Below are 72,089 nucleotides of genomic sequence, written 5' to 3' on the forward strand. Positions count from 1 at the left end.
AGACCCATACGGTTTCTACTCTAGTCTCGCTCTAATCGGATTCTCCCGGAGAACTCTTTCTCTCTCAACCCGAATGACCCTGGCCAGGGATTTGTCTGAGCAAGAACACATGGGATATTTCTCTCATGACGCCGAGAGTGGATGATCCTCTATCGACACTCAATAGCCCTCGTAAGGTCGACTACCACTCCCAATGACCAGTTGTACTAGATCTGGGACAGCCAAACCTATAAGTCTGGTATCAAAGAGTGGAGCACTCATATAGGACATCCTTGGTGTCTCAAGTCTAAGGACCAGATACACCACTAGGACTACGGAATCGCTGTCTGACAATAAGGCATCATCAACCATCTAGTATTCCGTAAGCGGATCAATCAGTGAACTCATTCTCCAATGAGCACCTGTACTGTATCACTAGTGTCCCTACACGAGCAACTATGAGACTAGCTGCATCCATCATATGGACGGGTATACAGCACACCAGTCTATCCGGTTATCACGATGCCCCTCTCGAGTAACCTATGACCGGGATTATTTAGGATATGTGTTTAAAGGTGAATCGATCTCATTATCGTGATCTCATCACGATCCGATTCCCATTGCACAAATCCAAGGGCATCACAATATATATATGCACATATGCAATAGTTATAAAGTGATATACGCCAAAATATAATAAGCAAAAAGATTCTGTATCAAGTCACACGTGTCATCACTCATGTGATTGGCTTGCTGGGCACCTATGACTAGCAATTTCTTCTCCTTGTTTCTTCTTGTCATTTACTAAAGAGGAGAAAATAAATGATAAATGTTTGGTACCAACAATCATAAAGTGATAAATGCTTAAAGATTGATTTAATGTTTGGTATCATAAATGCTTAAGTATCATGCATAGGAGTAATGATGAAGGTTTTGAAAACAAATGTTAGTATCATGTTTGATGATTTTACATTTGAAATAATGCATAATGAGTTGAAGTAATGTTGGTTTTAAAAAATATTTATTCAAATGTATGAATCAACAATCTTTTTGTTAAATGAATCATGATTTTTCTTGTGAATTCTTGGAATTATAACTTGAGTTTTCTTTTTGAATCAAGATTGTTTCCTATCATGCTTTCTATTTATAAAAAGAAGAAACTTGTCAAAAATGATATATGATCTTTCGACATTCATTTTTGCATGATTTGGAAATTGATGTAAAGGGAAAAGAATTACAACATTGTATTCTTCCCTTCTATTTGACAATGACAAAGGGGGAGCAAAACTTACTAGAAAGCAAAATTGATAGCTTACACTTCTCAAAAGAGAAGCAAAGATTGCTAACTTGCATATTTCAAAAGTTATTTTCTTGAACATCTCAAATATTACTAGCTTACATCTTTTAAAATGATGTAAAAATTTGCTAGATTGCATGTTCTAAAATGTTGTAAGATTCACTAGCTTATAGAACTTGCTATCTTGAACATCACCAAGAAATGCTATCTTACCTATCTCAAGAAGCAAAACATGTTAAACTTGCACAAATTTTTGATAGCTTGCATGATGATAAAACTGAAGACTATATTTATAATGCAATGATTTGAACTATAATATATCCTAAACACTTGATAGTTGAACTTCTCTTTTTTGTTGATGACAAAGGAGGAGAAGTATGATGATGTTATGTATAAGTTTATGATAATATATTGCTTAGATTTTTGAATCCAAGAGTTCTATCAATATGGCATATTGATAGGAGGAGTTAAGGTTAACTCCGTCATCAATTTATTGTCATCATAAAAAAGGGGAAGAATGTTCAATCTCGGATTTTGATGATGAAACTAATTAATAGTGTTTAATAATTTAATTTACGTTTTGAGTGACGCAGGATGCTTCAATCAGGAAGAGACAATTAAAGCAGGAAAAATCATGTTGTGTCAGAGAAAAATATGTCAGAAGATTGGACATCGCACCGGAGGATCGGTCGACGTATCGACAGAAGGCTTCGGGCCATGGTTTCGGGCATCGAGCCAAGAAGAATGAATATTGCACTAAGGATATCAGAGTTGCGGAGGTCAACTGGCCGATTGGGCAATAGGCCGCAGGAGGGGACGATATGCCAAAGAATCGGACGAAGCGTCAATGGACCAATGACATGCCGGATAAAATGATTCATGCTTAGTAATAATTGTCTAGATCGAAGTGTGTTTTATGTGTGCAGGATTAACTATGATAGCAAGGCATAAAGCAAAATGAAGTCCCGGAGTCAAGAACGAGATTTTGTTGGGAGTTCGAGAGTTCATCGGAAGTCCGAATGTTCATCGGAAGTTCTATCCGAATTAACCGAGAAGTCCAGGAGCTTGCCAAAGAAGCTTGTCGAAACTCGCCAAGAAGATTGTCTTGAAGTCCAGGAGCTTGCTAGGATTCCGCTGGAACATTGTCGAGAGATCATCGGAAGTTCGCTGGAAGATCACCGAAAGCTCGCCGGAAGAAACCTAGACTCATCGGACTTATTTATCTTAGTGTATGCCTTAGAATTCATAGTTAGCACATAATTAAGATTAAAATTGGGCCAACCCAATTAGGAGCCAGTTGGGCCCATGTAAGGACTGTGTTGGGCTAAGTGAAAAAGCCCAAATAGTGACCCAAGAGATGGCACCATCGTGGCATAGTCTCCGAGACTGTATCAGGCGGTGGTACTGCCCAGACATAGTCTCCAAGAGGATGTCAAGCGGTGGTACCACCAGTCTGGGCGGTGGTACTGCCAGTCTGGGCAGTGGTACCCCTTAGTGTCAGGTGTCAGGCGGTGGTACCGCCCAATGCAGTTTCAGTGTACACTTGCGGTGGTATCGCCCGTACCCAAGAAACCCGGAATGAGATATTTTTAGACTCTAAATTTGAATCAACTTGAGACCTATAAATACCCCTCTCATCCTTGGTTAAAAAGACACAAGCACATAGAGTTTTAAAGTGAGAAAATGTTGTTGCAATCACTTGAGAAATCCCCTCCTCTAGATCTAACTTTAGAATTCTATTTAGAGAGGAGTGAGTGCATGTAAAGGTGGTCTCTTAAACCTGTGAAAAGGAGAAGAGGGGTGTAAGAAGGAGGTTGATCTTCGCCTATTAAAGGAACATCGTTAGTGGATTGTCGGTGGCCTCGACGGAAGAGGAATCGGCGGAGTGTATGTAGGTCACAACGATCGAACCACTGTAAACTCGGTTTACGTTTCTATTTATGCAATTTACCTTTACTGCAAACTTACTTGCTTTACATCCGCTATGCTCTTCCGTACGCTTTCAATTTTAAGTATCTTTCTGAAATCGACTTTAATCGAACGAGAAGATTTTACGAAACCGACATTTTTACCGCTGCACTAATTCACCCCCTCCCCCCCCCTCCCTCTTAGTGGCAACTCGTTCCTAATAGTAATGTCCCAGATTCTTACATTCATAGCATATCACTTGATCTTTCTTAGGTTCAAATTTATTTTTAGTGTCATTTTTAAATTTATTCCTTTTTATGAATTTTTTGAACTTTCTTGTCAAGAGTTCCAAGTTATCATCATCATCACTTGAATTTTCTTTCAAGTGATCTTCTTGAGTTCTTAGTGTCATATCCTTTCTGTTCTTTGGAAGGTTGTTCTCAAGCTCTTCATGAGCATTACAAGTTATTTCATAGGTCATTAGTGACCCGATTAGTTCTTCAAGAGGAAAGTTATTTAACTCCTTGGCCTTTTGAATGACCGTTACTTTAGGGGCCCAACTCTTTGGAATGGATCTTAAAATTTTATTAACAAGTTCAAATTCTGAGAAACTTTTACTAAATCCTTTTAGGCCATTGACATCATCCATAAATCGGGTGTACATGTCTCCAATGGTCTCACTCGGTTTCATCCGAAACAACTCATAAGTGTGCACTAAAAGATTAATTTTCAACTCCTTCACTCTACTAGTGCCTTCATGAGTCACTTCGAGTGTATGCCAAATATCAAAAGTCATTTCACAAATAGATACACGATTGAACTTATTTTTATCTAAAGCACAAAACAAGACATTCATAGCCTTGGCGTTTAAAGCAAAAGTCTTCTTCTCCAACTCATTCCAATCGTTCATAGGAAGAGAAGACTTTTGAAACCCATTTTCTATAATATTTCATAATTCAAAATCCATTGAAATTAGGAAGATCCTCATTCTAGTCTTCCAATATGTGTAATATGTCCTATTGAACATAGACGGACGTGTAATTGAATGACCCTCTTGGTTGCTAGCAAATGCTATCTCTTTTGAGTTTTAAACCAAATAAGAGTGAATCGAGCTCTGATACCAATTGTTAGGATCAAGAGTGACACTAAGAGGGGGGGGTGAATTAGTGCAGCAGAAAACTTTCCTGATTAAACTCGATTCCAAAAAATATTTGTTTCGATTCAATCCGTTTCGGAGAGAAGTTGAATTTGAAAGCTTTCGTAAAAATGTAAAGAGAAGATTAAGGAGGTTTGTAGTAATGTAAATTACACAAATGAAAAGCAAACCAGAATTTAGAGTGGTTCGGCCATTGTGACCTACTTACATCCGCTTTCGGATTCATCCTCTGTCGAGGTCACCGGCATCCACTAAAGGCCTTCCTTCAATAGGCGAAGACCAACCACCTTTTATAGCTCTTTCTCCTTTTTCCGGGTTTAGAAGATAACACTTACAAGCCTCACTCCTCTTTCTTGGATGTTTACAAAGCTAAGAGAAGAAGGGGAGGACTCTTTCTCACTTTTACAACACTTAACACCCTAGAGATTCAAGAATATGTTAAACATCCTTTCATGCAGAAAATGGTGGAGTATTTGTAGGCCCCATTAGCTTCAAAATTGGAGCAAAAAAGTGTCATATCTCTGGATTTCGGGGTACTAGCGATACCACCACCATTATTGGGCGGTACTATCGCTTGACACTTGACACTGGGCAGTACCACCACCTGATATAGCTCGGAGATTGAGCTTTAGCGGTACCACCGCTAGCAGCATTAACTGCCAACGGTACCACCACCCAGACCACCTGGGAGAATGTATCTACTTGAGGTTTCTTTCTTTTCAGGATTAACTGCTAATGGTACCACCGCCCAGACCACTTGGGAGAATATATCTACTTGAGATTTCTCTCTTTTTCACGTTAATAATGGATAAACATACAAATCATTAATACGATATACCTCCCTTATTTGCCATGATATTACTAAAATCACATATCATAGTTACTAAGAGTTTAAATAAAATTCATTCTAAGCTTTAGATGTGAAGGTAATCCTTATGAACTAAAGACTTTGGTTTAAGACTAACATTAAATATATGATATGTGATTTTAGTAATACTACGAATACATATCATATTACTAAAATCACATATCATAGTTACTAAGAGTTTAAATAAAATTCATTCTAAGCTTTAGATGTGAAGGTAATCCTTATAAACTAAAGGCTTTGGTTTAAGACTAACATTAAATATATGATATGTGATTTTAGTAATACTACGAATACATATGAAGATATAATTAAGTTTAATGGATAAGAAGTTTCATTGAGTAAAAACTTTAGGTATCTTTGATTCATTATTTTATAAGATGAAAAAATAAATTAAGATATTATTTATAGAGTAAATATATTATGGTTAAAATGACGGAGGATGTTAAGAGTCTTGTATGATCATCAATTATCTTTAAGATTAAAAAAATTTATAAGACATTTACAATGCTTTATGAATATTAGGTAGTTAAAAAATAATATATATAAAAAAATTATATCACTGAGATGAAAATGTTAAGGTAGATTTGTGGAGTCACTAGAAAAGATAATTTTTTTTTTTTAATTCGTGAGCAATTAAATATCGTATTGATAAAAGATAAAAAAAAAGAGAATCACTTAAGATAATATAGCTATGTGCTTAAAAAAAATCTACATAAGGCATGAAATAATCACTATTAGTGGTATTAGGAGAGATAAAGAAAGACATAAAAAGATCTTAATATAAACTATAAATAAATATTTAAATAATTTTAATTTAGTGAAACTTATACCTTTTATCCATCTCATGACGATAAAAAATTCATATATTCCACCTCAAGTAGTTAGGACTCTATAGGCTTGTTTTTGTTGTTGTTTTGTTTGTTGTATTATTTTTCTTGGAGACTACAAACTATAAACGTTTTTTTAACATTTTACTAACAAGTTTCAAATATATGATATTTCTGATTCTCGTTGTGCTCCCATGACAAAGTATAAATTGTTCTTTATAATTATGTTTTAAAAATAATAAAATATTATGTATGAGCAGAATCTAAACTTTTCTTACCGAGATTTGAGGATCACAGTCATTTTTTACCTCAAAATTTATTTTATTTATTTATTTGTTTCCTTAGTTTGTGTCAGTTATGTTTCTTTCATTAATTTATATATTTATTGACTATGATTATCCATAGTCGTTATGATTATTATTGCGCCGAGATCAGCTGTTTGGTTATATATAGTGAAAGATCTTCTTTGCCTCCTTGCTTCTAAGATTCTTTTCTCTAGAAAAATTATTTTAAGATTTTTCATATGATTCTTTTTATTCTTCTCTTATGCTACTCTTGCTCGTAATACTGTATCAACCTCCCTACGAAATACCAAGATTATGAATGGGAAAGGGTTGAGTACCTTATCCATCATATTCCTCTTCTCTCTCTATGTTATGTATGATTTCATCAAGAAACTTGTCGATATAAGAATCAGAGAGACATGCAAAACTTGTTGACGCAACATTTAACGACAAGAGATATGCAATCAAGTCTCTCGTTTCGTTGATATCACGTCACTGAGAAATATGGCACATCGACAAGAAAAACTTATTGATGTAACCTTGAACGACAGTGACTCACATGTCTCACAGTTCCTATGAACCGAAAGCCATTGTGGGGGAGAGGTAAAGACGATGAGGTCCGTCATATTCGATTTAATGCTAGATAAAGTTGTCAAACAAACTTAATTGAGAGTGCTCCGTCTATGGAAAATTAGTTTTAATTTTGAATTGTAAAGTACAACCCTATAAAAAAAACTGAAGCTTTTAGAGTAATTCGAAACAAGATTGAATATATTAATTATATTTATAGGAATATTAAGAGAATAATTAAGGATGTTTTTGGAATGGATGAAGAAAAAGCTTACATAAGTAAAAAAAAATTTAGGGTGAATTGCCAAAAAAAAAAAGTTATTTTTTTAAAAGGCTTTTCTAGGGAAGTGTCCCCATTTCTAGACTTCCAACTAACATCTATTTTTTTACCTAATACCTAAACACCACTAGCCTCCTATCAAAATTTTCTCTTTTCCTTCTTTTTCCCATGGATAGGAGCATAGGTGAACTAATCATTTTTACACCGTATTATAATATTTTTCTAGTATTATTGTAAACACTGTAACCATAGTGTCAAACATTGTAAACATAGTGTTTTTACAAAATTTATATGAAAACACTAAGTTATAATGTTATTTTGATATTGTTGAAAAGTATTATAATCGGACATGAAGTGATCCGCAAAAAAAAAAAGGAGAGAAAGGAAGAAAAATAAGGTATTTTAGGTGTTAGAAAACAAGATGATACCGTGAAAAATTATGCAAGGGGAGACATTGCTTGGAAAAAAAATCTTAAAAAGTAGCTTTTTACGAGAATTTGTTCAAAATTTTGTGTATCTTAAATTTATTAGTCAACACAATGCGTATGATGCTTAAAGGTGAGGATAACATCTCATTTTGTATATTTACTAGGTTCATTTTATTTTAAAAGAATAATCGTACAAAATAGTTTGATTTATTGATCAACTATTGAACGATAAAAAAATTAACATATACAAAACATTCATTCAGAATATTGAGCTGAAGGTAAATAATAGCTAATAAAGATATATGCAAATTAATTTTTGATCGGTTATGTTCCTCGAGAGATGAAGAATTGTTTAAGGTAATATATTAATTTAGATAAGATAAATAGATACATATTATTAGTGTGATGAGAGATTAAAAAATCTAAATTTAGTATAAATAATAAGACTTAATATTTAAATAAATGTATTATTTTGTCTAGTGTAGGTCTCAATTTTGTCCAGTTTACTGATTATATATATGTGTATGTATATATATATATATACACATATATGTACATATATATATATATAAATATATATATATAATCTCGATGGCAAATTTCATTTGATCTTTGACCGATTCATAAGACTAAACTGTATGAATAATTTTTATTGTTCTAGTTGTTGATGGGACATATCATCCGCTTGTGCTCGAGTCCTCTTAATTATTCTTGTCGCTTGGTGACGACCCTCATGCACATCAGATTCTTATCATTCTTATCATGTGGGATCTATTGATCGGATCAAATGGAGCCGTAATAGCTTCGTTGGAAGGATATATCACATGGTGGTAGTGATGTTGTTTTCGTCTACATGGATTCCTTTGGGCCCACAACTTTTGAACTCTCGTCCTCTGCTTCCTTCTTCGTCTGCCCTTCTCCTCAGCTTTTATTTTTATCCGTAGCTTGTCCTATGTATCTCTTCAACTCCATCTCATATAAATAGGTCAAATCATTATTGTGCCAGTTGGAGTTCCTCAAACGGAACATTGTCATCGAGTAGAGACAACATTTTTTGATGTATGATTGCACGAACAAGCTGGGACATTGAATGAAGCCCTACTCAAGTGGATGTCACTCTCGTCTTTGTTTTGTGTGTGTGTATCAGTGAGAGAGGGAGATGATCACATTAATCTTAATCCTTTCTGCTATTGTTAATGAAATCAGTTCGCTTTTGGATCTCATGTTGGAGAAGAAGTTACCCTAATCTCCCTCTCTCTGCCATTAAATTGGAGGCAAGCAGCTGATGTGCCAACAAAGCCATCACTCTTCTCTTCAAGCGGTATTGATTCCTTATCCTTGCTGCCTGATGCTCTTTTATTCCTCATCCTTCCTCCAACTTCACCATGACGGTGTAACTCCTAGGTCTCTCTCTCTCTCTCTCTCTCTCTCTCTCTCTCTGTGTGAGTGTGTGTGTGTGTGTGTGTGTGTGTGTGTTTTGATATAGCTCAGTAGAGAACTCTGATGCCGTGCACATAGGCTTGACAAGCTGCTATCAACATGATACAGATCGATGCTTCTTGCATGCAATCTTAAATTTAGGCTCATCAGAACTTTCTGCTTCAATATAAAGATGTTCTAGATCGGAGAAGAGTCACTTGAGCTTCATGAACTGTGAACTAACAGCAAACCTACAGATGATATGGAACAAATCGATGCATTTCTTTCACGTTAGCTGCCACTGTCTTGATAACACTATCTTGGTCAACAGCAGAGCAGCTTGATCAAGCAGCAGCATCCAAGAACAGTTGCTTAAAGCGCCTCAGAGAGTGAGAGAAGATGGAATTCTGGTCTCTGCTCATGGTGGCTTCCAGGCCGGTGCTGCAAGTGCTGCTTGTAGGCCTCATCGGAGCTTTTCTTGCATCTGGTTATGTCAACATCCTTTCCTCCAATGCACGCAGAGACGTCAACAAGGTTAAGCAACCACAATTTGCATCATCAGCTCACAACACTTTTCTTTGCTTCAGACCTCAATAACTCACCTAATTAGTATGCAGATCGTGTTTGTTGTCTTCATCCCAGCCCTGGTGTTTGCAAGCTTAGCAAAGACTGTGACAGCAAAGGACATCATTTCTTGGTAAGCCTGGTTTCTGTTGCTTCCAAGCCGATACATGATTCCAAGTAATATATTTTTATTTTTTCTGGCTGTGTCAGGTGGTTTATGCCTGTAAACATTGGGATCACATTCTTGATTGGTGGAATCCTTGGGTGGGCTGCAGTGAAGATGTTGAAGCTGGAGCATCACCTTCGAGCCCTCGTCATTGCAAGTTGCTCAGCAGGTAGCCATGAACATCTCCTTGTGTGCAACATATTATTGATGGTGGCTAATTCATCCTGCATGCATAAAACAGGTAATTTAGGTGCTATGCCCTTGATTATTGTCCCAGCAATCTGTGATGAGGATGGCAATCCATTTGGGTTATCCAAGATTTGCCGTGTCCAAGGAATCTCCTACGCATCTTTTTCGATGGTGGTAAAGTAAAAGCTGTCATTAGATTTGATACTGCAACAGAGATATCCACTTCTGAAACTAATTCTACTCTGCAAAGTATAGATGCAAGATTCAGGGGATTCCTATTTGTTCTTGTGAGTGATCTTCATCTACATGATACATTTTTCGCTTGTTCAAGCAGGTTGGAAATTTGTTCATATGGACACACACCTACAGTCTAATTAGAAAATCTGTAAGTCATTCTTCTGGAAACCACGGACATGATGTGCTAACAAGGATGAACAAGAATCCAGAGACGAACAGGAAAACTAGAATGTTTGATGCGCAAGAGGAACAAGATTACGATGATCGACGGGCCTTGCTTCTGCCACCATCTGATACAAGTGACAGAACTGCAGAACATCAAAGTGTAAGTGCCACACATAGATTGCGACACAGTCGATGCTTGCAGGCCTATAATTACACTTATAATTTTGCAAAACGACAAAAGCCGATGAAGAAGAAGAAGAAAAAACAGTAGTATCATTGGCAGGTATCTTAAAATCCAAAAAAATTGCGGAATTAACATGCATATTTATGTTATGAAGGAGACTGAGGGACAATTGTTGGGCAGAAATCTCAGCGACATAATTATGCACATTTGGGAGAAATTGAAGGGGACCTTTCACAAAATGTCGGAGGAATTGTTATCTCCACCAACAATTTCTGCGGTATCTTTGTCTACCTTAAAAGTAGTAATTGCATCTGCTCTTGGACATGAAATAAGAAGGTAAAAATTGTTGAGGCAAAAAATCTGACTCACTAGAATCTTGATTCTATCTCAGATAATTGGCTTCGCTGTGGGTGCTATACCATGGTTAAAGGCATTCATAGTTGGAGAAACAGCCCCACTCAAAGTTGTTCACGATTCCATGACATTACTAGGGTAAGCAATAATATCTTCTTCTTTCCTGACTAAATTCAATCACTCGAGGCAAAGATTTCATTGCTTGTGATACAAAACTTCTGATACTTGGAAGCAGGGATGGCACCATACCCTGCACGATCATCATTCTCGGTGGCAATCTAACAGAAGGTTTCCAATTTGCAATTTTTTCGATATGGAAGTCGAATTCTAGATTGAGATTTGCGATATTGTCTTAAATGTCAAGCAGGACTGCGCAAGTCCACAGTAAAGCCTCTGGTAATCGTAGCCATCATCTGTGTGCGGTACGTCATCCTTCCTCTCTCTGGCATTGTTGTGGTCATGGCTGCAGGTCGTCTAGGTTTCCTGCCACAATCTCCGCTGTATAGCTTTATCCTACTTATACAATATACAGTCCCCCCTGCCATGAGTATCGGTACGAAAATTTTCTTCCTGTTTTGTTTCGGTAACATTACATGTTTCATTTATCATTCATTCAGCCTTGTATTGTTGATGGCTACTCCATGCTACCTTATGATGAGGGTGAAAAGAAATTGATTGCAGGTACAATGGCACAATTGTTTGATGCATGTCAAGAAGAGTGCTCTGTGATATTCCTATGGACTTACTTGGTTGCTGCCTTCGCGGTCACAATTTGGTCAGTGGTCTTCATGTGGATCCTATTATAGAATTATGTTTTGAGGAACAATTAACATTCGAAGAATTTGTTCTTTGAGTTTCTATGATACAAGTAGGAAGAGACGGTGCAATTCTTATCCAACGAGTCGAGATCACAAAGCAACAGCATCTAGAAGGGAATTCCTATTAAATATTTCCATTTATTTCTTCCTTTCTCTGACAATGTTGTGGCATGGTTTTCATAGAAATTGGATAATCTCTTCCGTTTTCTCATTTCTTCATCACATAAGTTTCTCTTCTCAGACTTTCTGATATAGGTAATAGCAAGTATTAGTATGAAATGCATGTCTTGCTTCATGAATAAGATAGACAACCAAGAACAGTCATACAAATAAATTCAAACTGCTATCAAGACCTTCTCAAGTCTAATTATTTGCCTAACCATGTCACAGATTAAGTTTTCTTTATCATTAGAAATTTCTTTCGGGTCATTATTGTTGATGTCATGAAAGCTAAAAGTAAACAATGAAATAACAAGATATCAAGTTGACTAACTGGAGGAGAATGTGCCGATCATCACATTTTACATAAGCTGGCACTCTTGTTGGCCTACATAGATCTCCAGCCAAAGAAAGATAAATTAAGCTAACCTTGAAATGGAAGCAAATACAGAACATCTAATGCAATTTTAAAGTTGATCACCAGCATTAGTAAGGGAAGTTGATTCCAGCATTAACATTTATGCAACCAGATCCATAGGCTCTGTGATCTGTAGCATCTCTGTTAAGATTGCTGTGCTGATAAATTGTGTAGTGTCTACCTTGGTAGGGAAGATGCATGATAAACCATTGTAGACAATGGAATAAATAGCTGTTTAACCAACAAGGTTTGTACACAGACGAGCCAATGGACCCCTATCAACCTATCTTGTATTATCTTTTTGTTAAGATTGATACATATTTTAGGAGAGTTTTAATTAAACTAACTGGGAGAGTTTTAATTAAATAAAAACTCATCGGTGAATTAGGATTTATTCCTAATGATACAATCAGAAGTTCATATGATAAGTTTAAAAGAAGTCTTAATGTCTCATCCTATCGAGAAAAAATAAATTTGGGAACATGAATGGTGAGACATTTTTTGAGAGGGGTGAGTCTCAGCGTGGTAGGTTGACATAAAAAGTTAGATATTTGAATAATATTCAATGCTACATATGTAAACAGTATAAGCATATTAGGAGATTATGTAAAAGAAGAGATCGACAAAGAGTACTATCTACCAGTCAAGGAGGGCAGGGAACCATCAAGCCCCTAAGCTGAGCAAAAGCATCATCCACCATCACCATCGCCACCTCCATCGAGCCAAGGAGGCATGAAGACGAGGCATGCTGTTAGGGGGAGCCACCTAGGAGGTGGACCCCCCTCATTCAAGGGGTCAAAGTGAGGCTTCGAAAGAAGAGTCACTCCGAGAGCAGCATCAGTCTCTTCCTCCCAATACTTAAAGGGAAACGTAGGGGTGACATTACATATGCATCAGAATAATATAAAACAAAAATTTCTAAATTTTTTAAAAACATATTCGTCATCATACGAAAATTTATGCATAAAAACCCATGAAAATTAAATCCAAGTGTGAGATAGTTGTGTTTTACCTAGGGAGATCGTATATCCCTGAATCCCTATAGATCTGTAGGAGAAGATGAAGGAGATCAAATACCCTCCTCTCTAACAGGGATCCACACAATAGGGCTACAACGACGCTCCTCCAATCACTGCCCAAAACTCCACACCTGCTATCTTAGGAGAAGAAGGGAAGAGGAGAATAGGAGGTGGGAACCAAGAAGCCTTTAGCCTATGGGTCTTTGGTTCCCTTCTATTTAAAGAGATCTCATATCTATTTAACCCTAATGGATTCTGCTCTATTGGGTATTAGATCTTCATCCAACTACCCATGCCTATTAGATTAGTGGATCTCTATCCAATAATTTCTTATTGACTCTTATTGGATCTCATCCATATGATCCAATAATATATAGGCTTATTAGATATCCAATTAAGATAAGGGCTCCAGCGGATATCTCATATCCGAACCTCTACTCGTCGCGATGCCTACCATATGTCTATGGCCATTTAGGCCTAATATCAAGCTAGTTGTGAGTCATACCTATCAGAACATCTTCTAACTCGGTGAATTATTATCTCTATAATAATTCACTCGATTCATCGACTGTGGACGTACTAGGCCACTACACCGTAGTCCCTAGATGATACAAGAGAATCCAATCCATTACACTATAGTCTATCATCTATTTAATACTCTAGAGATTATATAACGGGCATGGTACTATTAGGCCCATATAGTTTTTACTTGAGTTTCGCTCTCGAATTTTCCGGAGAACTCTTTTTCTCTCAATCTGAATGACCCTGACTAGGGATTTGTTTGAGTAAGAATACATAGGATATTCCTCTCATGATATCGAGAGTAGATGATCCTCTATCGACACTCAATAGTCCTCAAAAAAAGGTTGACTACCACTCTTAATGATCGATTGTGCTAGATCTGGAACTTCCAAATCTATAAGTCCGGTATCAAAGAGTGGAGTACTCATACAAGACATCTTTAGTATTTTAAGTTTAAGGATCAGGTACACCACTAGGATAATAGAATTATTGTCTAACAATAAGGTATCATTAACCATCCAGCATTCTGTGAGTGGATCAATTAGTGAACTCATTCTCTAACTGTCTCCATCATATGGATGGGTATATAGCACACCAACTACCTCCATCATATGGATGGGTATACAATGCTAGTCATAGGTACCCAATAAGCTAATCACATGAGTGATGGCACGTGTGACTTGACACGCAATCGTTTTGCTTATTATATTTTGACATTTATCACTTCATGTTAACTATTGCATATATGCATGTATATATTGTGATGTCCTTGGATCTATGCAATGAGAATCGGATCGTGATGAGATCACGATAATGATACTGATTTGCCTTTAAACACAGATCATAAATAATCTCGGTCATAGGTTACTCGAGAGGGACATCGAGATAACCAAACAGACTGGTGTGTTATATACCCATCTATATGATGGATACAACTGGTCTCATAGCTGCTCATGTAGGGACACTAGGGATACAATACAAGTTCTTATTAGAGAATGAGTTCACTAATTGATTCGCTTACGGAATACTGGATGGTTGATGATATCTTATTGTCAGACAGCGATTTCATAGTCCTAGTGGTGTATCTGGTCCTTAGACTTGAGACACCAAGGATGTCCTATATGAGTGCTCTATTATTTGATATTAGACTTATAGGTTTGGATGTCCCGGATCAAGTACAACCGATTATCGAGGAGTGGCAGTCAACCTTACAAGGGCTATTAAGTGTCGATAGAGGATCATCCACTCTCGGTGTCATAAGAGGAATATCCTATGTGTTCTTGCTCAGACAAATCCCTGGCCAAGGCCATTCGAATTGAGAGAGAAAGAGTTCTCTAGGAGAATCCGATTAGAGCAAGACTCAAGAAAAAACCATATGGGTTTGACAGTATCATGCCCGATATACGGTCTCTAGGATATTAGATGGATGAGAGACTATAAGTACATGGTAATTGAGGACGGAGAGGTCCAATGGATTGGATTCCTCTGTATCGTTTGGGGACTACGGCGTAGTTGCCTAGTACGTCCGTAGTCGATGAGTCGAGTGAATTATTATGGAGATAATAATTCATTGAGCCAGAAGGAGTTCTGACAGGTATGACTCACGGCTAGCTCGATATTGGGCCTAGAGGGTCACACACATATGGTAGGCATTACGATGAGTAGAGGTTCAGATATGAGATATCCGCCAGAGCTCCTATCTTATTGGATATCCAATAAGCCCTTGAATAATTAGATCCCATGGACGAGATCGAATAAAAGCCCATGAGAGATTATTGGATAGAGATCCACTAATCTAAGAAGCTTGGGTAGTTGGATGAAGATCCAATACCCAATAGGGGAGGATATATTAGGGTTAAGTTGACAGGAGACCTCTATAAATAAGAGGAATTCAGTAGTTCATAGGCTAGAGCCTTTGCTTGCCTCTCCTATTCTCCTCCCCCTCTCCACCTTAGAGCAGGTCTGGAGTTTTGAGGAGTGTCATCGCAGCCCTGCTGTATGGATCACCACTAGAGAGGAGGGCGCTTGACCTCCTTTACCCTCTCCTAGAGATCTGCAGGGATACAAGGATATACGATCTCCCGAGGTAACACAATCTTTACTATACGCAGTTTTCTGTTTTGTGGATTTTGTGCACCAATCTTTGTATGACGACGAATAAATCTTTGGGAAATTGAGGATTTTGTTTTTTATTCTTCCGCTCTGCATGTGATGTCGCTGCCAAGATTTCCCAACATATAGCACACTAGTTTGTCTGGTTATCTTGATGTCCCTTTCGAGTAACCTATGACTAGGATTATTTAGGGTCTATGTTTAACGGTGAATCAGTCTCATTATTGTGATCTCATCACGATCCTATTCCTATTGCACAGATCCATAGACATTACAATATATATGCATATATATAACAAGCAATATAAAGTGATAAAATATCAAATAATATAATAAACAAAAAGAATGTGTATCATGTCACACGTGCCATCACTCACGTGATTAGCTTACAAGGTACCTATGACTCGCAATCTCTTATTTGACCTAAAATCAATCACCTATATGTCTGATCTCCATCAGACCTCTATGATGCTCAAAGACAATCTGAGATAATGGCTTTGTTAGTGGATCTGTGATGTTATTTTCGGATGGAACACTTTCCACTACTACATCTCCTCGAGTCATGATCTCTTTGATCAGGTGGAACCTCCTTAGAACGTACTTAGACTTTTGATGAGACTTGGGTTCACTCATTTGAGCAATTGCCCCGTTATCGTCGCAATATAAGGAAATCGACTATTCGCTGCCCAGCACAACTCCCAAATTTGTGATGAACTTCTTCATCTAGACTCCCTCCTTTGCTGCCTTTGCTGCAACAATGTACTCCGCCTTTATGGTCGAGTCAGTAGTAGTATCTTGCTTGGAACTCTTCTAGCATACTGCTCCTCCATTCAGGGTGCACACATACCCTGAATTAGACTTGCTATCATCGATATCGGACTAAAAACTTGAGTTCATGTAGCCTTCAACCCTGAGACTACTACCTCTATATACTAGTAAAAGATCCTTAGTCATTCTCAACTAATTAAAGATATACTTTATTGCTTTCCAGTACTCCAAGCCTGGATCCGCTTGATACCTGCTCATAACACTTAGAGCATGCATTATATCAGGCTTAGTACATAGTATGACATACATGATAGACCCTATCGCTGAGGCATAGGATATTCTATCTATGTTTGCCCTTTCTTCAAGAGTCTTTGGGGATATACTCCTAGAAAGTGATATCTCATATCTCATCAGTATGAGACATCTCTTAGAATTTATCATGTCAAACTTTTTGATAATGGTATCTATGTACTTGGATTGGGACAAGCCAAGTATCCTTTTGGATCTATCTCTATAGATCTGAATCCTCAAGATATAGGAAGCTTCCCCTAAGTCCTTCATAGAGAAGTGTCTAGATAACCAAGCTTTTACTATGGGTAGCATTCCTACATCATTCCTAATGATTAGGATGTTATCCACATATAATATCAAGAAGGTCCTAAGTCCTTCATAGAGAAGTGTCTAGATAACCAAGCTTTTACTATGGGTAGCATTCCTACATCATTCCTAATGATTAGGATGTTATCCACATATAATATCAAGAAGGTGATAGCGCTTCCACTTACCTTCCTATATATACAAGGCTTATCTTTGTTCTTAATGAAGTCATAAGATTTGATCGCCTCATCAAATCTTATGTTCTAACTTTGGAAAGCTTGCTTTATGTTCTAACTTTAAGAAGCTTGCTTTAGTCCATAAAGGGATCTAAGCAGCCTACACACCTTATCTGGACTATCCTTGGACATGAATTGCTCAGGCTGTATCATATATACCTCTTCCTTGAGGTTACCATTGAAAAATGTGACTTTTATATCCATCTGCGAGATCTCATAATCATAGTGTACTGCAATAGCCAATATAATTCAGATAGATTTTAGCATGGCTACAGGTGAGAAGGTTTCATCATAGTTAATACCTTACCTTTGATGATACCCCTGAGCCATTAGCCTTGCTTTATAGGTCTCTATCTTTCTATCTACTCTGATCTTCTTCTTGAATATCCATTTGCAACCAATGGGTACAATACCCTCGGGTGCATCAACTAGGTTCCAAATCTTACTAGAGTATATGGAATCTATCTTAGAATCCATAGCTTCTTGCCACTTCTCGGAGTCTATACTTATAATAGCCTCCTCATAGGTCTAAGGATCAATATCCTCTCCTTTAATATGTCTCATATATCTCTGAGGAGAATGGGATATTTTGTCGGACCTATGTAAAGTTGAAACTTGTGTGTTAGGTACCTAAACAGACTCAAGCTATAGAGTGGTTCTTAAGATAGATTCTTCAACCTCGCTTAACTCTATCATGCTCCCACTGTTTCTATCAACAATGTGTTCTTTCTTAAGGAACACCGCTCTCTTGGCTATAAAGACCTTTTGATCATCGGGATGATGGAAATAATATCCATAAGTTTACTTTGTTAGGAACGAGTCGGTACTAAGAGGGGGGGGGTGAATTAGTGCAGTGGTAAAAACGTCGATTTCGTAAAATCTTTATACGATTAAAACCAATCTCGGAAGGTGTTTATTTGAAAGCGTATGCCAGCGTAGGCATAGTAAAAGCACAGTAAGTAGGAGAGGCAGTTTGCTATAAAAGTAAATTGCTCAAAGTAAATGCAAACCGAGTTTATAGTGGTTCGGTCGTCGTGACCTACATCCACTCCTGATTCCTCCTTCATCGAGACCACCGGCATCCACTATCGGTCTTCCTTCAATGGGCGAAGATCAACCACATTTTACAACTCAATTCTCCTTTTACCGGGTTTAGGATATAACCCTTACACTCCCACTTACTCCTCTCTTAAACTATTCTAACACTTAGAACTTTTAAGAGGAGTTCACACAAGATTATAGCGACATTTCTTTCTATTTTTACTCTCAATTCTTGTGTGTTTTAACCAGGGATGAGAGGGATATTTATAAGCCTCAAGTTGATTCAAACTTGGAGCCTAAAAACATCTTATCTCGGGTTTCCTAGGTACGACCGGTACTACCACCTATGCTGGGCAGTACCACCGCCAGTGTCAGTCTAACACTAGGCAGCACCACAGCCTGGCACCCTACCACTAGGCGGTACCACTGCCCAATCTAGGTGGTACCACCGCCTGCAGCCTATCGGAGACTGTGTTTGGGCGGTACCACCGCTTGACACGGTCTTAGAGATTGTGCCACGACGGTGTCACCTCTTGGGTCACTGTTTGGGCCTTTTCATTGGGCCCAACATAGTTCATACATGGGCCCAACTAGTCCCTAATTGGGTTGGCCCAATTCCAATCCTAATTATTGTTAGGAACAAGTTGGCACTAAGAGGGGGGGTGAATTAGTGCAGCGGTAAAATACGTCGGTTTCGAAAAATTCTTTCTTACGATAAAAATCGATTTCAGAAACTTAACTTGAAACACGTTTTTGTAAATGTATTGAAGGCAGTAAGCAAGTAAAATGGTTTACAATAAAGTAAATGGCAACAATATAAATGTAAACTAGAGAACACACCAATTTTATAATGGTTCGGTCGTCGTGACCTACATCCACTCTGCCGATTTTTCTTCCGTCGAGGCCACCGTCATCCACTATCAATCTTCCTTCAATAGGCGAAGACCAACCACCTTTTACACCCCTCTTCTCCTTTTCACATATTTAGGAGACAACCTTTACAAGTACACACAGTCCTCCTAAATAGAATTCTAAACTTAGACTAGAGGAGGGGATTTCTCAAGTGATTGCAATAGTGTTTCTTCACTTTTAAACTCTCTGTACTTATGTATTTTAACCAGGGATAAGAGGATTATTTATAGGCCTCAAGTTGATTCAAACTTAGAGCCTAAAAATATCTCATCCTGGGTTTCTTGGGTTTGGGTTGTACCATCGCTTGTGCTGGGCGGTACCACCGCCAGTGTCAGTCTGACACTAACACTGCACTGGGTGGTACCACCACCTAGCACTAGGCCACTAGATGGTACCACCACCCAGACTGGCGGTACCACCACCTGGCACCCTGCCAAGGGCGGTACCACCGCCTGACATAGTCTTAAAGACTATGTCATGATGGTGCCATCTCTTGGGTCACTATTTGGGCCTTTCATTGGGCCCAACACAGTCCTTACATGGGCCTAACTAGCCCATAATTGGGCTGGCCTAAATCCAATCCTAATTATGTGCTAACTACGAAATCTAAGGCATACTTAAGCTAAACAAGTCCCTAGGTCTTGGTTTCTTCCGGTGAGCTTCCGGCGAACTTCCGATGATCTCCCAGTAATGTTCCAACGGACTTCCGGCAAGCTCCTGGACTTCACGATGATCTTCTTGGCAAGTTTCGATGAGCTTCTTCTGGCAAGCTCCTAGACTTCTCGACTAGTTCCTGCAGAACTTCCGACGAACGTCTAGATTTCCAACGAACTCTCGAACTCCCAACGAAATCACATCCTTGACTCCGGGACTTCATTTTGCTTCATGCCTTGCTATCGTAGTTAATCCTGTATATATAAAACACACTTCGATCTAGACAATTATTACTAAGTATGAATCATGTTGTCCGGCATGTCATTAGTCCATTGACGCTTTGTCTGATTCTTCAGGGCATCGTCCTCTCTTGCGGCTTATTGCCCAATCGGCCAATTGACCTCTGCAACTCCGATATCCTTGGAGCAATATCTGCTCTTCTTGGCCCGATGCCCAAATCCATGGCCCGAAGCATTCTGTCAATACGTCATCCGATCCTCCGGCTAAACGTCTAATCTTCTGACATGTTCCACCGACCCAACATGATTCTTCCTGCTCTAATTGTCTCATCCTAATCGAAGCATCCTGCATCACTAAAAACGCAGATCAAATCATAAACACTTATCAATTGGTTTCATTATCAAAAATCTGAGATTCAATAATCTCCCCTTTTTTTATGATGACAACCAATTGATGACGGAGTTTAAACAAACTCCCCCTATCAATATGTCATATTGATAGAGACTCTTGGATTCAAAAATCCAAGCAATATGTTATCATAAACTTATGTATAACATCATACTTCTCCCTCTTTGTCATCAACAAAAAGGAGAAGTGCAACTAGCAAGTGTTTTTAGACATCCAAGTTCAAATCATTGCATAATAAATCTCATGTTTTATCATCATTGTAAGCTAGCAAAAATTTTGAGTTTTACATCATGTAAGCCAGCAATATTTAAGATGTTCAAGAAAACAACTTTTGCTTCTTGAAATATGCAAGTTAGCAATCTTTGCTTCTCTTTTGAGATAAGCAAGCTAACATATTTTTGCATCTTCTTGACTTGTGCAAGCTAACAAGTTTGCCTCTTTTCATGATGTGCATTCTAGAAATTCTTTCTCCCCTTTGTCATTGGCAAAAAGAGAGGAATAACAAAACAATGGTGTAATTCATCAATTTTTAAATTATGATAAAAATAAAGTGTCATTCTTATTTCAATATGTTATAATTGAGAAAACCTTGAATTTAAATTTAATTCAAGTCAATGCAATTTTAATTATGATTCTCATACATGATATGCAATACATCAAATACATCATCATAATAAAATCATAAGTATTGCATGCATCATTTTTTAATAAGCTAGCAACTTTGCTTCCTAAAAAGTTTTTTCTCCTTGCAATATGTAAGCTAGCAAATTTTACACATGAAAGTTGGCAAAAATTTTTACATCTTTTGGGATGAGCAAGCTTTTTACTTCTTCGTGAAGTATGCAAGCTAGTAAAATTTCTCCCCTTTTATCATTGTCCAAAAAGAAGAGAAGAAAATAATTTTGTAATTATTTTTTCCTTTACAATAATTTTCAAATCAAAACAATTTTTTTATCATGAATATTTCATCATTACATGCATCAATATCATAAGTTGAAGTATTACATGCATAATACCAAATCACCATTCATAATTATATCAATATTCTAGTCATTATTTCAATCATCAAAAAATCAAGTCATGAATGTCAAAATCATAGTATTGCATGCATTCATATCATCACATGAAGAATATAAAGAAGAATTTGGTGATGAGATATACTTCATGAATACAAGGAATTTTACATAATAAAATTCAAGTCATAAACCTTAAAAGATGTCAAGTAGCATATCATGGTTTATTAGAATAAGTCTTCTTTTTAGTGAATAGCAAAAAGAATAGTAGGAGAACAAGATCTCAATTCATGCATATCAATAGATATGATTCACTTTGACAAATCTCTTTTTTAGTAAATAACAAAAAGAAATATGGGAGTTCAAAAACAAGATCTTGATTCATAGAAAAATTTCAAGTATCAATATCGAGAATTCAAGATCATGATATAGATGAAAACATTCTTATAGCAAAAAGATGTCATGAGAGAATACATAAACGATCTCGATTCATGTATAATATCTCTCAATTCATTATGAATCATAAAAATTATAATTCTGAAAAATCATGATTCATTTAGAAAATCTCCTCTTAAGAAAATATCAAGTAGAATCATAGGAGAATGATTAAAAAAAATCTTGATTCATAATAAATCTTAATTTGTAAATATCAAGGAATCAAGATCATGATTTGGATTAAAAAAATTATTCAAATTTAAATCATCAAATCATCAAAATCACTTTCATAGTTCAAGAGATTCAAAATAATATAAATATATATTTTAATCTCTTATTCAAAACTCGATAAGATGAAGATGTTTCATTTTAAGTTGTTAGTTTCATACAAGTATGCCTTTGTCTTTTTATGCCAAATAAAAACATGCATCAATCATTTAGGATTGAAAAATAAATTTCATCAAAAAAACCATCAAGATCAATAAATCATAAATTATCCAAAAATCATCATTTCTTCAAATCATCATGCATAGATTCACATTAAGCATAATATCAAATCTCGTAACATTTTCATTAAGACATCAAGCATGGTTTCAATCAAAATCGGATATCATCAAGATACACATTATTTCTTCTTGAAAAAACATACGTAGGATTATCATTAGATTTAAGTCTAACATATTTGCTCATTTATCATAAAATATATAATTTTTATGATCATTTTTAAAATTACTAGAAAGATAAGCATGATCCCAATTTTTTAGCATTTTCATTATATTATTAAACAAGTAATTTTCAAGAAAAATAATTTTTCTAAACTAAAATAACTTATGAAAAGCATTATGTAATTTCAAAATAAGGTAAAGAGGTTTTGGTTACATCATTATAGAAAGCCATTAAGGCGTAGTTTGCCACCTCGCCTTTGTTGATTTTCTTCTTATCTTCGGATGAGCTCAATTCGTCCAAAATCGCCTTCTTCTTTTTTTTAAGTTCATTTTTAATTTTTGATTCTTGTTTTAAAAATTTCATGAGGAGTTTAAGTTCACTATCACTTGAGCTTATGCTCAAGTGGTCTTCAATTGTTCTAAGTCCGAAATCCTTCCTATTCTTTGGATGGTGATTTTCAAGTTCTTTACATGCATTGTACGTCATTTCATAGGTCATCAAAGACTCTATAAGTTCTTCAATTGGTAAATGATTCAAGTTTTTTGATTCTTGAATAGTCGTTACTTTTGAATCCCAACTCTTATTAAGAGAATGTAAAATCTTGTTTACAAGTTCAAAATCCGAAAAACTTCTACCAAGTGCTTTTAAATCATTGACGACATCCGTAAATCAGGTGTACATGTCAACAACAGCTTCACTTAGTTTCATATGAAAAAGTTTAAAATCATGTATCAAAAAGTTAATTTTTGAATCTTTAACTATGCTAGTGCCTTCATGTGTGATTTCAAAAGTATGCCAAATGTCAAAAGTCGTTTCGCAAGTAGAAACCTGATTAAATTTAATTTATCTAAGACACAAAATAAAGCATTCATAGCTCTAGCATTTAAAGAAAAAGTCTTCTTCTTCAAATCATTCCAATGGTTCATTGGAATAGAAGACCTTCGAAAACTGTTTTCCACAATACTCCATAAATTTAAATCCAAAGAAAGTAAGAAAACTTTCATTCGAGTTTTTCAATATGTATAGTCTGTCCCATTGAACAAGGGAGGACGAATGAGAGAAAGTCCCTCTTGAAAGTCGAAAAGAGTCATTTCTCTTATGTATTAAACCAAATGAGAAATATAAGGCTCTGATACTAACTGTTAGGAATGAGTCAACACTAAGAGGGGGGGGTGAATTAGTGCAGCGATAAAATACGTCGGTTTCAGAAAATTCTTTCGTATGACAAAAATCGATTTCGGAAACTTAACTTGAAACACATTTTCATAAATGTATTGAAGGCAGTAAGCAAGTAAAATGGTTTGCAATAAAGTAAATGGCAACAATAGAAATGCAAACCAGAGAACACGCCAATTTTACAGTGGTTCGGTTGTCGTGACCTACATCCACTCCGTCGATTTCTCTTCCGTCAAGGCCACCGACATCCACTATCAGTCTTCCTTCAATAGGCGAAGACCAACCACCTCTTACACCCCTTTTCTCCTTTTCACACATTTAGGAGACAACCTTTACAAGCACACACACTCCTAAACAAAATTCTAGACTTAGACTAGAGGAGGGGATTTCTCAAGTGATTGCAACAGTGTTCCTTCACTTTTAAACTCTCTATGCTTGTGTATTTTAACTAGGGATGAGAAGGGTATTTATAGGCCTCAAGTTGATTTAAACTTGGAGCCTAAAAACATCTCATCCTGGGTTTCATGAGTTTGGGCGGTACCACCGCCTGTGCTGGGCGGTACCACCGCCTGTGTCAGTTTGACACTAACACTATATTGGGCGGTACCGACGCCCAATCTGGCAGTACCACTGCCTAGCACTGGGCCACTGGGTAGTACCACCGCCTAGACTGACGGTACCATCGCCTGGCACCCTACTAGGGGCGGTACCACCGCCTGACACAATCTCGAAGATCGTACCATGACGGTGCCATCTCTTGGGTCACTGTTTGGGCTTTTCATTGGGCCCAACACAGTCCTTACATGGGCCCAACTGGCCCATAATTGGGCTGGCTCAAATTCAATCTCAATTACGTGCTAACTACGAATTCTAAGGCATACTTAAGCTAAACAAGTCCCTAGGTCTTGGTTTCTTCCGACGAACTTTCAACGATCTCCCGGCAATGTTCCAACAGACTTCTGGCAAGCTCCTGGACTTCACGATGATCTTCTTTGTGAGTTCCGATGAGCTTCTTCCGGTAAGCTCCTGGACTTCTCGGCTGGTTCCTGCAGAACTTTCGATGAACGTTTGGACTTCCGACGAACTCTCGAACTCCCAACGAAATCGCGTCCTTGACTCCGAGACTTCATTTTGCTTCATACCTTGCTATCGTAGTTAATCCTGCACATGTAAAATACACTTCGATCTAGATAATTATTACTAAGCGTGAATCATGTTGTCCGGCATGTCATTGGTCCGTCGATGCTTCGTCTGATTCTTCGGCGCATCGTCCTCTCTTGCGGCTTATTGCCCAATCGGCCAGTTGACCTCCGCAACTCCGATATCCTTGGCACAATATCCATTCTTCTTGGCCTGATGGCCAAATCCATGGCCTGAAGCATTCTGTCGATACGTCATCCGTTCCTCTAACTAGACGTCTAATCTTCTGACATATTCCATTGGCCCAACATGATTTTTCCTGCTTTAATTGTCTCATCCTGATTGAAGCATCCTGCGTCACTAAAAATGCAAATCAAATCATAAACACTTATCAATTGGTTTCATCATCAAAATCTGAGATTCAATAATTATGTGCTAACTATAAATTCTAAGACATTTACTAAGCTAAACAAGTCCGTAAGTCTAGTTTCTTCCGGTGATATTCCGGCGAACTTCCGACGATCTCTCGGCAATGTTCCAGCGGACTCCCAGCAAGCTCTTAGACTTCATGATGATCTTCTTGCCGAGTTCCGATGAGTTTCTTTGGCAAGCTCCTAGACTTCTCAGTCAATTCCAGTAGAACTTCTAACGAACGTCCGGACTTCCAACGAACTGTCGAACTCCCAATGAAATCACGTTCTTGACTCCGGGACTTCATTTTGCTTTATGCCTTGCTATCGTAGTTAATCCTACACACGTAAAACACACTTTGATCTATACAATTATTACTAAGTATTAATCATGTTGTCCGGAATGTCATTGGTCCATCGACGCTTCGTCCAATTCTTCGGCGCATCATCCTCTCTTGCGGCCTATTGCCCAATCGGCCAGTTGACCTCTGCAACTCCGATATCCTTGGCGTAATATCCACTCTTCTTGACCCAATGCCCGAACTCATGGCCTGAAGCCTTCTGTCGATACGTCGACCGATCCTTCAGCGTGACGTCCAATCTTTTTACATGTTTCTCCGGCCTAACATGATTCTTCCTGCTTTAAATGTCTCTCCCTGATCGAAGCATCCTGCATCACTCAAAACATAGATCAAATCATAAACACTTATCAATTGGTTTCATCATCAAAATATGAGATTCAACAATCTCCCCTTTTTTGATGATGACAACCAATTGATGACGGAGTTAACCTTAACTCCCCCTATCAATATGCCATATTGATAGAACCTTGAATTCAAGTTGAATTCAAGTCATTGTAAATTTCATCATGAATATTTGTAACATATCATCATGCATAACATGATAATACTTCTCCCCCTTTGTCATCAACAAAAAGAAGAAGTGTAACTTTCAAGTGTTTGGACATACTGTTGAATCTCAAATTTTGATGATGAAACCAATCGATAAGTGTTTATGTTAGAAGATTGGACGTCGAGCCGGAGGAACGGTCGACGTATCGACAGAAGGCTTCGGGCATCAGGCCAAGAAGAGCAGATATTGCGCCAAGGATATCAGAGTTGCAGAGTCAATTGGCCGATTGGGCAATAGGCCACAAGAGAGGATAATGCGCCGAAGAATCAGATGAAGCGTCGAGGGAACAATGACATGCCGGACAACTTGATTAATGCTTAGTATTAATTGTTTAGATCGAAGTATGTTTTATATATGCAGGATTAACTATGATAGCAAGGCATGAAGCAAAATGAAGTCCCGGAGTCAAGGACACGACTTTGTTGGGAGTTTGAGAGTCCATCGGAAGTCCGGACGTTCGTCGGAAGTTCTGGCAGAACCAACCGAGAAGTCTCGGAGCTTGCTAGAGAAGCTCATTAGAACTCACCAAGAAGATCATCGTGAAGTCCAGGAGCTTGCTGGGAGTCCGTCGGAACATTACCGAGAGATCGTCGGAAATTCACCGGAAGTTCGCTAGAAGCTTGCTAGAAGAATAGACATAGGGACTTGTTTAGCTTAGCAAATGTCTTAGGATTTCGTAGTTAGTACGTAATTGGGCTTGGATTTGGGCCAACCCAATTAGGGGCCAGCTAGGCCTATGTAAGAATTGTGTTGGGCCCAATAAGAGGCCCAAACAGTACCCAAAGAAGTCTCACCGTCGTGGCATAATCTTCGAGACTATGTCAGGTGGTTGTACCACCCTTGGCAGGGTGCCAAGCGATGGTACCGCTAGTCTGGGTGGTGATACTGCCCAACACTACCCCTCAGGCAGTGGTACCGCCAAACCTAGGCGATGGTACCACCCGTGCCCGGGGAACCCAGGATGGAAAAGTTTTAGGCTCCAAGTTTGAATCGACTTGAAGCCTATAAATACCCCTCTCATCCCTGGTTAAAGCACACAAGCACAGAGAGTCTAAAAGCAAAGAAACGCTGCTGCAACCTCTTAGAAATTCCCTCCTCCAACTCTAAGTGTTAGAATTCTATTTAAGAGAGGAGAGTGAGCGCTTGTAAGGGTTATCTCCTAAATTCGGTAAAATAAGAAGAGGGGTATAAAAGGTGATTGGCCTTCGCCTATTGAAGAAAGGCCTCTAATGTACGTCGGTGACCTCGTTGGAGGAGGAAGCCGAAAGTGGATATAGGTCATGTTGACCGAACCACTCTAAAACTCTGGTTTGCATTTACTTCCTGCTATTTGCATACTGTAAACCTCTTTAATAGCTTACTGTCTTCAATACATTTACGTACGCTTTCAAAGTATTACCTTTACGAAACGGTTTTACGTCGGAAATGGTTTTGATCGAAATGAAGTTTTGAAGACGTAATTTTTACCGGTGCACTAATTCACCCCCCCTCTTAGTGCCGACCCCGACTCTTGATCCTAACATATACAAGTTTAAATCATTATATAATAAACATAATCTCAATTTTTATCATCATGCAAGCTAACAAAAATTTTTACATCATTTAAAAAAATATATAAGCTAGGAATATTTGAGATGTTTAAGAAAATAACTTTTACTTCTTGAAATATGCAAGTCAGTAATATTTACTTCTCTTTTGAGATAAGCAAGCTAGCATGTCTTTGCATCTTCTTAACTTATGCAAGCTAGCTAGCAAGTTTTTTTCCTTACAATTTGTGAGCTAGCAAATTTTACACATATAAAAGTTGGCAAGATTTTTGCATCTGTTGAGATAGCAAGCTTTTTGCTTTTTCTTGAAGTATGCAAGCTAACAAATTTGCTCCCCCTATGTCATTGTCAAATAAAAGGGAAGAATACAATGTTGTAATTCTTTTTCCTTTTTATCAATCTTCATATCATGACAAAGGTAAATAACAAAGATGTAAAATCAAATCATGAATGTCAAAATAATTTTTCATCATGAATATTTCATCATTGCATGTATCATTATCATAAGTTAAAGTATTACATGCATAATACCAAATCATCATATATATTTTCAAAATATAAAATCATCATTCATAATTACATCAATATTCCAATCATTATTTCAATCATAAAAAATGATGGATCAAGTCTAAAATTCAAGAAATCAAGATCATAATCCGAAAAATGTATAAGAATAATTTATGCATTTGGGAGATCTAACATGTCTAAGTTTATCATTCAAGCTAGCAAACATTGTTCTCTTAAGATGTTAGCTATTTTCTTTCCCCATTCTGTCATTGTAAACAAGAAAAAATAAGGGAAGAACATAATGGTGTAAAATATTTCAATTATTTCAAGACATACAAGCCATAAATACAAAGAGATCATGCCATGAAAGATAAGACCACTTAAATACCAAAAGACATTATTCATATAGTAAATATCTTCTTTAAATAAAATATCAAGAAGAATCGTAGGAGAACGATTAATGAAAAATCTTGATTCATAATAAATCTTAATTTATAAATATCAAGGAATCAAGATCATGATTTGGATAAAAAATTATTCAAATTTAAATCATCAAAATCATTTTTAAAGTCCAAGAGATTCGTAAAAAATGATACAAATCGATTCATCAAAATCAATAAGATAGAGAAAAAGAATTTTTAAGAAAAATATTTTCCTCTTTTCAGTTGTTTCAATTCATATAATTTATTTCATTTATGCTAAATAAAAATATGTATCATGTTTAAAACTGAAAGTGCAAGATTTATTACGACAAAGATCAATAAGGCATAAATCACCGAAAAATCTTCATTACTTCAAATCATCATGCATAATTTCGAAAGATAAATTTATTAAGTACGATCATTATGCATCATTATATTATTTCATCAAGCATGATTTCATAAAGTGTTTTCAATCAAAAGTAATACAGAAATCATTAAGATACATATTATCATTAAAACATTAATTTAAGTCTAACATTTTGTTCCTTTATCATAACACATGTAATTTTTATTATTTTCAAAATTAATAGAAAAAGAAAAGCATGATCCCCTTTTATTTATTTCCTTTTTATATTTTATATACTAATTTAAAAATAACATATGAAATGCATCAAGTAATTTCAAAATAAATTAAGGGCATTTTCATTACCTCATCGTTGAAAGCCATTAAGACGTATTTTGCCACCTCACTTTTCTTGATTTTCTCCTCATTTTCGGAGGAGCTCGATTCATCTTTTGGCAACTTCTTCTTGTATTTATAGCAAGTAGTTCCGCTCTTTTTAATTTTATTTTTGTTCTTTAATGGTTATTTCATGAACTTTTTAAATTTCATGAGTTCAAGTTCACCATCCCTTGAGTTTATACTTGGGTGGTCTTCTTTTATTCGAAGTGCTAAATCCTTCTTGTTCTTTAGAAGGTTATTCTCAAGTTTGTTTTGTGCATTGTGCGTCATTTTATATGTGATCAATGAACCAAAAAGTTCTTCAAGTGAAAAATTATTAAGGTCTTTTGCCTCTTGTATTGCGGTTACTTTCAGATCCCAACTCTTATTAAGAGAATATAAATTTTTATTTATAAGTTCAAAATCTGAAAAATTTCTACCAAGTACTTTTAAATCATTGACGACATCCATAAAATGGGTATACAAGTCTTTAATGGTTTCGCTTGGTTTCATATGAAATAGTTCAAAATTATACATTAAAATATTGACTTTAGAATCTTTTACTCTACTCATGCCTTTGTGTGTGATTTCGAAAGTGTGTCATATTTTGAAAGTTATTTCGTAAGTAGAAACCCGATTAAACTCAGTTTTATTCAAAGCGCAAAATAGAGCGTTGATAGCTCTAGTATTTAAAGAAAAAGTCTTCTTCTCTAAATCATTCCAATGGTTAATTGGAAGATAGGACCTTTGAAAATCGTTTTCTACAATACTCCATAAATTTAAATCCAAAGAAAGTAAGAAAACTCTCATTCGAGTTTTCCAATATGTGTAGTCCATCCCATTAAACAAGAGAGGACGAATAAGAGAAAGTCCCTCTTGAAAGCCGAAAAGAGCCATTTCTATTTGTGTGTTAAATCAAATAATAAAAATGAGGCTCTGATACCAACTATTAGGAACGAGTCAGCACTAAGAGGGGGTGAATTAGTGCAGCGGTAAAAACATTGGATTCGTAAAATCTTTGTATGATTAAAACCGATCTCAGAAGGTGTTTACGTGAAAGCGTGTGCGAGCATAGGCGTAGTAAAAGCACAGTAAGGAGGAGAGATAGTTTGCTATAAAAGTAAATTGCTCAAAGTAAATGCAAACCGAGTTTATAGTGGTTTGATCGTCGTGACCTATATCCACTCCCGATTCCTCCTCCGTTGAGGCCACCGGCATCCACTATCGGTCTTCCTTCAATGGGCGAAGAACAACCACCTTTTATAACTCGATTCTCCTTTTACCGGGTTTAGAAGATAACCCTTACACCCCCACTTACTCCTTTCTCAAACTATTCTAACATTTAGAACTTTTGAGAAGAGTTCACACAAGAATTGAGAGTAAAAATAGAAAGTAACACTCAACAAAAGTCAACTATCTTCGTTAAAAGACCTACATTATATGTCTCACCTAGAGAAAAATATTATTTTTTATGAAAAATATGGTCATTTTGCTTACAAATGTCTATTTAAAAAGTATAGTCCACACAAATTAGTTTGGGTTCCTAAAGGAACTATAAATCACACAATGATAGAAAAATCTATTTATGAGGGACCCAAAGTTAAATTGGTACCTAAAAGAAAACTCCCTTTCTTGTAAATGTGTTTACAATCACAAACTAGGAGCAAGAGGTAGTACATTAAAAGTGGATACTCAAGGCTTATGACCAGATATCCAACATACTTCACAAAGCTCACTAGCCAAAATAAAATGATTTTAATTAAAGATGCTTTATGAAATCATACTTGATGATTTTATATTATGCATGAGGATTTGAAGTAATGATGATTTAAAATCTTATGTTTTCAAATTATGTGTTATACTTTTGATTTTGATGATTTTTGTGATAAATATTGTCTTTTAGTTTTAAATCATGATGCATGAATTTTATGAAATACTAGAGCATACTAAGTATACAAAATGAATTAAAGCTAAAGAATCTTAGTTATTTTTAAATATTATAGGAAACTATCTACATTGTTTTTATTGGATTTCTCAAAACTTGATTTTGATAATGACTTTGGATTTGTTTTCATATGAGATGATATGTTGGTGTTTATGACTTGTTATGTACCATATATGAAATAATTTTATTGATTCTCGAGAACATTTATCCAAACAAATCTTGATTCTTTTACCTGATATTTTTTGAATTTATTTCTAAGTTTCTCATTAATTATTCTCATATGATTTTGCCCCTTATTGACTAAGGAAAGGATTTATCCAGATAAATCATGATATATCACTAGACTTCTTGATGTCTATGACTTGAATTATATTATAATTTTCTTTTTGTGATTTGTATGTCTCATAATATGATTGAATCATTGATGTACAAGGACAAAAAATTATTAGCCTACACATCTCAAAAGTGCTATGAAGCTTGCACTTTCAATAAGCAAAGAGTGATGACTTGAATGCTAAATATAGGATTGATATCATCCGCTTAAATGTTAGCTTGAACATTTTTGGATATTGATTTGAATGTTAAATGTTAGCACTACTAGAATGTTAAATATGGTTGCTAAGTTGTTAAAGGTCAAATTTTAAAACTTGAAAGGTCGAAAAATAAAAGTACAGCTTGAAAATAAGCTAAAGGCAGTGTACCAACGGTAGCACTGCTGGACTGGCGGTAGCACCACCAGAGTATACTGTCCATAGGCTATAGCATCGCCTAGTTAGCGGTACCACCACCCGAAACCATGCTCTATAAAAGAGCTTTTAGGGCCGGTGGTAGAACCACCCCCAAACTTTCCACCACCTTTCCTCCACATCTCTAAACCTTTCTCCACTTCTCATTCTCCTTACTGTTCCTCTAGAAACCCAAGAAAACCCTTCTCTTCTATAAATCTAAGAATCAATCTTAACCCTCCTAGAGATCACTACAAGGGAAATCCTTAAAACTTTTCTCTCAATTCATTGATTGATCTTTCTTCTTATATATAGTTTTCTTATTGATAATATATGTAGTTCCATGGCACCTAGAATCCTTAAGGGACAACGGAAAGAGGAGATTAGATGAAATCTTTGATTCTATACTCTTTGATTCCCTTCAACATGTCCTTAAATTCCCAACCTTTGAGTTTAGAAGTGTACATAAGGAAAAATATATAGATCTAGAAGAATTGAGTGATTTGGAACTAATCCAATGGTTCGCTAACTTAGATGTCCTTCCAATTCTTAAAATTAGTGAATCTATTTATCCTAGATTTGTTCGGTTGTTTTACAATAACTTTTATGTGAATGAATATGATAAGATGTCCATTTATCTCTTACGGCATTACATGCCTACTACAGATAGCATAATTTGTAACCTTATAGGAATCCTAAGAAAATAAGAGGTTGCTATTTTAGAGGACAATGGGAACATAATCGGTTGGGATTACATATTCTGATACTTTAGGTACTATTTTTAGAAATCTAAATTTGTCTATCATTCCAAAAAGTTATGAACATTTGCCACCTTTCAACACAAAATTGCTTCATCATATCATGATAAGTATTCTACTTCCAAAACAACACCATTATGATGAAGTTCGTCAAATGGAATTAGAAACAATGTATTAGATTATGGTAGGACATGATAACTATTTTGGATATCTGATATGACAAAACAGGATTGAACCGTCAACTAAAGATATGATGCTTTCATATGGTGGCTTGATTACTAGACTAATACATGTACATGACATAGTCATTCCACCATATGAAAAAACTATGAAACTAGATAGATTTAATATTCTCAATAGAAACCTATTAAGAAGATGAAGATGTATAATAAGAAATAGTATTTGGACTAGATTACCTAGGAGAACTGATCCTCTCCCACTTGAACTAGAACCAGAAATACCTATATATAGGGGAAGTCAATCTCCTCCTACTAGTCTCTTTAAGGCAGCACCTCCAACGGAGCTAACACCCTCCCCATCTGTCGATTCTATAGTGACTCGATTGGATCGAATTGAACTATATCAAGATCAAATCTTAACTGAGATGCAGCAAATTCATCGACAACTTAACACTTTAATATATAGTTTAATATTCTATTTAGGCATTTTGGTTTACCACCACCTGAATAGCTTGTATATTTCTCCTTTCTTTTTGTTGGTGAAGGAGAAAACTCAATAATACCCTGATATGCTATACTCCTTATCCTTACACTCTATGATGTACTGTTTGACATTATATGCTTTTCAATATTATGATATATTTCTTGATGATATTATGATGCATGCAACACTCTAAGAATTAGGCATGTTAAACCTTCCTAATGCATGAATTTCTCTTATCCTTGAGTTTTCTTTCATTCCTTCACAATCAAAATTGTTTCCTTCATTCCTTTGCAATTCACCAAAGAAGAGATTTGATTCATGGATTTTTGGCATACTTGATCTTTTATGTGATGATCATGTCCTTGAATCCTTCCTCCTTACAAAAGTAAAAAAATTATTCATGGACTTTTGGTATACTTGATCTTTTATGAGATGATCATTTCCATATGAATCCATCCTAATTCTATTTATAAAAGAAGAACTTTGAGTCATGGACTTTCGAAACTTATGACTTGATTCTTTTTTTCATGTGATGAATGAATTCTTCCCTTCTTATTCTTCTTCTTATTTTTTTTTTGAAGGAGAGAAAGAAACTAGCTAACATTCAAGAAAAGTAAAAAAATGCTAGTTTGCACATCTAAACAAAAATGATAGCTTGCCCATTTCAAGAAATAAAAGTGGTTATCTTGCAAAGTTTTTGCTTAACTTCTCATTTCACAAATTTACAAGCTTGCATAAAATGGTATAAAACTTGTATAGTTCAAATACTTGTTGAATGATTCTCCTTTTTATTGATGACAAAGGGGGAGAAATGATGAATGGAATCAGGCCAAAATAATGTTGAATTTGGTATCATGCATAGTGATAAATGGTTAAAAAAATGCTTTAGTATAATGTATGTTATGCCCAAAATGATTGAAAATATGAATGCTTTGGTATCATGAATGTTATACCCAAAATGATATTAATTTTGATATCATGCATGAAGTGATGAAATTTTGCATATTATACTTATGACTTGGAACTATAATGATGCATAATATATGAAATTTTGATATATTACATTTGATCACTATGATTGAAATTGTTTTACTTGAATTCAAATGTTATGATTCCTTTTGAATTCAAGTTTGTCTTATCTCAATATGGCATATAGATAAGAAAAGTTAAGGTTAACTCCATCATCAATTGGTTGTCATTATCAAAAAGGGAAAGATTGTTGAATCTCGAATTTTGATAATGAAATCAATTGATGGATTAATAATCTAATCTATGTGTTGATATAAGTGATGCAGGACTAACTACGATCGTGAAAAAGGTAAAACAATTAAAGAAGAATTGAATATTAGGCCAAATAAATCAAGAGATACACCGAAGGATCGGACGATGTAGTGAAAACTCGTCGAAAGTTCGTTGGGAGTTCACCAAAAGCTAGTCGGAAGTTCGCTGGGAGTTCGTCGAAAGCTTGCCGAAAGTTCATCAGAAGCTCACTAGAAGTTCATCGGGAGCTCGTCGAAAGCTCGTTGGAAGTTCATCGGGAGTTTGTCGAAAGCTCATCGGAAGATTGCTAGGAGTTCGCCGGAAGTTCACCGAGAGTTCGGTTGAACAATTGACGTGTCAGACAACTTAGATTGCTTGTATCATAATTATATTAGCCTTAATTATTATAATTAGGGTTTTAATTTAAGTTAGTCTTAAGAGAAATCTTACTAACTCAATTAGGAACTAACTAGGCCTTAAACAGGATTAAATTGGGCCGGTTGGATGGCCCATTCAACTACTTGTAGCCACGTCAAGTGATGGCACTGCCCAAATTGGGCAGTGGAATCGCTTGAGGTTCGGCCTCCCAAGTGGTTTGGGTAGTGGTACTGCTCAAACTGAGTGATGGTACTACCGGCCATTAATGCCTACAGGCGATGGTACTGTCTAGGCAAGTGATGGTACCGCCAGAGCCCAGTCTCCAAGACTTTGTCAGGTGATAGTACCGCCAGACTAGGCTATGGTACCACCCAGTTTCAAGGAGTACTGGTGGTACCCCGAAAACACGGGATGAGACATTTTTTAGCTCCACTTTTAAAGTCATTGGGGCCTATAAATACCTCACTCTTTCTTGCATGAAAGAGCATGAAAATGTGAACAAAAGTCTTAAGATTTTGAGTTATAAAAGTATTGAAAAAGTGTTAAGTATCCTCCTCCTTCAGCAGCTTTGTGATCATTCTAAGAGAGGTGTGAGGCTTGTAAAGGTTATCTCCTAAACTTGTAAAAAGGAGAAAAAGTTGTAAGAGGATAGTTGGTCTTCACCTATTGAAAGAAGACCATTAGTGTACGCCGATGATCTCAACAGAAGAGAAATCGGGAGTGGACATAGGTCACAATGACTGAACCACTATAAATCCAGTGCACTTGGTTTGCATTTCTATTCTGCTTTTCATTCTCATATTATAAACTAATTTACTTGCTTACTATTATCACTATGCTTACAAACGTTCTCTCTAAGTTTAAATGCTTTCCGATACGATTTCATTAAATAAAATTTTTCAAGCCATCGTTTTTACAAAAGTACTAATTCACCCCCCCTCTTAGTATCGATTTTGATCCTAACACATCCAACCTTTCAGTGCATCATCCTCTCCTTCGGTGCATTGCCCAATCAACATGTTGACCTTCGTAATATCCGATCTCCTTGGCGTAATTTTCGATCCTTCTGGTCCAATGGCCGAACTCATGGCATGAAGCCTTCTACCAACGGGTCGACCAATCCTTCGACTCAACGTCCAATCTTCTAACATGTTCCATTCCGGCCCAACCTTTGATTACACTGCTTTAATTGATTTATCTTTCCCTAATTGAAGCTAGTCTTGCACATTAGATCATAATTTTATTAATTAGTTTTATCATCAAAATTCAAGATTCAACAACTCTTTCCTGCATGAAAGAGCACAAAAGTATGAACAAAAAACTTATGATTTAAGTGAGAAAACGCTATTGTCATTCCTTGAAAGTTTCCCTCTTTTTCCCTAAGTGTAAATTCTGTTTAAAGGAGGGCTGAGAGAACTGTAAAGGTTATCTCCTAAACTTGTAAAAAAGAGAATATAGCTATAAGAGGGTAGTTGATCTTCACCCGTTCGAAGAAGATCAATAGTAGAAGTCGATGACCCCAACGGAGGAGGAATCAGGAGTGAACGTAGGTCATGATAATCGAACCACTATAAAATTGGTGTGCTTTCTCTTCTTTGCCATTTTTCCTTTATATTACTTACTGATTTGGCTGCTTACTCCACTTCACACTTTCTCTAAGTTCAAACGTATTTTTGATATGATTTTATCGAAACGGTTTTTCTAAATACTCGATATTTTTATATAAGCATTTATTCACCCACCCCCCCCACTCTTAATGTTGATTTCAGTCCTAATAGATCCAAGGTAAGATCAACTAGAGGTCCAACCCCCCCCCCCCCCCCCCACCCCCCCACTCTTAATGTTGATTTCAATCCTAATAGATCCAAGGTAAGATCAACTAGAGGTCCATTTGGCTCAGTCGAACCTTTAAGGAAGTATCCATTAAATTCACTAATTAAGTTTTGGACTCGAGGGGAGCACTAAATTCTGTCATTAGGGGAGCAAGGGGCTCTCTTGAATGGTAGCTCCGTGGACCTTAGGCAATCATGAGATATTAGCATTACATCAGTTAGGGAAACTCTAAAGGGTGTCGGTGCCAATAATGGTTGAGGCATCGACCATGGCTAAGATGCTGGTGCCACATATTAGGCTAGCTGAGATAGGAGCTAGGTAATAACTTGTAATATACCAATGAGCATTTGCATCTGATTGGTAAGATTTAGGAACACCTCGATGGGAACGAGTAGGTGGCTCAAGTTCATCCCCGAGGGTGAGGGGCCTAGGTTGTTAAACAGATGGTAGTGCCCATTGATGCCTACACCAAGGTGGACGCCTTTACGTATGGGAAGGATAGCAATTGGCCTCCCTGAATAAAAATATTGTGGGTTAGAGGCAAGACCTCATCACTAGAGCGTTTGTTAAGGGAATAGGTAGATAGACGTTCTTGTGACATCAAGCCCTCCTCCCTCTAGTGTCAAATTGTTAGAGAAAAATATCATTAACGTCTTAATCAGTCCAACATGGTCTAGACCCGTGTACACAAGAATGTCCAAGGTGCCTCTAAAGTGAAAATATCGTGCTCTCGAGGAGGCTCCGAGATGGCTCTAAGGTGGATCCAAGGTGGATCTAAGGTGGCTTCGAGGTAGATTCGAGATGAATTTGACGTGGCTCCAAGGTGGATCTAAGGCAACTCTGAAATGAAAGTATTGATCTCACGAGGTGCCTCCTACATGAAGACCAAAGTCGAATGAAGTTTCCCGACTTGATCCCTTCAACATTCAAATTCGTAATTTGATATCCCAAATATGGAATAGAGTAGTCTCTTCAAGAAGTTATCCTTCTTACCTTCTTTTATCATAAAAAAGGAGCAAGAGATTTAGGATTACCCTCATAACTGAAGTTTGTATTTCTCTTCCACATCATAATGAATGAAGAGAAAATTTATATTTTTTTATTATGACTCTCATACACTATACAAAGGGAGGATGATATGGGTCTTGTGTGGTGATAACATTATCAATCGTTGATAAATATATATATATATATATATATATATATCGGATGATTACAGAGCACACAGTAATGACATTGTTCTTTTGAGATCAACAAGCTTCTCCCTCGTCTTTCTACTTCAACAGAATGCAAGACACAAATTTGTCTCATCGAGAGCTCTTGAAGGAGAATGCAATTGGTTCTCGTGCTCTGAGATGTGGCCTTCTATGTGACACTTGGTTCTCACGGTCCTGTCGCGTTGTTAGAAACCATGTGTTCCGTTACTTTCCCGTGGAAGCCGACAAACGAAGGTGCTCAAACTTCTACACTCACTCGTCCTTTACATGGTTCGTCGTCACAGTGCTCGAAGGTGCATGCATCCCTGTTTTCCAAGGCATGTCAATTACTCCCAAGAACACATTCGTTGAATGGGTAAGTCGAGCAGAGAATCCATCAGCTTCCCTGATTGAAGCAGTGGATAAAACTGTAACCACAGCATCATCCTTACGATAAGCTGTCTTACACGGCTTAACTGGTCATATTTTTAATTTCTTTACCGAATGATGATTATTATAGAGTATGTGTTTTTTTGTTTGTGTTTTATGTAGTAATAATATTATTATATTTAGTTCTAACACAGCCGCATACATGTCACCAAATGCCTTGCGGGTCCCGGTGTACGTTTCACATGGACATCTTTTCCCATTTTATTGAGCCCACCTCCCGAGCACAACTCCTGCCCTCCCATCTCCGTTCTTCGACGAGCCAATGCCTCCGGCCGCCAGATTTCTCACGACGTCAGCCCCGCCGCCGGAGACGCACACCAACGTGGTGGTGATCCTTGCCGCGCTGCTCTGCGCCGCGGTCAGCGCCGTGGGTCTCGCCCTCGTTGCGCGCTGCTGTGCCTGTCCCTGGCGCTCCCTCGGCGGTGGAGGCCCACGGGCGCCACCTGACAAGGGCCTCAAGAGGACGGCCCTGCGGCAGCTGCCCAAGGTCTCGTACGGCGGCGCCGGCGGCGGAGAGGGGCCGGCGGAGTGCCCGATCTGCCTGGCGGAGTTCGAGGAGGGCGAGCAGCTCCGGGTGCTGCCGCAGTGCGGGCACGGGTTCCACGCCGGGTGTGTCGACGCATGGCTCGGTTCCCACTCCAGTTGTCCGTCGTGCCGACGGGTGCTCGTCGTCGCCGCGCCGCCCTCCCTGTTCCAGGGGTGCCGCGAGGGATCCGTCGAAGCTGCGGCGCCCGTGTCGGTCTCCGCGGCGGGGCGCGGAGGCGAGGGAGGACGGTGACGCCCACAGGTTCCTCCCTCAAAAGTGGCATCTTTAGCTCCCTCTTTTCTACGCATCTTCATCAGACCAAACCAAAGTGAGACCCTTTTTTTCCATTCTTAGATCTTGTTGAGCTGTGGATTTGTGATTCTCAAAAGTACAATAAATATCGTATAAAACACCGGAATTTTTTTTTTTTTTTGCTCCTTTTTGATGAAGATGATCACATGACAAGATATAGTTAAATTAGATAATCTAAAAGTTAAAAGTCAGATTTATGGATAATATTTGTTATCTTGTTCAGATTCTATTCTCTTATAGTAGTTGTCCTCAACAACTGTAAGACAGCTGATGGACACTGGTCATCCCCCTAACCCAAACAGACACTTCTACGGGACATATTTCTTGTTGGATTTACCCAAAGATTACGGTAGTTTGGTGGGATTAGTTAAAGGGCAGCACAAAGTGTTAAAAGATGTTGTCGTCTCCACCACCCAACACACAGTGAGCCATCAGCAACAGTTGGTTCAGCTGCGACTCTCTGCCTTCACTGGAGAATGGCTAACAACTCCATCTTTGAAACTTGATTCTGTTACATCCACTGCTTAGGATCTTTCCATCTTTTATCAGATCACATACCTCTTTCTGTCCAAAGGCGTTGGAAAGTGCTGCTGATGTATGCTGTCAAGATGACTAGTTACCGTAGCAGTAGTGCTGGGGAAGTATATGACAGTTGAAGGTTTTACCCTACTAATATAGTTCGTAACACATTAGTGATTGTATAGCATACATAAGTGATTGTTTGATCATCAAAAGCTTAAACTCTGAAAAGTTCGAAAAACCCAAAAAACAAAAATGAGTGGTAAGTGAACTGTCGACAAAAATTTACATGAATTAGTTGCTGGCGGCGAAAAAAGGTCAGATTAATAAAACTGAATAAATCTAAGTAAAATATCGAATGCAATCCATTTATCTTGAAAAAAAAAGTGCCTAAAAGAAAGGATGGCACAAGTGCCCAATTCTACAGATAAAATGTAATGTGATACAATTGGATCCAAAACTTCTTTAGCAGCCATCAAACATTGATGCATATCATCCAAGCAGAAGATATGACCAACTTCAGTTAAAAATTTTGCAACCCATACCAAATAAGACGCTATAATTTTCAGAGTTTTAGGAAGAGACAACATGAAGAAAGAAAGCCAAAGTCATTGTAAATAAATCTTAACATGGATCAAATGCATAAAATTTCTTTTTTTCTGCCTGATGCCTTAGCCTTAGAGTTCCAAACTCACTGACAAGTTTTCCTGTGTCCTTCAATGATCCCCTCAGTGCTGACATAGCCAAGTATTGATGACTCCAGTGCCTAGAACAAGGAAAACATGCTTGAATTGTGACCTCCAAGACTAAGAACTTCAGAGCTGCCAAATGCATTTCATGCAGTAGTTATACTGACTCCATCAAACACCATATAGAATGAAATTCAAGAAAAGAAAGATTGATGCTCACAGATCATTGAATCGAAGACATACATTTGCTGAATATAAGCAATTGATAGTAGTGACCTTTAATAGCTTGTTAATATCCTCTAGTCCCTTATTCATGCTCAGTTACCGTTCCATTTTCATCTCATCCCAATCCTATTCTCTCTAACCATCTTAAACGTCAATTTTGATCTTTGACCAGAGAAGAACATTACCTGGAGATCAAATGATAATTGTAGTCCCTCATCCAAATAAGTAAAAGAAATCAATCTATTGCAGCTTGTTTTGCCCCAACGGCAAAGATCTCCATGATGACCTCAAGTGGCATGCCCTTTGTTTCAGGAACTTTCAAGAACACAAATACCAAAGCTATGGTGCACACAACTGCATATATTCCAAAGACACCGGCAAGGCCAATAGAATTGAGCATAACAGGAAGTGTGTATGTGACAATGATGTCACCAATCCAGAACGTGAGGGCACAGATGGCTATGCACACACCACGGACCCGAGTTGGGAAGATCTCGGCACAAAGAATATTGGGAATTGGGCCGAATCCCATGACAAAGCAGCAGAAATAGATGACAACACTGACGGTCGAGAGCACGGCATGAACCACAGTTCCCATGTCCACAAGGTTAGCCACAACCAAGACAACCAGTGAAGATATCAAGACAGGGATTGTGGACAGCAGAAGGAACCTGCAAGTTTGGAGATTGAGCAAAGGGGTTCTTGCTTAACCTATTGTATAAAGGGGAGTGAATTTTGCCCTAAGGAAGAAAGTGACTTACCTTCTTCCTGAGATATCCATGAGCCTCATGGCAAGACCAATACTTGGAAGCATCAACAAAGTTGTGAGAGCACTAATGAGGATAGATGCTGAAGCCGAGCCAATCCCAATATTTGCTAGTAAAACTTCAACACCAGCTTGCTCAAGTATCTGAGGAGTGTAGTAGAGAACCCCATTTATGCCAGCAAACTGCAGGAGTAATGAAATAGGTTAGAATGACATCATCTAGAACAATATAGAGGTGAATATGATGCTACTTCTCAGAAGAGAACTAATGGATAGATAAACATAGAAGTCTAATTATAGGCACAAGAAGCAATAGATCTTGATTGTCATCTAATAGTGAGAGACAGTTAACAAGTATCAAAACATATTATCTACCATAATCGATTAATTAAAATTTAAAACAGAAGCAGAAGTTGCCAGCTCAAAGCAACTTTAGGTACGAGAAAAATCCATGAACCTCAGGTACAACAATAATAATCATTAAAGCCCTAGAAGATTTTCTATGAGTTTTGTATGAGGAACTATATACTTAGTCTCAAAAAGTTCACTGAACCAAAGTTTGGTTCAGATTATGCTATAAAATTAGAGAATGGAATAAGAGCATAAATGGTAGTGCAGGGCTTCCAGGTTCTGGCAAGGAAACCTATAACATAACTACGGAATATATTGTCTTCCTTTTTGCAAATTACAATGAGCTCAGACCAATCTATGCAAGTTTCTGGATAGTGCATCAGAAAGATTAATTGTGAATTCAAGATTGCATAAAAGCCTGAAGGACAGACTTTATAAACTGCATGTAACATAAGATCATGATCGATACTGCATTAGGTAAAGAAAGTGAAGCAATCAAAGGAGAATATAAAGACATTCTTCAAAGGAGAATATAAAGATGCTCAGGAGACAGGCAAAGAAAATTAAGCCAGGAAAACCAGAAGCAATCAAAAGGAAGTATATCCTTGAAAATTTTGTAGATTGACCTAACAACATGAGACTAAGGAAGCCAGAGCAGATACAGCTACAGAATTCCTAAGTAAAAGTAGAAGATAACTATTTAATTTCAAAACTCAATTTTAAGCTGGTAGATTCGAAGTTCGGACTTTATAGGAGCAACAAACTGAACATAAGGGAGTGGCATAACACTTGGATGCAGAAGATGGCACCTTGAGCAGAACAACAATAGAGTAGCTAGGGGAAAAAAGCGAGAAGAAAACTCAAGAACACTTGTGTACATCTGACAACAAAATTCAGCTATAACTCTCATCCAATTTAACTTAACCAGATTTAAGCCTCCTTAAAATAAAGTTAACGAGCCTCAGATATGGCTTTTTTCTGGTAGCAGGTAACTTTTTACACTATCAACAGTCACTCTTTCAATATGCAAACATCAGAATAATGTTCTAGAAAGCATCCATGGTTGGGCAAATGATCAAGCTACTGCATAACACATATACTGATACAGAAGCTTCCACACAGACAATTCAATTAAAATGTCATACAAAAAAGTTTGAACCATTAATAGGTAAATAGATGTTGAGACCAAATAAAATTTTATAGGATGATATTTATTTTTATTTATGGGTTTTTTTAAATGATAAGTTTATAAAAGTAAAGGTATAATTGAGTGGATGTCACAATAAACTACATATGGTAGTACTGAAATAATTTTTTTCCTCAATAATAGAAAATTGCTAATAAGGAAAAACTAAAACACATGCGATCATATTTTCATGCTCACACAAACTGCATATGTATGCTGGAATGTACATATACAATTACAGCATACTGTAGCAATACAGGCTTATGCAGAGTACCTCGTATATGACCACGTTTTGGACACTACACCAGAATGTTACTAGTGTAAATGTAGATCACAAACATAGTTTACCAAAGTCGATTTCTATAAGAAATAAATAACATGAGAAGACATTTAAGCAGCATCATGATCTTTCATTGCATTTAGTAAAATTAACCTGCTGAAGTATCTGGATCCCAACTCCAACAAGTAAAGCATGTCTCACACCAGGTTCAAAAAGATCTTGCCAATTTGGCCCTTTAGAAGCTGCTTCTGATGGATGAACCATGGCGGGCCCCACAGGGTGCTGATCCATAAGCTCCTTATAGAACAGAGCAGGTTGGCTAACCAAAGCAGCAGCCTGAACAAATTCACCTTCTTCAGGAATATCAACTCCTGGAAGGGAAACAAGGGAACCCCTCCTCGACCCAGGAATACCCTCTTGGTGTAAATATATTCTTTTAAACCCACCTTCCTTTTTCCCATCTGCACCTTCTCTCTCAGACCATTTCCATGCCAATTGCCAACCCCCACCAATACCCATACTACTAACTGCCTCTCCTCCATTCTGCATAAGACTGCTATTTCTCCTCATGCTCATAATACTTCCATGCTGTTGGCCAATATCCTTCACTTCCACGTTTGTTGTTTGGCGAGAAAGCAATGGACTTTGTAAATTGTCATCAGAATCACCTCCTCCAGCATCAGATGCATAACCTTCACCCTCCTGTTGAAGACTCTCCTCATCCCACTGCTCGGTTTTGTGTTGCTGATCTGCCACACTAAACATGCTTCCGAAATTAGGAAACAATGTGCTTCGCATGCTACCCATCTCAGGTAATTTTTCATGGACACTTCCAAATAGGGTAACCAGAGGATCCATTAATGGCACACCACGCTGATTTTCCATGCTACCACGGCGAGATACAAGAGCAAGGGAACTTTGGCCTTTGACAGGCCGGGCAACCCATGAAAGGCCTTCCTCAGGCCCATACAATGTGATACGGTCCTTATCAGCAGTTGCCCCCTGGTCATCAGTGAGCTCATTAGCCGGTCCAATTACGTACTCTTCAATGGAAGTCTCACCACCTACTCCCAAACCCTCGACAAGAAGAGCCATTTCTCCTGTATATTTAAAAAGAAAAATGGAAAAATCATATCTTAGACTTTTTCACACATCCATTTTGTTTGTCCCAAAAACCAAGATCACAAACTACCAGGAATAAATTATCAAACAATAAGCTAAAGTGAGATCGATAGTGCTAGAATAAGCAGATTTAGTTACATTATGGTAAAAGAATCAGTAGATTTTTCTAAAGTAACATAAAGAAAATTAGAACAATTCAACTAATAACAATAAAAAGATATACAAGATGGAGAGAAACCCAAAAAATTTGGCCATAGTAATTCTCTCTGACATTAGAGGTCTCAAGTAGATTTGCCTAATGATACAAGAATAAGCACAAAGAGAACAAGCAACCTAAGAAATATTATTTTGTTTTGAACGATCATTCTTGTCAAAGAAGCACGTAAATGTGAACATCCATAAATATATACACAGTGTTCTGACATGAAAAAGAAGAATGATATAGCTACACTATCATATAACATCAATGACACACGGATGCTCAAAAGTGGAACTCATAACAAATACAGAGTTTATGAGACAATGCATGAGAAAAATCAACACATGATTGTTGTAATATATTACTAGTACTGAACTCTTTGGTAATGCCAATTACACACCTTTATTTAACTAACTGACTATCAAAATTTCCATCGCTGTTCAAAACACTCAATAAGATACACAACAAATTTATCTTGCATATCCACTTGGCCAAACAACCAGCATATAAACATTTCATGTACAAAAATTTAACTATTACAACTGCTACAACTTAATAAAGGATATAACTAGTTTTAACTAAAATGAATTTAGTAGCATTTTGAGGCAACATTTACCAGAGACATCTTCCCTTCCCCGCAATCTCTGCAAAACCTGTTTGGCCTCAACCATTCTTCCTTTGCTTACAAGCCATCTTGGAGATTCCGGCAAAAAGAAAATGGTTAGTGCAAAATAAAGGAGGGAAGGGATAGAGAGAACTCCCAGCATCACTCTCCAGTCCGAGTTCACCATTAGTGACATTGCAAAAACCATACAATATGATATAAACATTCCTCCAGAGCCACTGAACTGTGGGAGGGTATTCAATGATCCCCTTATCTCTGGTGGAGCCGTCTCAGAAATATATATGGGAACGAGTGTGACTGCTAGACCAATCCCGAATCCATCAATTAGCCTTGCCAAGAGTAGGACATAGACATTGGGCGACCACAACATCACTAGACCACTAAGAAAATAGAGAATTGATGAGATGATTAGCATTGGCCGTCTGCCAACCCAGTCTGATACTGGACCAGAAAATGTTGTGATGATAGTAGCCCCGATAAGCGACATAGCAACTATTAGTCCCTCTATGGTAGGCTCAGAATCCAATTTAAATTCCTTTTTGATGTACAGTATAGAACCTGAATAAGCATCAATAAAAATTTAAATAAAAAGTTATAGTAATAGAAACAGATGACCAACATTAGCAAGAATCATGTCATGTTGAGAGTAATGTGCATCGTGCAGTGTGTTATGCCCAATAATGGCTGACTTTGACATTATTATCTACGAGAGATATACAATTCTTCAAGAATACAGGAACAGCAGCTGCAAGAAAAAATATCAACTGGGAACGGTTCAGCTGGGTAACCCACCTTTAGAATTTTGAAGTGCTTAAATGAAGAACAAGATCGTATCCCAGCCATGAATGGCTGAATCACGTCTAATTTTTTTTTAAATACTAGCTGAGAATTACTATCAAACAAGCCAAAGACAATGGTCACAAGTACAAGTTTACCTGCAATGGTAGCATTGTCCCACCCCTGCAAAAGGTTACCAATTGAGGCAGCAATCGCAACAAGGACAGCACCCCGCATCTTCTCCTATGCGACAAGAATGCAGCTAAACAAATGAAGGAACCTAAAATAGGAGAATCTCATATCAGATTTCTTGACAAAAACCAAACAAAAGTTAAATCCTAAGTAAGCTTATGCAGTTACTAAAAGATTTAGATATTCATCAAAAGACAGATGTTGCATGTTCTTGAACTGAGACCGACCAAATCAAATAGAATTTGAAGCACTGAATCAAAATTTAGCGAATCTTCATACCCTTTCAAGGAAAACCAAGATCTGTTGGTGGATGGGCCAAGGATTCAAAAATGGCAAACATGATGGCCACAACAAGCCACTTCCATGAGTTAACCCCGAGGAGTGGCACCAGATCAGACGGACGACACCAGACTAGATGCCTCCAGGCTCACTCCTTAGGAGGGGAATCTTCGCCTAGGGACAAAGTTCACAGAACGGAGAGGTATCCTTCTTTGGCGGAATAGAAAAAAGCCAAAAGCAACAGAGCTAAACAACAGCAAGAAAAGTGCCTCCGGTACCCCTCAGAAATTTCACCGAACACACAGTCTCCTCTTCTCTATTGCGCACTGAGCTTTAATAAAGCATTCAGAAAAAAGGAAAAAATCGAAGAACACCAGTGCAGTGATCTCCTGAGTGCGTCAGAAAACCGGTATATAACTAAAATTTGCAGAATTTTCCGCAGAGAAACCCGCCAAGATCGTAACTTTCCGCCGGAAAACACTGAGGCTCACCCTAGAAAGGCAAGAAATCACCCCAAGAACAGATCTTTGAGCTGGAAGAGCCAGAAGCTTTCATCTCTGACGACTACCAAATTTCCAGATTCCAGAAACTCCTGATGACGCAGGGTAGATCGCGCTCGTCGATTTGTCTGCTCTTTTATGCTCCAAAACTTGAGAGATTTCTAGCAATGGGAAGAGCAAGAAAGGAAAGCAAACGCTAGAAAGGAAGTACCATTGGCTCCAATGACAGCCGATACCGATCTGTCAACCCTAAATCCTTCCGCTCCCCCGACAACCCGAGCGAATGAATGGGCGGAAGGCCTAATATGCCCCGCTTTCGGTTGCTTTTTGAAGCCTAAACATGGGAAAATGCCGGGTTCCTTCAAACCCACCTGGCGTAGAAGGGAAGAAGAGGAGGAGAGGAACGCAATAGAGATTTGGATGCCGAAGGCTACGGAAGAGGCGCTTGATCCCTTCTTCCTTTTATATAAACCAAAGAAAAAATAAAACCTTTTTTCTTTTATTTTTCTCTGCATACATAATAAATATATAAATATCATAATTATTTTGTAAATCAATCCAACGCCACAAAAAATAAAGTAATTCTGAATTTTCAAATATCAAATAAAATTTAGTTCATGTTTTTGTTTCTTCTGCATGTTATTATGCAGATTTTGAATATCTAAGACTGCATGTAATATTGAGTGCCAAAAAAAAAAGTAAAATACGCATAAAAGAATTACCCGCAACTCTACCTTGACAGCGATGGGGATAGCCACCCCCTACCCCACTTATGTTCATCCAATCATTTGCTCGGGTACTGATGCAAACTGGTGCATGGATCTTTAGAAAAAAGTGGTAATACTATATCTTTTCTTAAATCGTCAGAAAGAAATATGATAAAATCAAATCACATGAATTTGGTATTTTGCTTTTTTTTTATATGTTTCAAAATAGGCTTCCATAGGAAACACCTCGATGGCAAAAAATTAATCGAATCATGTTGTTAAGATAAAAAAAAAGATAAGAAGGTTGGAGTTCTATCTTACTCCATTTCGTAGTTACGAAAAGTGCAGTCATCGAGTCTAAAAAGACTAAATGATCCTTAGTTGTTATTTATTAGTAAAAATATATTTCAGTTTTTAGGTTAAAAATAGACGTAAGGACGAAGGAGAAGAAAATGTTATTATTTTCATTAGTCTCCTCCCCCACAACATATATACTCTTTTTATAATATGCTCGTAACAAATTATCTTTTTCACTCACATTATAATTCTTGTATGTTTTATATTTATTTTTTAAAAACAATATTAAATTTGTGATTTGATCCAAGACTTGGATCCCTGACGACGTTCGATCCCGTTCTCATAATTATGTCCTATATTAGGATAGAAATGTCGCCATCTCGAGCTCAAAATATCTCTTTTAAACAAACAAAAACATCTCGGTCACCTCGACAGCATCCGTCAAGATCATCGCATGCATCCATCCATATGATGATGCATGTGAGCTTAATTAACAAGAATCACTCGTAGAGGTTGACCTCTTGTGTGGAAATTGAGGTTCGGTGCTGAATATTCGTGCTTGATGCTCTTGTAGCAATAAAATGATAGATGACAACATATTGGTTTGTCAGAATGTATCTTATTATTCTTATAGAAAAATAAGAAGATGAACCACAGATGTGGATGTAGTATTATAGTGTGATGGGTAAAGATGAACAATTATTGAAGAAGCTTTATTGAAGAAGTAAAGAAGCTTTATTGAAGAAATGAAAATGCTTCAATACATTTATAGAAAGGATTTCCCTCAACATAATAGAGGATTTTCCTCAAGAGAGATTTCCTCGCATAGTTAGGAAAATCTTATCTTCTATCACATCATCTTAAGTATTTGAGATAATTATATATTATCCTCTAAAGTTAATTATGATTAATATTTCGATCTTTATACTTTAAAAAATAATATTAAATTCTTATACTTAAACATTTAATCATAATTCTTTTCTATTGAATCTCAGATTTTAATGATGAAACCAATCGATATGTGTTTATGTTTTAATCTGCGTTTTGAGTGACGCAGGATGCTTCGATCAGGATGAGATAATTAAAGTAGGAAAAATCATGTTGGGCTGGAGGAACATGTCAGAAGATTGGATGTCGAGCTAGCGGATCGATCGACGTATCGACAGAAGGCTTCAGGCCATGGATTCGAGCATCGGGCTAAGAAGAGCGGATATTGCGCCAAGGATATCGGAGTTGCAGAGTCAACTGACTGATTACACAATAGGCCGTAAGAGAGGACGATCGCCGAAGAATCGAACGAAGCGTCGAGGGACCAATGACATGCCGGACAACTTGATTAATGCTTTGTATTAATTGTCAAGATCGAAGTGTATTTTTACATGTGCAGAATTAACTACAATAGCAATGCATAAAGCAAAATAAAGTTCTGGAGTCAAGGACATGATTACGTTGGGAATTCGAGAGTTCGTCGGAAGTCCGGACATTCGTCAGAAGTTCTAGAAGAACCAACCGAGAAGTCTCGGAGCTTGCCAGAGAAGCTCATCGAAACTTACCAAGAAGATCGTCGTGAAGTCCAGTAGCTTGCCAAGAGTGCGTCGGAACATTGCCGAGAGATTGTCGGAAGGTTGCCGGAAGATCGCCAGAAGAATATACATAGAGACTTGTTTAGCTTAGCAAATGTCTTAGGATTTCGTAGTTAGCACGTAATTAGGCTTAGATTTAGGCCAACCCAATTAGGGGCCAACTAGGCCCATGTAAGAACTGTGTTGGGCCCAATAAAAGGCCCAAATAGTGCTCCAAGAAGTCTCATCGTCGTGGCACAGTCTTCGAGACTATGTCAAGCGGTGGTACCGCCGGTCTGGATAGTGGTACCACCCAACGTAGGCGGTGGTACCGCCCGTGCCTAGAGAACCCAGGATGGGAAAGTTTTAGGCTCCAAGTTTGAATCAACTTGAAGCCTATAAATACCCCTCTCATCCCTGGTTAAAGTACACAGAGAGTTTAAAAAGAAAGAAACACTACTAAAATCTTGTGTGATCTCCTCTCCCTCTTCTAAGTGTTAGACTAGTTTGAGAGAGGAATAAGTGAGTGCGTGTAAGGGTTGTCTCCTAAACTCGGTAAAAGGAGAAGAGGGGTGTAAAAGGTGATTGGTCTTTGCCTATTGAAGGAAGGCCTCTAGTGGATGCCAGCGACCTCGTCGGAGGAGGAAGCCGAAAGTGGATGTAGGTCATGTTGACCGAACCACTCTAAAACTGCTGTGTTCTCTAGTTTGCATTTTATTCTTGCCATTTACATACTGCAAACTACTTTACTTAGTCACTATGCTTTCATATGCTTCTAAGTTATTAAGCTTCCGAAATCGATTTACATCGAAATTAGTTTTTATTGTACGAAAGTTTTTAAACTGACGATATTTTACCGCTGCACTAATTCACTCCCCCCTCTTAGTGCTGACCCCGATCTTAACATCTTTGATCATTAACTTTCTCGATGAAAAAAAAACGCACGTGCACAAATGGAAAGGATAAAAATATAATTTTATTATTTTAAATTATTAATTTTATATAATTTTTCAGATCGTTTTTCTCTTCTTTTCCTTGTTCCAACCTACTCGAATGTCACTCATCGCATTTGTTGATCTTGCTCGCTCATCGCACCTACTCGCCTATCGCACTCACTTGCGTACCGCACCTGCTTGACCTTCGCTCGCCCACCGTACTAGTTCGTCTGTCGCACTCGCTTAGACCGTCACTCGCCAACCACACATGTTCACCCATCGCATGCATGTCGCCTTTCTTTCTAACTTGGTCGTCGATAATTTTTACTGTGTAAAAATTGCCACTGTGATTGTTATGTTTCATATGTGTATTTAGTTACAATTTTTACTATAGATGTAGTAGAAGCTGTCATCTCTAAAAGTAGATAACTTCTAACATAAATAAGATAATGATAGGAAATTGCCGCTGTGAGTCAAACTTCGATGAGGCATGGCAAAGTTAAATTAACCAATAAGCATATAAGTTTTGGTCATCGTTGTCGCTTTCATGTTGGTATGAGCTCATATAAGCAAATGAACAAACTTGAGTGTGATTTCTCGATCTGATGAGTCTCATGCAAACAAAGTTACAAAGCAAATGTACAAAAGTATTCGATGAGCTCCACGACAAATGGCACAAAATGATAGATCTATTTTTTCTTTCAGCATTGTGTTGATGTTGCCTTTTTATTTTTTTTTTGTCATGCTATCTTGCAAATGAAATAAGATTTTACATCCAACACAAACACTTCCATTTCACAAGAAAATGAGAGAAAAATGAAAATAATTTCTCATCATTTCATAAAAAAAAACGGGTGCAGTAGACGAGCGACGAGCGAGTGATGGGCAAGTAGTGGTCGAGGAAGTGTGGCGATCAAGAAGGTGCAGTAGGCGAGCGACGTGCGAGCAGGTGTGGTGGGCGAGCGACGGGCGAGCGGGTTTGACAAGCGAGCAAGTACAACGAGCGACGAGCAAGTAGGTTGGAACGAGGAGAGAAAGAGGAAATCAATTAGGGAATTTTATATAAAATTAATAATTTAAAAATAATTATATTTTATTTTTATTCTTTTCATTTGTGTCCTTTTTGCATTTGACAATACGCGTTTTTTTTTTTTTCGTCAAGAAAGTTAACGACGTATGGAGAATTGAGATTAAATGTTTCACTTTTTAAAGTATAAGGACGGAGATAAAAGTAAATTATATTTTCATGCTGGAAAATTTTTTTAAAATACGGGTGCTCCATGAAAAATTTTTAAAAGTCAAAATTTTTTTCAAAAAATTACCCTAAAAGTATGTTAGTAAAAGGTTTAAAAAAATCTAATTAGCCCGATCGAACTAGTCTCACATTACATTAAAAAAACAAAACATTGTTATTGCCTAAGTCACTTAAATCAATTTTGCACATTTTCTTAGATGATTCGTGGAAATATTTGAAACAAGAAGTCCCCACACCAAAAAGACTTCGATTGCTTACAACACACATCACTTGACACATAAGATTCTTCGTACCATTTGAGAAGACAATGCGATGCAGGGCAAGTAGCGACGTGTCGTGTGTCGTATCCCTTTCATTTCAATGTGACCATCACTCGGTAGCAAAGATATGAACTGATGCGAAGGGACTAATAATATCTGCCGTTATGAATGATGCCGATGGGGAAAAGCATGAGAAGCTCATCTCATTAATTGCAAGAGTTTTGCCGTCTAATGGAATCATTTTGACTGCATTGGGTGCTCATATAAGACAAAACGGAATCAAATAAAAGACAATGGAGGGTTTGTCGATTCTTCTTGACCTTTAAGTCATATACAATTAGGCTCAATTATGCGATCCTTACCGGAGATCGGCCCACCTTCAACTCGATGTCACATCATGTGTTCACCCTTGATTTGGAAGTTGGATTCGAACATTGTGGATCCAATTAAGACATTTGATCGTCACGAATTTTGTACACATTACGATAATTCGCGGGAAGCATATACATGGAAAACAACACAATAATTGGTTGGATCTGACATCCTCTTGATTGAGATTTTCGAATCTATTTGTGTCCACCAAAATTTTAAATATAAATATAAATATAAATTCATTTCGGAGGATAATAAGAATATAAAATGATACCATGTTAGATTTTTAAAATAGGAGATGAGATTTATCTATTGACTAAATGGAAAGATAATTAAATAATAAATAAAAGATTTGTATCATCAAAGGTCATAAGCATGACCTCATGTCACTCATAAAATGAGAAAATAAACAAAAGATGGCATAGTGCATAATGCTTCTATCTAGCAATACGATGCCCCAAGATGATCAATATAAATAGACCTATACCTAAAATTAAAAGAAAATTTCCTAGTTTTGTATCATCTATTTAAATATAAAAATAAAAATAAAGAATACTTTACTAAGATTATTAAGAATATACATAATAATACCATGTTTGATTTTTAAACTATCATCTAAAAACTTAAGAAGGCTGATGGGATGAGATCTATTTGGGTATACTCTTAGTGCAAAATTCTCAAAGGAAAAAAATTCATGCATATGAGAGTAGAATCTATTTATTTAAAGAAAATAGCATATAAACTACTAAGACTAAATGCAAAGAGAATTAAACAATGAACATAGGATTTTTTGTATGATCAACAACCATAAAAAGAAACACAGAATGATAGTCTTGTGTCTACAAGAAGAGGGCTATGTAAGTGTTTCTCATGATCTACAACAAATGACATGCACATCTATTTTGATTCTCTAACTCAAAAATCATTTTTTATCAACTAATATGAACACAGTACTAATATTAAAAAAGAAAAAAGAGGAGGAAATAGCAAAAGCTATCTCACTGTTAATTATTTTGGTCCTCCTTACCTGGTTGGAGTGTCTTTTTTTGAGGTGTTGTTTAGTTGAAGCTGAATCATTTCACTGAACAGAAGACAGCAGGAGCTGCAGTATCTCGTTGGACGTACATGACATTGGCGACTTCTCATCGTCACACGGTGGCCATCAAAATCCATTTCAAGATCTCGACGGAGACACTGAGACGGGTGTGAGTGCCAATAATGCATCTGATAGGTGGAAACACCAAAACTATCACTGTTATCGGAAGAGAAGTAACGATGAAGGTAATGGGACTGATCACTTGGGCGACCTTTTTCCATTATTAAAGCATGCAGACTAAACCCTTTTGTATGCTTCTAGTTTGTCACTGGCGAAGATAATATACCTTGTTGAGTATCCTACGATATGGGTGTAATAAAAGAAAAAAATTAAAGGAAAAATATATCTAGTGGAGCTCATTAAAGAGACTATATATATATATATATATATATAATCTTCTATCACGGGTCAATTGATGCTGTAACTGATATTTTAAGATGATGAAACTATTTTTACTCTGGATTTTAAAATGCTCAACCTTAAATCAATTATAAAGACCCATTTAGTTTCATAAACCAAATCAAATATTTTTTCATATTTTATCTATAAATTAAACTTTAATATGATGTACATGAGGTGGAGTTCGATAGTGATTCCACGATATATCTAATAGTACAACAGAATCTAGGATTATGTTACTCAAAATAATTTAAGCCTAAGTTAATGATGGTAAATCCATCTAGATCAAGTTAATGACTTGTTTGAGGTGCTGGTATTCAATATTTATTTATGACATACTGATCTCTAGGCCAAGGCCAAGTAGAAGACATGTTAGGTGGTAGGATTAGATTTATTCGATCAATTGGCAGCTCCTGAACTAATAATATAGATCCAACTTCCATCTGCAAACGAGAAGCAATGTATGTGAACACAGTTACATACTATTTCGTTTCAGATTGGATGACGTCCTTCTGTTCTGTCATGATATGAGGGTAACAATAGACCACAATGTAATTAATATATCCAAGGATTGATGAAGTAGGTTGGACAAGCTATCTGGTCTCCTGGGGTTCTGCTGATTACTACGCACAACCTGTCAAAGGAAAGAGAGCGAAGGAGATTTCTGAGAGGATCTTGCACAGTACAATCAATCAAGCCTGATAATATAAAGCCATGTCGTAGTTTCTTGAGGTTGCAGTCTGTCAGGAATAATAGAGGCTCTGAGATTTTATTATTTCAGAGCATCGAATAATTTTATAGTATACTTATAAAATTCGGACGGGATGGGTCTGACCGAAAAAATTGGAACCCCTCAATCAGTTCAATTGGCTAATTAGACCATCTCAATATTAAAAATATCTTAAATACCATCAATAAAAATATTTATTTTTTTTAAAAAAATTATAATTTTATTTTAAGGATGATAAAAAAATTTATTATATTCATGAAAAGAGAAGATTTCGTTCATCAATCAAACATTGACACATGATCGCATATGACAATATATTCTTACATTAACTCTTCTATATTAATTTATCATTTCAAAGATCATATCAAAATCAAAATAACACAATTATTCTCAAAACACTATAGGAACCGATGTCATATAAAGGAAAGGGAAAAGAATTAAACAACAACTATAAGAATAATATCCTAACCCAGGAAACATGAGAGAACCCTTTCGCTTTATTTGATCTATCTTTCTTCTCATCAAACTCTCATGAAGCTCCTCCTCTCTTAGTGAAATCTAGGTATTGATAAATTAGCATACGATATAAAAGATGATGAAAAGTTTATTAATATGTTTCTTATTTATACATACGAGGAGAAAGGATTTTTCTCAATAAAGCAGCGAGATTTTCTCATATAATTAGAAAAATCTTATATGCTATCATGCCCTATCAAGATATTGCTTTCGTCAAGGATGCCGATCTTGGATTGATGTAATAAAAATAGTTTATGGGCTAAAGGCTTCATAAGTGAGTCTACTAGTTGATCAGCTGTATATACGTGAGAGATATGTAGTTAATGTCAGACAACTTGATCTTGCACAAAGTGAAAATCTATGACAATATATTTCATACGGGAGTGGAACACTAGATTGGTGCATAAGTAGATAGCTTCGATATTATTATAATATATTATAGAAGTAAGATTGGAGTTGATATTAAGTTCTTTAAGCAGATTCGTGACTCAATTAAGTTCTACAACAGTAGTAGCGATGACACGATATTCAGTTTCAGTTATAGACCGTGCGATTGTCTTTTGCTTCTTAGAACTCCAATTGATTGGATTGCCTCTAAGAAAAACAATATATCTTGACATGGATATTCTCTTATCAAAGCTTCCTACACATTAGCAAAAGTATTGAGATGAAGTGGAGAGTGTTTGCAGAGAAAGAGGCCATGATTGAGGGTCCCTTTAAGATTTCACAGAATTCATTTGACTATAGACCAATGCATAGTAGATAGTCGATGTATGAATTACGATAATTTATTGACCGCAAATGAGATGTCTGGATGGGTGAGAGTTAGGCATGATATTTAGTTTCAGTTATAGACCGTGCGATTGTCTTTTGCTTCTTAGAACTCCAACTGACTGGATTAACTCTAAGAAAGAAAATATATCTTGACATTGATATTCTCTTATCAAAGCTTCATACACAATCAGCATTGACAAAAGCATTGAGATGAAGTGGAAAGTGTTTGTAGAGAAAGAGGTCACGATTGAGGGTTCCTTTAAGATATCGCAGGATTCATTTGACTATAGACCAATACATAGTAGATGGTCGATGCATAAATTATGATAATTTATTGACCGCAAATGAGACATATGGACGAGTGAGAGTTAGGTACTGTAAGGAGCCAACTATTTATCGATATTGAGTGGGTTCCGTAGCAAGACTTCCATCACATAATTTGAGTGTTTCACTAGTAGAGAGGGGAGTTATAACCGCTTTTGTGTTATACATGTTTGTCTTTGATAATAAATCTTGAATGTACTTTCTTTGTGATAGAAAGAGACGTATAGATGTATATATTGCTTCCACTCATAGAAAATAGCTTAAGGTTCCTAGATCTTTGAGGGAGAATCGATCTGCCAATTGCTTGATGAATGCCTAGATTTTTATAAGATCATGACCCGTGACAATAATATCATCCACATACACTAGAAGATATATTATGTCTCTATTTTGTTGTCATATAAATAACGAGGTATCAAACTTAGAGTTGATAAAGCTAGTTAAAGTTAAAAACAAGCCAAAGTTCGGTGTACTAAGCTCGTGGAGCTTGATAAAATCCATAAATAGCTTTTTTATAATTTATAAATATGTCTTGGATATTGAGGATGGATGAAACCGGGAGGTTGTTGCCTAAAGACGTCTTTAGTTAGAGTCCCTACTGAAAAGGTATTATTAATATCCAATTGTTGTAAGTGTCAACCTTTAGTAATGGCCAAACTTAGGATAAGTCTGATTGTTGTGGGTTTAATAACGGGACTGAATGTCTTAGTGAAGTGAACACTAGATCATTGATAAAATTTTTTGGCGACTAGACGTGCTTTATATCTGACAATGGATACATTTAAGTTTCGCTTAATTCGAAAGACCCACTTACACTTGATAATGTTTTGTGTGTGATGAAAAGGTACGAGCGTCCATGTTGCGTTATGGAGGAGGGCATTATATTCTTCACATATAGCTTTACGTTAGTGTGGAAATTTTTGGACATGAGTGAGTATGGTCAGTTCAATGGTCTCAAGTGAGTAGTTTGTGATAGCATATAGGTCAAGGACTTGACACAACTTGAAAATGTCATTCTTGGAGCATATTGTCATCGAATGTCCAAAGGTTATAGGATTGTGAGATTGTGTTGTTAGTATATGTGGTGGAGAGTCACTAACATGATCTAGGTTAGACTGAGATATTTCAGTGTCACTAGGTCTAGAAAGAGGTAAAGACAATAGTTATATTGCTGAATGTATTGCCTCATCAATGGGGAAAACTTGAGAAGAAGGGAGTGGAGAAGTAATGGAGGGAATGAGCAGTTACTGAACAAGAGTAGTAATAAAGTGTGGATCCTGATGAGAAGGACTGGATGGTGTTATGGGAGGCTCCTTTGATAGAATTGGAGGTATATATCAGTAATGAATGTTTGTTGGAGTGGCTTGCATGGTAGGAGACTCATAGTTTTAAAATGGAAAGATAGACTCCACAAAAATTACGTGACACGATATAAAAATTTTTTGGGTTTAGGGTTCATTGTATCCAAAAGCATTATGTTCAAGGGAATATTCTATGAAAGCGCAAGGCTCAGATCTTGATGTTATCTTATGGGAGATATACAGACAACTATGGATAACATAGATAACCAAATACTTTAAGTTTCTAAAGATTTGGAGGTTTATAAAATAGTATTTCAAATGGGCACTGAATTTGTAGGACTGGAGTAAGTATATGATTAATAAGGTAGTCTATAATTAGAAAGGCTGCTGACCAAAAGGTTCAAGGCATGAAGGCTTGATGAAGAAGGGTAAAATCAGTTTTAACTATATGTCAATATTTAGGTTCGGTAGAGCCAACTAGTTGAGGAGTATGTGGGGGTGACTTGAGATATTGTATACTACAAGTTAAGAGACAAGATGTTAAGGCTTGATATTCATCTCCACCATCAAAGTAAACTGTTTTGATTGTAGACTGAAAGTAGTTCTCGACTAACTTTCTAAAGTTGGTAAAGATCATGAAAACTTTAGATTTATGATGAAGAGGATAGAACTATGTGTACTTAGTGAAATAATTTATAAAAATAATATAAAATCTAAACTTGTCAAAAGAAATTATTAAGGTAGAGCCTCAAACATCGATATAAATAATTTCAAAGGGTTTAGAGTAATATATGGAGGATGTGCTAAAGGGTAGTTTATGACTTTTATTGTTAAGACAAACATCACAATGAGTTATAAAGTTACTTGATTTAAACAGGAGAAGGGAATAACAAGAAAGTAATTTTGGCTAAATAAGGATGAGGGATGATCAAGACGATGATGCCGCACATTAATTGGAGCTACAGCCGAAGAGTGAATAGTGGGCTGGGTTATTTGTGGAGATGACGGCCATTTGTAAATGTTATCTCTATTCTGGCCTTGGACCAAGGATGCTCTTATGTTTAAATCCTTGACAAGAAAAGAGTCAGGAAAGAATTTAATTAAAGTATTATTTTATTTACAAAATTGAGAAACGAAGACGAGGTTTTGTTTAGTGTGAGGTGCACACAAAACATCATCGAGTATAAAAGTTACGGTATATGAATTAAACATTGTGGAACCAGTATGAGTAATAGGAATTCATTTACCGCCACTGATAATGATATTTTCATTTTCACCATAATTGTTGTGAATGAACAAGCTCTGAAGATCATAGATGATGTGATGAGAGGCGCTAGAGTCTATAATCTAATTAGGTTGACTAGTAGCCAGAATAGTCATGAGATTTGCCTAAGGCCACTGTGCCAGAGTACGGAGTCTGGGTCGAGACTAACAGCCTTTCGCGGAGTGTTTTGATTTTATCACACAACTACAAATGACTCTTTGTTAGCTTGTGAGATCAGGATGCTAGGGCTGATGGTTATTGAAGTTACCACTTTTATAAAAATATTGATGATATGGATGAAAGGGGGGCAATGCTAGTGAATGCAACAACATTAGAGGTGTCACAGCGGGGAGGATCGCAGTAGATGAGATCTTGTGTTGCTAACAAAGGGCACATTAGACTGCAGAGAGGACACTAGCGTAGAGCAATAGCGAGACAAGACAAGCATCATTCGTCAAGGAGGAAAGCAGTGATATGATCAACGATGGCTGAAGGTGACAACACCTACACTTCCTTTGGGAGCATCGTCAATGAGGAAGATGTTAGAATATGTGGCCCTTTTATAATTGAATAAGATATATAATAGAATAACTGATTGGGTTCCGTTCAGATATTTTAGTCAATAGATCTCATCGTAGACCCTCTGCTCTCGCCTATAAAAGGACAGGACCTCTAGGGGTTAAGAGAGTGTTAGAGCCTTGCAGACGGTGACGGTGCCTGCACCTTTGGATCGGTGGCTGACTGCCTGCAGTAATCTTATATTAAAGACGGTGCTTAGCAGATCAACCGAGATCTCTGAATTAGATCTATACATTTTTTATTTCAATCCTGGCATATAAGTTATTTCCGCATTTTAGATATAGCATAATTATAGACTTTATGCTTACAATTGGTATCAGAGCCCGGTTTTTGAAATCAAATGTATTAGATCTGTAAATTTATTTACGATGCATAAAATTACCTTCATCTTTCAAGAATTGCTAAGCAGCAATGGTCACCGTCGACCTCGCTGCGAATCTGCGACTACGTCGGGTAGCGTACGCATCACAGAACCCGTCCCATATGCAGGCATCACAGAAGCCGTCCCATATGCGGACATCACAGAACTCGTCCCATATGCGAGCATCACAGAACCCGTCCCATATGCGTACATCACAGAACCTGTCCCATATGCGGGTATTACAGAATCCGTCCCATACGCTAAACCCGTCCATGCGACAGCCGGCCGCACACGGCCGGAACCCATCCATGCGACGGTCGGCCACACGCAGGCAGATAGCCCAAGTGGCGGTCGTGCGTGAGTAGGCCGTGCACAGGCGGCGGCCGCGCGCTGGCAGCAACCACGCGCGACAGCGACAACGACCGCGAGTGAGCAGTAGCAGCCCCGCGGCGGCAGCGCCGTGGCGGTAGCGGCCGCGCGCAGGCTAGAACTGCCACTGGCAGCCGCACACAGGCGCCAGCCGCTCGCGCAGGCGGCGACGGCGAAAGCAGATTAGGGTTTTTGGCATAATTATGATTTTACCCTCGATGCTATGGTTTTGTTAAAATTACAGTTTTACCCTTGTAAATTTCATAATTTCAAGTTATGTTCTGTCAAAATATTTATGATTTTACCCTCGGGTTTAATTTATGCTAAAATTACAGTTCTGCCATTCGCATATTTCAGATTTATTCCATTTCAAATATTTATGGTTTTATCAAAATTGAGAAATTTAATTCATATTCTCAATTATAAATTGATAAATATGATTTATTATAATTATGATTAATTTTAATCATAATTATATTTTGATTGTTTGATTAGATTTAATTTTTGATTAAAAAAACTATAAATTATGGTTTACTTTATAGTTTTCTCATATGAATTATTGATTTTACATGTGATAAATAAAATTAAAAATCCAATTATTATTTTTAGACTTTTATTTATTTATTCACATGTATATATATATGAAATTATGAAATAATGTATATCTTTCACATGCATGATTTATATAAATTATTGATTTTACATGTGGTAAATAAAATTAAAAAAAATCCAATTATTATTTTTTGGACTTTTATTTATTTATTCATATGTATATATATGAAATTATGAAATAATATTTACCTTTCACATGAAGGCATGATTTATATGTTATCATGATTATCATATGAGTTTTCGTATTGATTAATATTCAATAATTATTATTATTATTTATTATTGAATTACTTAGCATTAATATTCAATAATTATTATTGTTATTTATTATTGAATTGCTTAGCATTAATATTGAATCATTATTATTGTTATTTATTATTGAATTACTTAGCATTAATATTCAATAATTATTATTGTTATTTATTATTGAATTCCTTAGCATTAATATTCAATAATTATTATTGTTATTTATTATTGAATTGCTTAGCATTAATATATAATAATAATTATTGTTATTTTATTATTGAATTGCTTAGCATTAATGTTCAATAATTATTGTTGTTATTTATTATTGAACTGCTTTGCATTAATATTCAATAATTATTATGGTCATTTTTTTGTTATTGAATTGCTTAGTAAAAATTAAAGAAATTGATGAATATTATTTGTAATTCATTTCCCTAAGTTTTATCTGACTAGTAGTTGCCAAAGTGGCCTAGGATGATAGACTTTTGTGATATTAATTACAATAAAAGTTTTATCATTTATAGGATATTTTTATTTTATATCATTGCATTAGTCTTGTAGCCACCAAAGTTACCTGGACTAATGACTTATAAAATAATATTAAAGAATTAGTCCTAAATGATATTAAGGAAATAATATTCATAATGACACATATAATTAGGAGATTTAGATAATCACAAAGGAGAATCTAATTCAAATAATTATATGATGAGGTAGGATGATACTATTTTTGGATATCCTTGTAGTTTAGGGTTGTATACCCAAAGGTAACAACACTATTCCACAAGGATGGTATCAGTCCTTTATAAATATTCTTGAGCAAACACTAGATATGTTAATATTTCACTCAAAGGTGTAATATAGATGATATCAATAGTTCATCATTTTTTGACAAATTCAAAGCATTAATGTTATTCTATATTTTTGCAGTGGTACTTCCGCATATACATTCATATGCTTCAAGTGTCCATGTACTCTCTGAATCAAATTATTCAGAATGGTTAGAGCATGTGCAATTCACAATGGGTGTATTAGATCTTGATTTAGCATTACTTGTTGAAAAGCCTAAAGACTTGACTAATGAAAGTTCTGTAGAACAAGTAAATGAAATGAAGGCTTGGGAAAGATCTGATAGACTTAGTTTAATGTTCATAAGAATGACAATTGCAAATAACATAAAGACTTCATTATCGACTGCAACTAGCGCAAAGGAATATTTAAAGGTTATTGAAGACAGATTTAAATCTGCTGATAAGTCATTGGCTGGCACATTAATGAAAGAACTGACTACGACTCAGTATGATGGCACTCGAGGAATTCAGGATCATATCCTCAATATGGCTGACAAAGCTGCAAAACCTAAAACATTAGGTATGAATGTTGATGAATCTTTCCTCATGCAATTTATTCTCAATTCTCTTCCTTCTCAGTTTGGCCCATTCAAGATTCACTACAACACAAATAAGGATAAGTGGGACTTGAATGAGTTGACTAGCATGTGTGTTCAGGAAGAATTGAGATTAAGGTAGGAAAGTTCACATAATGTCATGACCACTACTCAAGGAGCTGTTAATAAGAAAAGAAAGTTGAAGCATTATCAATCAAAGAAATTTGTAGGGTCTGAAAATGTTAAACAGACTAATGAAAAAAAAACATTTATTGTAAAGTGCTTCTTTTGTGGCAAGCAAGGACACGTGAAGAAGGATTGCATTAAACGCAAGACTTGGTTCGAAAAGAAAGGTATTAACTTGACCTTTGTATGTTTCGAATCAAACATTACAGAAGTTCCTTCTAACACTTGGTGGATTGATTCTGGTGCTTCAACTCATGTTACAAATAACATATAGGGATTTCTTTCAATTCGGAAACCAAAAGAACATGAAAGATTCATCATTATGGGAAATCGTCTTAAAGCGAAAGTGATATCAATGGGAACTTATCGTCTACGCTTAGAGACGGGCCACTTGATGGATCTTGTTGACACCTATTATGTCCCTACAATTTCTAGAAATTTGGTTTCTCTTTCTAGAATTGATGAGTTAGGATATTGTCTTTCTTTTGGTAGTGACAAACTCAATTTATTTTATGATTTAATAAAAGTTGTTTCTGGAATTCTCTGTGAAGGTTTGCACAGAATTAATTTGGATCTTGAGTTTATAAAGACATTAATAACCCTTCTATCAAATGTTGGATTGAAAGGTAGTTTCAATATTGAAAGGTAGTTTCAATAATGAAAGATCTTCTATATTGTGGCATAGACGATTGGGGCATATCTCCAAGGAAAGAATTGAAAGATTAGTGAAGGATAATATTTTGGAACATTTAGACTTCACTGATTTTGATGTTTGTATAGAATGCATAAAGGGAAAGCAAACTAAACATGTAAAGAAAAATGTCACAAGAAGTAAAGAACTTCTTGAGATTATTCATACTGATATCTGCGGACCACTCCATATTCCTTGTTTTAATGAAGAAAAATATTTCATCACATTTATAGATGATCTGTCCAGATATGGCTATGTTTATCTAATACATGAAAAGTCTCAAGCCATTGATACTCTTGAAGTATACATAAATGAGGTTGAGAGACAATTAGATAGAAAAGTTAAAATTGTCAGATCTGATAGAGGTGGTGAATTTTATGGCAGATATGATGGATCTGGTCAGAATATTGGCCCTTTTGCTAGATTCTTAGAACAACAGGGTATTTATGCTCAATAAGCATTACCAAGTGTGCCACAGCAGAACGGTGTTGCTGAAAGGCGAAATCGTACTCTGATGGATATGGTTAGGAGCATGATGAGTTATTCCTCTGTACCTAAGTCGATGTGGGATGAAGCTCTTAGGACAGCTATGTACATCTTGAACAGAGTTCCTAGCAAGTCAGTTTCATCGACTCCATTTGAGTTATAGACTGGTAGGAAGCCCAGTCTAAGACATCTACATATTTGGGGGTGTCATATAGAGATAAGAGTATTCAATCCACATAAAAAGAAATTGGATCCAAGAACTATTTCAGGATATTTTATTAGTTATCCAGAAAAATTCAAGGGATACAGATTTTATTGCCCTAATCATAGTATGAGAATAGTAGAATCTGGTAATGCAAAATTCCTTAAAAATGGTGAAATCAGTGGGAGTGAAAAATCTTGAAGGATTAATTTTGATATCCTCAAATCAATAAGAATATTGATAAGGGTGAACAACAAAATAACATCGAAGAACTCTCACATGATGTTGATGTTGCCGCTGATGATCTTGTAGAACAATCACAATTGGCAGATTTGAGAAGATCTCAAAGGAAAAGAAAACATGTCATTTCTGATGATTATGTGGTATATCTACAAGAATCAGATTATGATATAGGAATAAAAAGAGACCCCTTATCGTTTTCACAAGCCATAGAAAGTAACGATTCTGAAAAATGGTATGATGTAATGAAAGAATAGTTAAAATCAATGGTCCAGAATGATGTCTGGGATCTCGTTAAATTGCCCAATGATTGTAAAAGAGTTGGTTGTAAATGAGTCTTTAATACAAAACGTGACTCAAAGGGCAATATCGAACGATATAAAGCCAGACTTGTGGCCAAAGGTTTTTCTCAGAAGGAAGGCATCGACTATAATGAGACTTTTTCTCCAATTTCAAGAAAGGACTCATTAAGAATCGTCATGGCATTGGTAGCTTATTATGATCTTGAGTTGCATCAGATGGACGTGAAAACAACATTTCTGAATGGGGATCTGGATAAGGAAATCTATATGGAACAACCTGAAGGATTCATTGAAAAGGGAAAAGAAAATTGGGCTTGTAAACTTAAGAAATCCATTTATGGCCTTAAACAAGCTTCCAGACAATGGTATATAAAATTTCATAATACCATTACTTTCTTCGGATTTAAGGAAAACACTGTTGATCAGTGTATATATCTGAAGGTAAGTGGGAGCTAGTTTATTATATTAGTCTTATATGTGGATGATATTTTACTTACTAGTAGTGATCTTGGTTTATTGCACGAAACCAAGATATTTCTCAACAAGAACTTTAAGATGGTTGATTTGAATGAGGCATCCTATGTTATTGGCATTGAGATATTCAGGGATAGATCTCAAGGATTATTAGGATTGTCTCAGAGAGGATATATTGATCGTATCTTAGAAAGATTTAATGTGCAGCTTTGCTCAGCCAATGATGTACCTATTACTAGAGGTGAAAAATTCAGTCAAAACCAATGCTCAAGAAATGACTTAGAAAAGAATCAAATGAAGAATATTCCTTATGGGTGCACAGTTGGAAGTCTATTATATGCTCAAACCTGTACAAGACCAGATATCAGTTTTGTAGTTGCAATGCTGGGAAGATACCAAAGCAACCTAGGAATGGAACATTGGAAAGCTGCAAAGAAAGTAATGTGATATCTACAAGGGACGAAAGATTATATGCTCACATACAGGAGATCAGATCAGCTTGATATGATAGGATATTCAGATGCTGAATTTGCAAATTGCCTCGACAGTAGGAAGTCCACTTCAGGATTTGTATTTATGTTAACTGGTGGAGCAATTTCTTGGAAAAGTATAAATCAATCCCTTATTGCATCATCAACAATGGAAGTTGAATTTGTGGCATGCTTTGAGGCCACGAATCAAGCTTTATGGCTGTAAAATTTTATCTCAGGACTTGGTGTAGTTGACTCAATTACCAAGCCACTGAAGATATTTTGTGATAACACTGCAGCAATTTTCTTCTCTAAGAATGGCAAGTACTCTGGTGGTTCCAAGCACATTGAGATAAAGTACTTGGTGGTTAGAGAAAGAGTCCAGAAACAGCAAGTGTTAATTGAGAACTTGAGCACCACTATGATGATTGTTGATATATTGACAAAAGCCTTACAGTGTAAAATATTCAAAGAACATGTTCTTAGAATGGGGCTTGTGAGCAAATCATAAAGGATATGGTGATGTATGTTTATGTGGATGCTATTATTAACATTCTTCTTGCTTAATTGAAGTTATCTGTTTCTACTATCCTGTTTACATTTATGTTTATGCATATTATGGTTGAATGTAATAATAGGATTGTCTTGACAAGACAAATTACATGGGTCATTATGGACTATATTAGGAAAGACTAACAATGTTGTAGTACATAAAAGGGAGTATGACACTGATGAAATACAACCGCTATGACTCGCATTGATAATTAGACTTAATATAGTATTATTGTGTTTATTGGACTTATTAGCTTATTTTAAAACATGGTCATGTATAAAATGCTTTTCAAAAAAAAAAAATCCTTGGAATCCAATTAGGTAAAATTGGTTTTTTAAACAAATTTTGTTTTGTTTATTTTGATGTTGAATATCTCTTTTATATCTTATCAATTAATGGTCCAAGTGGGAGAATGTTAGAATATGTGGCCCTTTTATAATTGAATAAGATATATAATAGAATAACTGATTGGGTTTCGTTCAGATATTTTAGCCAATAGACTGAGTCCACTATGGAATGATTCCTCGGGAGATAACCTTGATGGGAGGAAATCTCCTGAGATCTCATCGTAGACCCTCTGCTCTAGCCTATAAAATGACAGGACCTCTAGGGGTTGAGAGAGTGTTAGAGCCTTGCAGACGGCGACGGTGCCTACAACTTTGGATCGGTGGCTGGCTGCCTACAGCAATCTTGGATTAAAGACGGTGCTTAGCAGATCAACCGAGATCTCTGAAGAGATGGCATCAAAAGGTACGCATCGTAATTATATTTATATATTTTTTATTTCAATCCTGGCATATAAGTTATTTTTGCATTTTAGATATAGCATAATTATAGACTTTATGCTTATAGAAGAATGAAGAAAGAGGGATACAACTGTAAGCATAAAGTCTATAATTATGCTATATCTATAATGCGGAAATAACTTATATGCTAGGATTGAAATAAAAAATGTATAGATCTAATTACGATGCGTACCTTTTGATGTCATCTCTTCAGAGATCTCGGTTGATCCGCTAAGTACCTACCGTCTTTAATCCAAGATTGCTACAGCCAGCCACCGATCCGAAGTTGCAGGCACCATCGTCGTCTGCAAGGAGTGCAAGGAGGAGTAGATCCTTTCTCCTCTCTTCCTATCCTTTCACAGGACCCACATTGAGAGTGATGGATTTTGGGAGAAAGGGGTTTTTGGGGAAACTGAAATCCCTCGGAGAGATGCGTCTGTACGTAACGCTCTAACGCTCTCAACCCCTAGAGGTCCTATCCTTTTATAGGCGAGAGCAGAGGGTCTACGATGAGATCTCAGGAGATTTCCTCCCATCAAGGTTATCTTCGAGGAATCGTTCCGTAGTGAACTTAGTCTATTGGCTAAAAAATCTGAACGGAACCCAATCAGTTATTATATTATATATCTTATTCAATTATAAAAGGGCCACATAGTCTAACATTGTCCCACTTGGCCCATTAATTGATAAGATATAAAAGAGATATTCAAAATCAAAATAAACAAAACAAAATTTGTTTAAAAAACCAATTTTACCTAATTGGATTCCAATGATTTTTTTTTTTGAAAAGCATTTTATACATGACCATGTTTTAAAATAAGCCAATAAGTCCAATAAATACAATAATACTATATTAAGTCCAACTATCAATGCGAGTCATAGCGGTTATATTTCATTAGTGTCATACTCCCTTCTATGTACCACAACATTGTTAGTCTTTCCTAATATAGTCCATAATAACCCCTGTAATTTGTCTTGTCAAGATAATCCTGTTATTACATTTAACCATAATATGCATAAACATAAATGTAAACAAGATAACAGAAATAAATAACTTCAATTAAGCAAGAAGAATGTCAATAATAGCATCCACATAAACATGCATCACCATATCCTTTATGACTTGCTCACAAGCCCCATTCTAAGAAAATGTTCTTTGAATATTTTACACTATAAGGCTTTTGTCAATGGATCAGCAATAATCATAGTGGTGCTCAAGTTCTCAATTGACACTTGCTGTTTTTGGACTCTTTCTCTAACCACCAAGTACTTTATCTCAATGTGCTTGGAACCACTAGAGTACTTGTCATTCTTAGAGAAGAAAACTGCTGCAGTGTTATTACAAAATATCTTCAATGGCCTTGCAATTGAGTCGACCACACCAAGTCCTGAGATTAAATTTTGCAGCCATAAAGCTTGATTTGTGGCCTCAAAGCATGCCACAAATTCAGCTTCCATTGTTGATGATGCAATAAGCGATTGCTTTGCACTTTTCCAAGCAATTGCCCCACCAGCTAACATAAATACAAATCCAGAAGTGGACTTCCTACTATCGAGGCAATTTGCAAAATCAGCATCTGAATATCCTATCACATCAAGCTGATCTGATCTCCTGTATGTGAGCATATAATCTTTCGTCCCTTGTAGATATCACATTACTTTCTTTGCAGCTTTCCAATGTTCCATTCCTGGGTTGCTTTGGTATCTTCCCAGCATTCCAACTACAAAACTGATATCTGGTCTTGTACAAGTTTGAGCATATAATAGACTTCCAACTGCGCACCCATAAGGAATATTCTTCATTTGATTCTTTTCTAAGTGATTTCTTGGGCACTGGTTTTGACTGAATTTTTCACCTCTAGTAATAGGTACATCATGTTGGGAAATCATTGGGGGGCGACATCAAATGCGCAGCGGAAGAACAAGAAAACAAAAATCCCCGATTCCCAAAAAGATGTTCGTCGTCGTGCGAAGATTGGTGCGCAAAAATCCGCAAAACACAAAACTGCTTATAGAGATTGTGTTACCTAGGGAGATCGTATATCCCTGTTTCCTTGCAGATCCTTAGGAGAGGGTGAAGGAGGTCAAGCGTCCTCCTCTCTAGCGGTGATCCACACAGCAGGGTTGCGACGACGCTCCTCAAAACTCCAGGCCTACTCTGAGGTGGAGAGGGAGAGGAGAATAGGAAAGGCAAGTAAAGACTCTAGCCTATGAGGCTGTGAATCCCTCCTATTTATAGAGATCCCGTGTCAAACCCTAATGGGTCCTTCCCTAGTGGGTATTGGATCTGCATCCGATAAGACAAGGGCTCCGTCGGATATCTTATATCCGAACCTCTACTCATCGCAATGCCTACCATATGTGTGTGACCCTCTAGGCCCAATATCGAGCTGGCCGTGAGTCATACCTGTCAGAACTCCTTCTGACTGAGTGAATTATTATCTCTGTAATAATTCATTCGACTCATCGACTACGAACGTACTAGGCCACTATGCCGTAGTCCCCAGACGATACAGGGGAATCCAATCCATTGGACCTGTTTGTCCTCAGTTACCATGTACCTATAGTCCCTCATCCATCTAATATCCCAGAGACCGTATATCGAGCATGGCGTTGTCAAACCCATACGGTTTCTACTCGAGTCTCGCTCTAATCAGATTCTCCCGGAGAACTCTTTCTCTCTCAACCCGAATGACCCTGGCCAGGGATTTGTCTGAGCAAGAACACGTGGGATATTCCTCTCATGACGCCAAGAGTGGATGATCCTCTGTCGACACTCAATAGCCCTCGTAAGGTCGACTACCACTCCCAATGACCAGCTGTACTAGATCTGGGAACAGCCAAACCTATAAGTTTGGTATCAAAGAGTGGAGCACCTATACAGGACATCCTTGGTGTCTCAAGTCTAAGGACCAGATACACCACTAGGACTACGGAATCGCTGTCTGACAATAAGGCATCATCAACCATCCAGCATTCCGTAAGCGGATCAATCAGTGAACTCATTCTCCAATGAGCACCTGTACTGTATCCCTAGTGTCCCTACACGAGCAGTTATGAGACCAGCTGCATCCATCATATGGACGGGTATACAGTACACCAGTCTATCCGGTTATCACGATGTCCCTCTCGAGTAACCTATGACCGAGATTATTTAGGATATGTGTTTAAAGGTGAATCGATCTCATTATCGTGATCTCATCACGATCCGATTCCCATTGCACAAATCCAAGGACATCACAATATATATATGCATTTATGCAATAGTTATAAAGTGATATACGCCAAAATATAATAAGCAAAAAGATTCTGTATCAAGTCACACGTGCCATCACTCACGTGATTGGCTTGCTGGGCACCTATGACTAGCAATCTCCCACTTGACCTAAAGCCAATCACCTATGTGTCTGATCCCCATCAGACTACTGTGACGCTCATAGACAATCTGAGACAACGGCTTTGTTAGTGGATCTGCAATGTTATCTTCGGATGGAACTCTTTCCACTACTACATCTCCTCGGGTTACAATCTCTCTTATAAGCTGGAACCTTCTCAGAACACTTTTGATGAGACCCGGGTTCCTTTATTTGAGTAATCACCCCACAGTTTTCGCAATATAAGGAAGTCGACTTGTCGCTATCTGTATCGACTCCCAAATCTGTGATGAACTTCTTCACCCAGACTCCCTCCTTTGCTGCATCCGATGCAGCGATGTACTCCGCCTCTGTGGTCGAGTCAGTAGTGGTATCTTGCTTAGAACTCTTCCAGCACACTGCTCCTCCATTCAAGGTGTACACATACCCTGAATTCGACTTGCTATCATCGACATCAGACTGAAAACTTGAGTCAGTGAAGCCTTCAACCTTAAGGCTATTACCTCCATATACTAGTAAAAGATCCTTAGTCCTTCTCAAGTACTTAAGGATACACTTTACTGCTTTCCAGTGCTCCAAGCCTGGATCCGCCTGATACCTGCTCGTGACACTCAGAGCATGCGCTATATCAGGCCTAGTACATAGCATGACATACATGATAGACCCTATTGCTGAGGCATAAGGTATCATATTCATGTTTGCCCTTTCTTCTGGAGTCTTTGGGGACATACTCGTAGAAAGCGATATCCCATGTCTCATCGGTATGAGACCTCTCTTGGAATTTTCCATGTCAAACCTTTTGACAATGGTTTCTATATACCTGGACTGGGACAAGCCAAGCATCCTTTTGGATCTATCTCTATAGATTCTAATCCCCAAGATATAGGATGCTTCCCCTAAGTCCTTCATGGAGTAGTGTCTAGATAACCAAGCCTTTACAATGGATAGCATTCCTACGTCATTCCCAATGATGAGGATATCATCCACATATAACACCAAAAAGGTGATAGCGCTCCCACTTACCTTCCTGTACACACAAGGCTTATCTTCGTTCTTAACGAAGTCATAAGATCTGATTGACTCATCAAATCTTATGTTCCAACTTTGGGAAGCTTGCTTTAGTCCATAAATGGATCTAAGCAACCTACACATCTTATCTGGGCAGTTCTTGGACACGAATCCCTCAGGTTGCATCATATACACATCCTCCTCGAGGTTCCCATTGAGGAATGTGGTTTTCACATCCATCTGCCAGATCTCATAATCATAGTGTGCTGCAATAGCCAATAGAATTCTGATGGATTTTAGCATTGCTACGGGTGAGAAGGTTTCGTCGTAGTCAACACCTTGCCTTTGACGATACCCCTTAGCCACTAGCCTTGCTTTATAGGTCTCTACCTTTCCATCTACTCCGATCTTTTTCTTAAAGATCCATTTGCAACCGATGGGTACAATACCTTCGGGCGCATCAACTAGGTTCCAAACCTTATTGGAGT

General features: G+C 37.0%; 3 protein-coding genes across 9 annotated transcripts; 2 read left to right on the top strand and 1 right to left on the bottom strand.

The window, feature by feature from the left end:
• The first annotated feature begins 8,766 nt into the window (after nucleotides 1-8,766).
• On the top strand, nucleotides 8,767-11,904 carry LOC103985119 (protein PIN-LIKES 7). 5 transcript variants are annotated; one of them, XM_009402734.3, is made up of 11 exons: nucleotides 8,767-8,918; nucleotides 9,348-9,550; nucleotides 9,634-9,713; nucleotides 9,791-9,915; nucleotides 9,988-10,109; nucleotides 10,270-10,497; nucleotides 10,676-10,798; nucleotides 10,913-11,013; nucleotides 11,111-11,163; nucleotides 11,243-11,428; nucleotides 11,557-11,904. In XM_009402734.3, the coding sequence occupies exons 2-11, from the start codon at nucleotides 9,416-9,418 to the stop codon at nucleotides 11,679-11,681; spliced, it is 1,278 nt and encodes a 425-aa protein (XP_009401009.2). In that variant the 5' UTR covers nucleotides 8,767-8,918; nucleotides 9,348-9,415; the 3' UTR covers nucleotides 11,682-11,904. The 5 variants fall into 5 exon arrangements, with proteins under 5 accessions (XP_009401009.2, XP_018681502.2, XP_009401008.2 ...); XM_018825957.2 differs by having other exon boundaries at nucleotides 8,801-8,918; nucleotides 9,351-9,550; XM_009402733.3 differs by having other exon boundaries at nucleotides 8,846-9,001.
• A 27,198-nt stretch (nucleotides 11,905-39,102) lies between these two features.
• Nucleotides 39,103-40,477, top strand: LOC135612534 (probable E3 ubiquitin-protein ligase ATL45). The gene is made up of 2 exons (XM_065108941.1): nucleotides 39,103-39,790; nucleotides 39,998-40,477. The coding sequence occupies exon 1, from the start codon at nucleotides 39,199-39,201 to the stop codon at nucleotides 39,712-39,714; it is 516 nt and encodes a 171-aa protein (XP_064965013.1). The 5' UTR covers nucleotides 39,103-39,198; the 3' UTR covers nucleotides 39,715-39,790; nucleotides 39,998-40,477.
• Nucleotides 40,478-40,684: 207 nt separating this feature from the next.
• Nucleotides 40,685-47,919, bottom strand: LOC103985116 (monosaccharide-sensing protein 2). 3 transcript variants are annotated; one of them, XR_010486990.1, is made up of 7 exons: nucleotides 46,985-47,919; nucleotides 46,672-46,793; nucleotides 45,728-46,294; nucleotides 43,944-44,890; nucleotides 41,969-42,156; nucleotides 41,393-41,878; nucleotides 40,685-41,059 (listed from the first exon to the last, which is right to left on the bottom strand). XR_010486990.1 is itself a non-coding variant. In XM_009402729.3 (6 exons), the coding sequence occupies exons 2-6, from the start codon at nucleotides 46,748-46,750 to the stop codon at nucleotides 41,443-41,445; spliced, it is 2,217 nt and encodes a 738-aa protein (XP_009401004.2). In that variant the 5' UTR covers nucleotides 46,751-46,793; nucleotides 46,985-47,919; the 3' UTR covers nucleotides 40,685-41,442. The 3 variants fall into 3 exon arrangements, 1 of the variants encoding a protein (XP_009401004.2); XR_010486991.1 differs by having other exon boundaries at nucleotides 40,685-41,114; XM_009402729.3 differs by having other exon boundaries at nucleotides 40,685-41,878.
• Between the last annotated feature and the right edge of the window lie 24,170 nt (nucleotides 47,920-72,089).

This window comes from Musa acuminata, chromosome BXJ2-5 (assembly GCF_036884655.1).
Source record: "Musa acuminata AAA Group cultivar baxijiao chromosome BXJ2-5, Cavendish_Baxijiao_AAA, whole genome shotgun sequence".
NCBI classification, from domain to species: domain Eukaryota; kingdom Viridiplantae; phylum Streptophyta; class Magnoliopsida; order Zingiberales; family Musaceae; genus Musa; species Musa acuminata.

Bases quoted from the DNA above. Each gene is read 5' to 3' on its own strand.
- LOC103985116 (XM_009402729.3), bottom strand. From the start codon at position 46,750: ATGCGGGGTGCTGTCCTTGTTGCGATTGCTGCCTCAATTGGTAACCTT. The intron at 44,891-45,727 runs GTAAATGTTGCC...TTAAATATACAG, and splicing joins GGGAAGGGAAGATGTCTCTG to GAGAAATGGCTCTTCTTGTC. The intron at 42,157-43,943 runs GTTAATTTTACT...TTACTCCTGCAG, and splicing joins GGATCCAGATACTTCAGCAG to TTTGCTGGCATAAATGGGGT.
- LOC103985119 (XM_009402734.3), top strand. From the start codon at position 9,416: ATGGAATTCTGGTCTCTGCTCATGGTGGCTTCCAGGCCGGTGCTGCAA. The intron at 9,551-9,633 runs GTTAAGCAACCA...ATTAGTATGCAG, and splicing joins CACGCAGAGACGTCAACAAG to ATCGTGTTTGTTGTCTTCAT. The intron at 10,110-10,269 runs GTAAAGTAAAAG...TTGTTCAAGCAG, and splicing joins ACGCATCTTTTTCGATGGTG to GTTGGAAATTTGTTCATATG.
- LOC135612534 (XM_065108941.1), top strand. From the start codon at position 39,199: ATGCCTCCGGCCGCCAGATTTCTCACGACGTCAGCCCCGCCGCCGGAG.